This window comes from Nyctibius grandis, chromosome 6 (assembly GCF_013368605.1).
Source record: "Nyctibius grandis isolate bNycGra1 chromosome 6, bNycGra1.pri, whole genome shotgun sequence".
In the NCBI taxonomy this organism is placed as follows: Eukaryota; Metazoa; Chordata; class Aves; order Nyctibiiformes; family Nyctibiidae; genus Nyctibius; species Nyctibius grandis.
In genome coordinates, this window is record NC_090663.1 from 50,799,054 (window position 1) to 50,860,001 (window position 60,948).

The 60,948-nt window shown below is 39.1% G+C and overlaps 1 protein-coding gene across 4 annotated transcripts; it reads right to left on the reverse strand.

Annotated features, from left to right (window-relative positions):
* Window positions 1-14,120: 14,120 nt before the first annotated feature.
* Window positions 14,121-60,189, reverse strand: GUCY1B1 (guanylate cyclase 1 soluble subunit beta 1). 4 transcript variants are annotated; one of them, XM_068403863.1, is made up of 14 exons: window positions 60,107-60,189; window positions 59,716-59,789; window positions 42,116-42,216; window positions 40,979-41,097; window positions 37,778-37,975; window positions 26,995-27,225; window positions 25,450-25,566; window positions 24,479-24,612; window positions 23,470-23,667; window positions 21,436-21,673; window positions 20,444-20,584; window positions 19,121-19,275; window positions 18,677-18,803; window positions 14,121-15,000 (listed from the first exon to the last, which is right to left on the reverse strand). In XM_068403863.1, the coding sequence occupies exons 1-14, from the start codon at window positions 60,107-60,109 to the stop codon at window positions 14,959-14,961; spliced, it is 1,878 nt and encodes a 625-aa protein (XP_068259964.1). In that variant the 5' UTR covers window positions 60,110-60,189; the 3' UTR covers window positions 14,121-14,958. The 4 variants fall into 4 exon arrangements, with proteins under 4 accessions (XP_068259964.1, XP_068259965.1, XP_068259966.1 ...); XM_068403864.1 differs by having other exon boundaries at window positions 14,121-15,326; XM_068403865.1 differs by having other exon boundaries at window positions 14,121-18,284.
* Between the last annotated feature and the right edge of the window lie 759 nt (window positions 60,190-60,948).

The following is a 60,948-nucleotide window of genomic DNA, read 5'->3' on the forward strand; positions in this document are numbered from 1 at the left end:
GATAAACCATAATGGTTCATTCATACTGCCTGTCAAAGTACACCGTGTTTTAGAAGTGTATATCCCTTATTACGCTATAATCATTAGTAAATCTAGTTACTGTATCCTGAGTTAAACACATTCTCAGGCTGACAGTTGAAGTGCTTATTAAACTCAGGATACAGGAACTATCTCCAAGCTCATATTGTAGTAATTACTTACTGCAATGTTAAAACATGACTGGATTATAAACAATAAGCTCTGTATGAATGGGATACTGCTGTAGATCCAGGGCTAGCATCACATCTTGTTGATGCTGCTTATGACCATCCTGGTCCTGTTACCTCCCTTGCTCTGGAAGTCCCTTTATCTATCAGGAGAAGCCCACCTCTGCTGACTCCTCATTGGAAGCAAAGCCATCACAAGAGGAAGGGTAGCTTCTTTGGAAGAGAAAAACTCCCAAATGGCCCTTCCCACTGCACACACAACTGAGGTAAAAACAGGGGCTCCCTACCCATATCCTATCTCAGAATAGGGATGCTCATGGTGATTATTTTAAAAAACTCTTTTGGGTTCAGGAGTGCTTTTACAAACTGCAGGGGGGAGGGAGAGAGTGAGTCACACACGTAGCTGTTCTTTCCAGACTGAAATACTAAAGCCCTTCTACCTCTAGAAGTGTGTCATTTTGCTACAGGAAGCCTGGTTAAGTGCATATCTGGTTTTGCCTTACTAGTTGTGGGGTTTCCTTTCAAAGAAATGACCCCGAGCCTTTGAAAATTTAGCAATAATTCCAGTACACGTCAGCATCCTTGATGAAAAGAAGGTTTGTAGCCCACATTGTCACAAAGTAAACAGAACTACTAATAATTATACTTTCAAAGCCACTCTCAACCTAGTCAGTTGTTTTGAGTTAATCATGAACACCCAGATTAACATAGGTTTTGTGCCCTGTGGGTCTCGATGTAAGCACAGCACTGGGTTCCCTTATCTATTCTACGTATTGAAGACTTGGCAAATAGGCATTCAAGGCAGAATTGATGATTATATATTTGACCATTGCTGATGTATCCATCACATATTTAAAGGCTTCATTTTAAACTGTGAATCGACTGGAGATAAGAAATAGGAACATTTACGAGAAGGAAGACTTTTGTACACAAGCTGTGAAAAATTTAGTCTTCTCAGGGTTGCACACGTGCCATAGAATATGCAAAAACTGTTCATTAAAAAACAAAATTTGCTTCTGGTGTTGTTCAACTCAACCTATATGCCTCCCACAAAAATGACTCAATTCTTAGTGCAGTTTCCATAACTGATACTCACAATAACTTTAGCTAAGAATTTTAATATAACCTCTTTTCCTAGGGTAGCCAACAGGTTTTTGTGTGCAGTAGCTGCCAAAGAAAACAGAAAGCCTGCTACTACTCCTGGCTAATGTGACTAGCCCTGGCACCCTGGAATATTTTCCTTTTGGTCACCTGGCCCACTATGCTCGTAACCCTGAATGAATCCTCAGTGTTTCTAGCCACTATCTGCAGGACTAATACTATTTGTTAATAGTTAATCACTATCTTGATCCAGAGTTCAGTGGAAATTTTCCAACCTAAAAATGCCAAACAATTTCAGATCATGCCCACGAAAACTTACAGGTCACTTACAGATTGTGCATGCTCTAGTCTGGAAGAGTTACATCACATCTTGATCATTTACTGTAGCCTGAATAAATGGAATTTTTTTTGGTTATTTTAGTTCAAACTTCTGAATAATGTATGAATAAAAATGGCAAACAATGTCCTACATGAAACAAACCAGATACAGAAAAAAACCCTATTTAACTAGAGAAACATCACAAACTGTCTGTTTTAAGACTAATTGTAAGAAGCTGTTCACTGTTGAAACATGAAAATCCAGCAAATGGTAACAAGTGAAGGGGGGGGAAAGGCAAAACTGTTACCAAGAGACCTGCTTAATTCTAAAAAAAAACCTGAGGAAAACAAAGTCACATCATGCAGTACAGCACCATGTTTTAGAGACTTCATTTTTCCTGAAGAGTAAATTGCTGGTTGCTCTTTATTTTCCAGTATCCCAGATGAGATGGGGACTCCACTGAGCGGAGTACTTCACAAGATGTGGACTTTGTTCCAAAGTCCTGCAACCTTAGAAAATTAAAGCATCTGCCTCGTCCCTCAATTCAAAGCACCGAATTCAAAGGCCCAAAGGGTTTTGGGATGCCACTTTCAATGGTCAGATAGGAAAGCGGGCTAGGTAGGCAATGGCTGTTGCCTCATTCCTACTGCTCGCAAAGAAAGCTTAGATGTCTTAATATAAAACAAATGGCCTAAACAGCGAGCAGACAACAGCAACAGCACTGCCATAGCGACAGGCATGGCTCTTCTCGAGAGAAAATTCTGTCTGGAAATCAAGAATACTGTAAGCGATTTAATAACTGTATTCAATTCCAAAGATACATCTAATAGAGGAAACAATCTCTCTGGGGAAGAGAAAAGGGTAGTTTCCAACAGAAGAACAGAGTATTACTTGTGACACTTCCGATGAGAGCTATGGTTCATATCTCTGAGGAAAATCAGAAGGGCTGAGGACCCAAACAGTTCCTGTGCTAAGGAAAACCCTGGACATTTGCCTTCTTTCTTAACCTCTGTGTCTTTCATAACACCAAACAGGATATATACCTTCTAAACACAGAACCTGCTACTGGGTTTGCACTCAGCAATCGAGTTAGGCTCTGTTAACTAACCCTTACAGGAGCTTTCATCACACTCTCACAGTTTAGTCAACAAATATATTTCAGAATTCAGCTGCATAATTCTGATATTGTTCCCTCGATTGAGCAAAGAATATAAACACATCCACAAACTGATCAGTCATTTACATGATTTCAAGACCAGCCCTAGGGTGCCCTGTAATGAAAACATGCAGCAGTCACTTATCAATATGGATTTCATTAACAACAAAATCCTATGCAATAGTGGTTAAAGCAAGCCACATTGTGAAGGGTTACATCAAGGATAAAATTTGACTACATCTTTTCAGTCTCCCTGGATGGATTTATAAACACTAGGTTACCCAAAGGCTCTCTACCTAATCAGCTGAAAGACGTTGAGGGCTAGCTTCTGAGATAGTTGAGCAATCAGGACAGAATGGCTGTCCTGCTGAGAAAGCTACAAGAGGAATGGACTTATATCATGTATTCTGACTGCACACATTTGGCTATGTATTACTAACAACAGATTAATGAAATAAAGCATATACAGAACTTGTTAATTAAAATGAATGCATAGTTCACATGCATCAAGAGATGAGTATTTGCCCTAAGGAGTGTGAAGGACAGCAGAACAGACAACAGATGCCAGGCAGCTCTGAGAGTCATAAACCAAAACAAAACAACAATTTCTTTGGCCATACTTCTAGAATCAGTTAGTGCCGAACTTCTGTTCCTCTTTTTCTTGTTAAAAATGAAAAAGCAGCAACATTGCTTTGTACTGTTTCTTTGGGTGCTCATGGGAAGAAAGCCCCAGCAGGGACCAGAGCCTCTGGCATGCCAGTTTCCCTCACCCAGCTCCCCTGCACCCACAGAGCCACACTCTGTCTGCTACAGAGCAAGGCAGGTGCATCCCACATGCTGCTGCTCATGCAGGTGCCCAAACAATGAGTTTGGGCCTAACACTCAGAAAGCATCAAGTCTTCTTTGTCCGGCAGCCTCCTGATGATCTGTTCCACCTGCCCCTGTAGGGTGGGAACAGGCATCAATGAAAAAGCCACAGCAGTGCTTAAAGCTGTTCCCTGACTGAGCTGTGTGCTGGTGGATGGGGGCTATTCCTCTCATCACCTAGTTTCCTGCTCAGGTCCCTATTCCCTGATTGCTACTAAATTTTTTTGCACCAAGCTATGCACTGATAGAATTCACCCACTTGCATGTCAGCCACAAGAAAGCTGCTTTTTGTTTTTCCATGGGCAGGGAGTTTTCCAGCACATGTTTTGTTGTTTAGGAGCAGGAGATGTTCCAAGCTGACCCAGCTACTGTGGTTAGTGACGCTAATGATTTATAGATGTTTTCAAGTACAGTGAGCAAGTAAAACAATTCTGATAAATGCAATGTAAAGTTCATATCTGCATTAGTGAGATGCATAGAAGGGAAAGGGAATTGTTACAGAAACAGATGAGGGAAAGAAGCAAAGACTAACATCAGTCCATCCAGTTTATCCACATCCTCATAATTAAAGATTGTGCTGTAGTTTGAAGATAGTAGAACTGTAGAACAGAACAGAAGCATCAGACTTACGGGCTTTTGGCATACTCCATACTTTTTCTTTTTTTGCAAGTATTTTCACTCCTGTCTCCAATTCAGAGACACCTTCAGTAACACTTGTCTTAATAGAACTTTTTCTGTAGATTCACCAGAGGTCTGTGGTCAAAATGAACATAAGGCACAGAAATAGATGTGTAAAATGGACTACCCTGCATTGGGAGTGATACTGTTGGTCAGTAGAAACTGGAAACTCCTAGCAGAGAAGTGAGCACTCCACAATAGAAACCTCTCCTGTAAGTGCTGATGAGCTCTTTCAAACAACTAATTCCATTAACACACCAGATAAATGCATCATGGTAATGCCCTAATATAAGATTGTCTTGAAGCAATGTTGCAGTTGCAGCAAGTCTCCAGGTTCATGGGGGCAATAAAATTGGCCGCTGTGCAAGCGGAAATGACACAAAATTCTTCTATGAGAAACTATCCACGAAATATGAAATGAAATGTTTAGAAAGATGTGGTAGTATAGTATCTTTGGCTTGTAAGTCTTAAACAATTAAAACAAACATATCTTAAAATAGGATCTGCTTTGTACACAAGTTTTTAGTTGCTTCTAGGATACTTTTCTTCTAAGAGCATCCTGTCGAGGTAGTTATGGGAATCCTGTGTGCTGCTTGGGAAAAGTTTAACTCGTTTATCTTGATTGGGGTTGTTACATAACACCGTTGTTACATAATCCTTACCAAAAAAGTTACCACAGATCAATGGCATTTTAACCATTTCTTATGTAGATACTGGAATATTTGCTCTTCATTTAAAATGCTAGCTTATGTTACATCCTTTTACACATGACACCTGTTACAATGCAAAGTATCAACACATCCGTCAGAGGCAAAGCATCTGGTTTGTGTATTCCTGAAGTAAAATGTAATGAACCACATGATGTATGTTTTTTAAATAACATTTAATGCTGTCAGTATTAGACGAACCAACAATAAACATTAAACTGATGTCTGAAGTCAAAAGCAGGGTTAGAAGCAGTCAAGAAGGGAAAAGCTTGTGATTTGCTCAGGGGTGGTGGCGGCAGGCAGGGGTAAGATGAGAATTCAGCACTTAGTAAAAACAAAGCCAATGAACCAAAAGGATGGACAGTGTCCCTCAACAGGTATGCAGCATGGCTTGGGGACCATTCCCCCACGAAATAAGGTTCAAGGGAAAATCAGGTTGAGCTTCTCACAGACCTAGACAGGCTGGAGAGTTGGGCGGGGAGAAATTTAATGAAATATAACAAGGGCAAGTGTAGAGTCCTGCATCTGGGCAAGAACAACCCCAGGTATGAGTACAAGTTGGGGACAGACCTGCTGGAGACCAGCGTAGGGGAAAGGGACCTGGGGGTCCTAGTGGACAGCAGGATGACCATGAGCCAGCAGTGTGCCCTTGTGGCCAAGAAGGCCAATGGCATCCTGGGGTGTATTAGAAGGGGTGTGGTTAGCAGGTCGAGAGAGGTTCTCCTCCCCCTCTACTCTGCCCTGGTGAGGCCACATCTGGAATATTGTGTCCAGTTCTGGGCCCCTCAGTTCAAGAAGGACAGGGAACTGCTAGAGAGAGTCCAGCGCAGAGCCACGAAGATGATTAAGGGAGTGGAACATCTCCCTTATGAGGAGAGGCTGAGGGAGCTGGGTCTCTTTAGCTTAGAGAAGAGGAGACTGAGGGGTGACCTCATTAATGTTTATAAATATGTAAAGGGCAAGTGTCATGAGGATGGAGCCAGGCTCTTCTCAGTGACATCCCTTGACAGGACAAGGGGCAATGGGTGCAAGCTGGAACACAGGAGGTTCCACATAAATATGAGGAAAAACTTCTTTACGGTGAGGGTGACCGAACACTGGAACAGGCTGACCAGAGAGGTTGTGGAGTCTCCTTCTCTGGAGACATTCAAAACCCGCCTGGACGCCTTCCTGTGTGATATGGTCTAGGTAATCCTGCTCCGGCAGGGGGATTGGACTAGATGATCTTTCGAGGTCCCTTCCAATCCCTAACATTCTGTGATTCTGTGATTCTGTGATTCTGTAGACATCTGATCATTAAACCAGCACTTTTGTCCAGATCGCCTCTCTTTTCAGCCGTATAAAATGAGCAATGGAAATTAATATATCTAATTCTGTATTTGACAAATCATTATGTGATGAAGGAAGCAATTGCTTTCAAAAATAAATATTTTCCTGTATAACAAAATTGACCTTTCTTTTCTTCCAGTGACCGAAGCAAAGCAGCAGTTATTTCCATGGTCTTCCTTAGGAGGAGAACTGAGTACCTCAGGAAAGCAAGTTCTTCCAACACCTGCTGACTTTAGATTTTGCAGTCTGTGTGCTACTCTTGCTAGTCTATGCAAGATGTACAGTACAGAAATGAGTGCACAAAGGCGCCTGTTTGCTCAGTGATTAATTCCTCATCTTTTAAACAGGAGTACTGCAGGCACAGTAGAGAGCTAACTGCCTGCTAGTCAGGAGAAAGCCAACAACTAGCAAGGTGACCTTGTGCTTCTTCCCTAACAAATACCTGCAAGATCCTGCTAGCTCCAACCAAAAGCAAGCCTCCAGCACCCAAGGTAAGCTCCTTGCCTCCAGGCTGACGGCCTGTAACACAGCTAATGGGACTGCAGTCCCACCTCTCGGTAGAGGTGACAGCCCAAGTCAACTGCAACCAGCCAGAAAGACACAGAAAGACAACCCCCACACCGACAGGAACACTGTGCAACATGTTTGTGTTCATGTCATGGCCTAACAAACATAAAGTAACTCAGCACCAAACACACAGCCCCAGTCAATCAGCTCCTTTCTTCCAGGGAAAGCTTCATCTGCTAACCATGTATAAACAGATAATAAACACTACAACACGATAAGGTAAAACTATCCAGTTCACAGTGCCTTCTTCAACAGATTTCAATTTAAAAAAAAATCAAACAAAACAGACACATTTCTTCTTCAGGCAGCTCCTCTTCCACCCTTGGATGACCTATTTGAGACTCTTAATGTCTCTTTTGCTGGGGTCAGGGCAAAGCAAGGCCCTGCTGCTACTTTTTCCCAATGTTCTATAGCATGTGATACTTTCCCTTTAGCCAGTTTTGAGTTGCTACTCAAGAAAAAATGACTCTTCAGGCTAAAAATTAATGAAGAACAACAGAGAAGCCCAGACTAGTTGAGCAAATGTCTTATCAAAATATGTCTGACGATGCTGGGTAGATGGCGACCGCTGCCAGGCCGTGCGTGGAGCCAGCAGAGGCAGCACAGCTGCAGGGCCGGGCTTTGGGTACAAAAGCCTTGTACCTTTTGAGAGACTAACAAAAGTTCAGAAACCCATCTCATTGCCTGCCTTTAAGTTTCAACTGAGAAAAGGTAGGATTTCCTTTTCTAAAGTGTGTTCCTCCATCCTGTTTTGTTACGATTTTACAAAGCTAATTGAAATTGTTTTTCAGATGGAGAGGATTTTACCCAGGTGGTATTACAGTGGGACATGCAGGTGCCTCTCACGCAGGATCATACGCAAAGCAATCACTACAGCTTTATCCTGTCACCCTTGCAAAGCTTTCAAAACCTGACACAACAGTCTAATATGATATCCTTTTTGTTTTCTTCAAGACTGTAACATTCTACATTGATTGCCTGGTATTATTGTAGTAACAGGGGGAGAAAATATTAGCACCCTGCAGCATTTAATTAGAAAACGGGACATCATCTGACACAGAACAGGCTCTTCCATTAGACAAGAAGGAACAAAAAAAATGGGGACTCACAGCTGTGCCAGTGGAGCTACCCAGTCTGCTCTATTGGTTGACTACTGCATGATGTTCCATGTTGCAGCAGCTCTTCATTTTGCAAGTTCTTTCTGAACAATTTATTGGAAAGATTTTAGCCTGTTAGGCCAGAAATTAAGAAACCATAATGAGAAAAGGAATCAGTGGCTTTTTAAATTGTTACGTTCACTTTGGTTGTTTTTGACAGGCTGTAGCACGCAGTCAGAGAGTAATGTTTCCTACTGCTGCAGGCCATGGTGCCAGGAAAAATGTGGTCCAAAGATAAGAAGTATCATAGTTAAAATGTGACATACCTGGGAATGCAAGAGACAATGCAGATGATTGCCTCCAGCTGCAGTGCTGTGTTTTCCAACTGAAAATACAAGTCAACACTTACCCACAGATACCACAGCAGGAAAACGAATCATGCCCAATAATGAGAGTAAGCAAAAAACCTGTCCTAGGACAAGTATTTAATAAATAAATGTTGACTTTTTCTTGGCATCTCCATGATAGAACAATTAATTATAGCTTAAGAAAATACTGACATCTCCAGTTTAATAATGTATGTACATCAAACCTTAAATTTACACAGTATGAGCCGCAGATGAGAAAACAATGTTTGTTTGCAATCTGAGACACTTCTTGATCATTCTAGTTGGAGCTCAGATGTTCCCCTCCTGCCCCTAGCTGTACCCTTCCCTGCCAATAATTGTGCTCCTAAGATTGCTCATATGTTTTACATTAAACAGAAGAGAAGGGCTACAGGGACAGGGACTAGAGAGTAATTACCCAGACCTTGCACAGTGCCTTCATCACGATTAATGCAGTAGTATTGTGCTTGTTTTATAGGCCTCATGAGTATCGTCTTTTTTCCTGGACACAGGCTGAAGTAGCAAGGAAGAAGAAAGGTGGCCTACACAGAAGTTGAAGTGTGGGAGATAGCTAGATAGCTAGATAGATACACAGACAGACAGATAGATGTACTTATAAAACCTGAGGGGTAGGATGATGTGGGAAAGGAAGGCTTTGTGGAAAGGCATGTATCCTCACTTTGTGGGCAAGTTTCTTATCCTCTAGATCATTACCTAATTGCCCACAAACACAGCTGTAATGTGACAGAAGGCAAGGCTTTGGTTTATTGTACAGGCTGTTAAATCTCTGAATGATTCGCTATGCCTTCTGTGGAAAAAGGATACTTACTCTTCAACTTCCTAATACAGGTATTTTGAAAATTAGGTTGTTTCTGAACACTTTGCATATGAAAATTGCCATTTATTAAGTTGACTTGCACAAAGTATCTGAAAATAGCAGGACATAACCTGCTTTCTTTTCTTTCCAGAAACCTTACACACAGTGTTTAGGACTTGTGAGAAACAGATGTGCATTTCTTCACACTTAGTATATTGCATATTTCGGTGAGATTTATGAAGGTGGTTTGATTTTTCACACAGTTCATTACAATACTATGCACATATTGACATAAGGGCTGAAGCCAGCAATACTGAACTCACAGTTTTATTTTTCATCTGAAAACTATGGCCATGTCGTTTTTGTGGGGAGCTAGGAACAATTTCAGTCTTTTGTCTGCACTCAGCTAAGGTCTGTCATTTTAATCACAAGTCAGTTGTTTGAGCACTAGGCAGGACACTACACTTATCAAAGTGTAAAATCAGTTTTGGAAGGCTAGAATGACCCTGAGAACCTGCAATATTAAAAACCACACAGGCTTCATGCCAGAGGTGTCCAGCATATGAACAGATAAAAACAAATGTGTGCTAGCATTGGCTGACTGCTACGAGTTCACAGACCCTCATCACACAAAATCACTTCCCTTGAAAGTACAATTGTACTGTAGCGTAAAATTTGTACTAGGTGCTTTATATATATTGAAATCCCTATCATCATCTTTGCAAAGAACAACAACGAAGGCAATGTCAATCTGCCTGCTGGATACATGGAATAACAAAACCTTTATAACAGAGAACACACATCTTCATCCCAGAATAATAATCACAAAATTGTTCTTACATTCCCTGGTTGTCATTATCTCCAAAACAGTCACATTGGCAGAAAGACCCATTGACCATTATGATGAAAATGAACATTAGCCTTTTCCTGCTAATAACAAACAAAGAGTGAATTGGTGGAGACGGCACGTATTGTTGCAGTTTTTCCACAACTGTCACCCAAAGCCAGCCAGAAGTCTGAAGAACAATAGCGAAAAAAAATAGTGCCTTGGCTGTGCAGCTATAGATTGGGGAATGGAACCACTTTTTTTTCTTTACAGTTAGATTAGCACGGTTCTGTTTACTGGCTTATTACTTACTTCCCCCGCATTGTCAGGTAGGTGCACTAAATGGCAACAGTTTCAGACTCTCCCCCATGAAAGAAAGTATCTTGTTAATTGAAAATAAGGCGGACCCTCTGTGTGTCCCTGGCACTCAAATAAAACAGGACTATTAAGCCCAGTAACATCCCTTTACTTGGAGATGACAAGCCAACACAGCGACTGACAGAATTCATTTACAATAGCCCATAAGATCCCATTTGTACCACTATGCTGATTGCCTGATGACTGTCTGGAAAACATGAGTGCCAAATTCTCTTCAAGTTCTCTCTTTTAATATATGATGGCTCAGGAAATGCATTGAAGAACCATTTTACAGTTTGAGACAATATATGGATAGTGTTTACCTGCCTACATGGTGAATGAAAAATGCATGAGGATATGGATGCCTCAGGCCTTGCTCTGGATCCATGGAGGTAGGTGGTACTGACAAGGCTATCAAAGTTTCAGAGCACAAGAGTGTATACTGCAGTGCACAGCTTGGCTGCAGCACACTCAAATGTTTATTAGCTTTAGATTTTACTGGTTTTAGTTTATTAGCTTTAGATTTTTCAAAGAAAAGGTTCTGGGGCCTCGAGCTCCGCCCAGCTCTTATTCATGTCAGAGGCTCGCATATCCCTTCCTATTTCCTTCTTGTGCATACGACTGTCTTTCAAATGTGAGCTTGTAACTAGTCAGATATGTTTTGTACTATGACCTACACTGAACAGTGTAACCAAATCATGAAAAAAATCTCACATAATCTAATTGATTTTTGCACTTTTGTCTTCATGACTCCTTCCTGGAGGACATCCTTTATATGTCTGTGTGTGTGTGTGTGTGTGTGTGTGTATATAAAGATATATAACATATATATGTATATGAGCTAAATTGACTTTTCTGGGTGCTAATAAACCATAGCTGCCAATGATGCCTTTGTGAAGAAAGAATAAAACATGCAATTCCTCTAAAAACAAAGAAACAAAACATGCCCAATAGCAGCAGGGTGAATTCACAGTCTTCTGGGCAATAGTTTTTATTACTGTACCCAGGTCTAAGACCCATTCCGCTGTCTCCTCTTCCTAAAAACCTGTAGTGAAGGTGAACAGTGTCCCCAGATCCTGCAAAATTTAAGTGTGCATTCAGCTGGACTTAGTGGATAGTCCCAACAGAAATCACAGCAATAAGGATAAAGGCCACTACTTTCATGAATAATGCATCGCGCTCTTATATCACCAAATTTGGAGGCAAGGGCGAGATGCTATACCTCTAAGATCATTACAGTTAAGCTGGTGCTGGATACAGGAGGGAAAAGAATTGAACTATGGGCTGTGCAATAGCTTGTGATATCAATCAGAGAGATTAGCGCTGGAGTCCTGACATTCAGTCTTCTGCTCTAGCTGCTGACTTGTTTGCACTTCCCAGCTACATCCCAATGATGACATCTGGAGATGAGTTTGCCAGAATGTCAAAGTTTGCAAGCCCACACTTTCCTAAAAGAAAATGGAGTTCTGCTTGTGTAGCTTATTGTTTGGTCTGTCCCCATGTGTAACTATTCAGAAACATATATGGAGTTAAAAACAGCAGTATTCCACCCCTGCCCTTCCCATTTATTGAAGTTTCAAGACAGTTTTCAAGCTATTCTTATTTATAAAGCCTTTCTAGTTCCCTAACCACACTAGTACAACATTTTAATTTCTTTTTGTAAGTAAAAAATACAAGAATAATTGTTGTGATAGTACCTACCGTAAATAGATATCTAAATGAGTGTCTCATTCATTGTTTATCATCCTGTTTTTTCCCCAAAAATTATCAAACATGAAATTATGTTCCCAGAGTTCGTTCCCACTGAGGACTGGATTTACAGTTTTTACCTTATGGCAGACAAACATAAATAAAAATTGACTGCATAAGGCTCATAACTTGTAACATCTCAACAAAATCTGTGAGAAGTGTATTCGTGATTAAAAAGTAAATGTAATAATAATACATCCCTCTTACTATGCTAGAGTTGATAATATTCTTGCTAAAAAAGTAAACACATATATTTGCCGACCCATATAAATTTTAAAAAATCAAGTTTTGCTAGAATTCCACATGGGGATCGTCAATGAAAGATCAGCATCTAAAAATATGGGCCATATTATCAAATGGCCTCATCGATGTGGAAGTCTTTATAATGTAACTTCTAAGGATTGACAGTATGCACTTAAAAAGCTTGCCTCAAGATTTACTGAAGCCAGTGAGTCCTTCCACTGTTTTTCAAGGCCTGTATTAGGAAAAAAAAAAAAGAGAGTATATTATCCAAGAAACACTAGTAACAATCAGACTATTCAGCCTTGCATTACGGAAGCCAACTGCAGTGCCAACTGTAAGATAGCAGTAGAGTAGCAAAGTCCCCTGCCTGGCCACAGCCTTAGTTAATAATACCACAGAAACCCAAATTTTTTTGCACATCTGAATTCAAAGGAAAGCATATGATACAGAAAATTACAAAGAGCTAAGCATTCCATAATTTGCAATTTCATTTCTGCTTTCCCCTTTCTTCTCCTTGTTCACACCTTTTTACAAAAAATACTAAAATAAAACAGATATATTTGTAAACGCCTTTGAAACAGACTTTGGTAATTATTCCACTTCATGTTTCAGCTAGAGAGGTTCTATTGAAAAAGTAAATCACTATAGTTAAATAAGAGGCAATAGAGCACACATAAAAGAACTAAATACCTGCAGAAGTTTTTAACTGCTATCTGAGAGTAATATTTAACCAAAGAATAATTTTAGCAGCTGAATGCAGCATTTAAGTGAAGACTAGTTTTAGTAATAAAAGTGGTTAAGTGCCTAAATTGTACTGGTTTCCTTGAGATAAAAAGCTCTTATATGAACACACTATATCAGCTATTATTCTAGTGCTTTAAGAAATCGATTATGTTACAGAATAGCTTAACAGGAGCTTTAATACTTTGAAATGGTTAAGAAGGTAAAATATAAAATCAGAGCATTAATTGAAATTTCTGGCATGCCATCTTCCATCAGCTTGAAGCATAATACAGAAACTTCAGTTACTTCACATCCATTTACACAAATTATGTCAATACACAACCACAGCCGTCACAAATCCCACGTCTTTAGGAGTCACCATTAAAGTTTTGGTAAGCTTGATCAACTTCAAGTGCAAATTGCTGTTGTGTATCTATTAGAGCTAGGACAATCTCTCACGGAGTGCTGGGATGCGTTGCTGTCCGTCAGTGAGATGATGGAAAGGAATATATGTGGCTTCCTCTCTTCACTTCCCATTCCTAAAGCTTTGGCTGGTAAAGTACATCCTGCTCAAAGCGGATGGCTAATAATTTTTGATTGTTAAATATTATCCAAGAGTTTCAAAGGAATGTATGCATTTTTGTGACCTTGTATTAATCTACACATTTTGAACACTACTTTAATCTGAGGACGTGATCCATTAACCTGAATGTGGGAGAGTCTTGGACATTGGCAAACGTTGGAACAATGACTCGATAAATTATTTAAACTTGGACTTCAAATTATGGAACGGAGAATATACTTGTTTTGCATCAAACAATAAAATAGCAGCTTTCACGGAAAAGAAAATCCCAACATTTCTGTAAGTCAGTGGAAAAAATAATTTATTGCAATTTCTTTTGCACATTAACATGAAACATTTATACATACATATTCTGTGCTGATAAGGTATACTAGATATAGACAATTTTTATACACAAAGTAATTGCACTATCCTATTTTATAATGCAAATATTCAGAAATTATCAGTCAGATAAGAATGGATATTTTTCACATAAAAATGCACTGTATGTTGAACTTATGGAAAGTTACACATCTGAAACCTTGTCCACTTTTACTAACTGTATCAGATGATAAAAGACACTACGTCCCCTTACAAGCTTTACATCTCTTAATTACGCCATGATGCCTAGAATATTATCAGGTCCTAACAAGGAATAAAATAAGATCATTTCTGAAAATTAGAGAGACCAAACCAAAAGGCAACCATGACAACTATGTCTCGGCAGCATGCCTTTCAATTCTGGAGGGGGTCCATCAGAAAAGAATCAAAGCACTACAGGTAGTCTAAAATTGTCCAGCAATCTATTATTATCAGGACAACTTAATTTAGTTAATATAAATCAATGAGAAATACATTGCAAGTGAACAGCATTTCAGTAGAAGGACATTGGCACATGCTCCAAATGGTAGTATCACAGAAACAACTGCCCCCTTTCAATATAGAAAATGTTTATATAGTGTCTACAAAGGGAAAATGCAGGATGATATCAAAAGAGGAACCTTATTCTAACCAGGAATTCACAGTGCATCAAGTGTTACTCACAAAATGAATGGGAAGCATGGCAATAGCAGAACTAAATCTGATAAACAACATTAATACAATAATTTTCATAATGCTGCTTCAGGTATTATTTTTAAAAATAGTTCTTTAGGCTCACTGTTCTGCTCAACAACTGAAATACCTATCTTTCCAGAAATGTCACTAATTCACGTAACCACTATGCTTCAGAGATGAAGATGAAGATGTGAAGCATCAGATTGAAGGTGTTAGTTGTGACGTGCATACTCCAAAATTTTATTCAGTATTATCTGGTGGTAGAAAAGGCCACGTGACTGATGTGCAAAAATGCATACCAAAAAAAAAGGAAAGCTTGAAATACATGCTCATAGCAGAAATATAACCATACCCAACATTAAGGGAAAAAAAAAGCAAGCGAGCCTGAAGAAAAATGGTGAGTATGATTTCAGGAGTAGGGCAAAAGACAATGGTACTGCACATGGCAACGGGAGATATGACGTGAAATAACATCCATAACTCAACCTTGCTGGCTGGCACCCTATTTGGAGACAGTATTGCACCCTATCCAGCGTCCTCTTCCTCTTCCCTCAGCTCAGAAAGCATCTTGCTTTGTTTCCTTGAGTGCATGGAAGTAGAATTTGAGAAGTAAGGGATTTTCTTTGAAGCAACAACATGGTGGGTCAATGCAGTGACAAAATACATTTTACAACTTGCAACCAGTATCAGTAAATAATAAAAATAATAAAACACAGCATAGGTAATGCATGTATTTCTTTCATATGCGTTGTATGTAGGAACGTAACAATTTCTACATTCCCTGATGAACCACCAGCTCTGACTGAGATACTTTTAACTTTTTCTCATCAGTAATGTGGACACAGGGCAGAAGAGAAAGATACTTGAAAGTGGGGAATGATGGAAATTGCAGTCGGACATCTGAGGCTCTCTGCAAGCTTTATTTTTTACAACAAATCTGTTAAGAGAGAAGCTGCAGCTGAGCCTCTGTTAAAATAATGATAGTAATAATTAATCTTATACCATGCAAACAAGTGGATGCAAAATGAGTAATTGGTCACAGCTGCTTTTGTTCTATGTATATTTCTGATGCAATTCTAATTTTTGTTGTAACTGTATCATGGAAGAGATATCTTAAGCGGAAAAAAGTAAAGGAGCAGCATTCCAAACCAACACTGATTCTTGTAAATAAGGTCTTTCTCAGAACTAACTACTCCTCACGGTGACCGGTATTAGAGATGCCAACTTATGAACCAAGTTCTGAGGTATGCTGAGCTGCTCCAACCATATAATTTTTTACAGGCCTAGCAGAGAGACAGCATATTTTAAGCCTTGGTTTCACATCTCTATGCCAGCTGTAAGTATTTTGTCCTCTTCCCTTACCATGTATTAATTACTGGGCTTCATGGTAAAATATTATGCTGATAGATTTGCAAATGCTGAGCTAATCACTCTCTAAGGGATATAATGAAAAGGAGAATATACCACTAATGTGAATCTATCCTAGATTTAAAGATATTGGAGGTAGAAAACTTTACAGTAAAAGAATAATCAGCAGAAATATCTTCAGGATGATTTAAGAAATATTTTCATGTTTACTTCTATAAGCCACTTCTTGCAATATTCTGGAGTGAACTTTCAGGAAATTTACCATATAGTTTCTGAACGTATGTTAACATGCTATATTTATTGTTATGAACAGTCCCCCTGAAATTAACAGCACTGCACATGATAATACATTAGTATGTGTATGTGTTTGAAAGGTCAGAGAGAATAAGATTCTGAAAGGAAAACCAAGGCTACACCCTTGCCTACAGCAAAGCGATTACTCTAAGGTAATCAAACATAAAAAGTTGGTTATCTGATTTCTGCTTTTGGATTACAACTATTATGTACAGCCTATAAAGTATCAGAAATGACATGTAGAGTACCTTCACAAGACAAAGCGAAACTGCAAACAGTTCAGAAAATCTTAAAGGAGTAAACTCAGTGCATCTTTTTGTGTATGGACAGATGAAATTGTGGAGGGAGTGAAAAAGAATTAAAAGATTAGAGGATTATATTCTTTCACTTCTTGAAATCACCTCTGACAAAATGATTATCAGTTCCAATCACCACATGAATCTATTTTTCTAGTCTCCTATTCTCCCAAACTTACTATAATTTAGAAAAGATACATGTGATGGAAGAAGTCCTTCCATCTATAAGAATTACATGTATATCTGAATTTCAGAATTATCAAAAACTAACAAAAATTAGAGAGACTTTTTGACTGTGCTTAAACTGTGAGTCTAAAGTGCTCCTGAAAATCAGGCTGACGGGTTTTTTCTCTCAGTTTATTCCTACTCCCGTGTCCCCTTCTACAAAGCTCAATTACTAGATAATAGTATCAGCAAGTACCTCTCAGGACTGCTGAGAGGATTAACAAAAGCCAACTGTTGTACAAGATCTCTAAAAGGAAATTGCAATATTCATATTACATGCGTGTGAGGCTGAAACAAGGAAAATACCCACCTGAATCAGTGCCCCTCTGAAATTTTACATTTAAAATTACAATGTGCCCTGCTACAAATGATAGGACATAATTTATAAAGCAGAAAAAAGTGAAAGGTGTTTAATTAAAATATATTTTAAATAAAACTATAGATTTGAAAGAATGGTAGCCATGTGAAATTATAGTTAATCTTGATATAGAATAAAAACAGAAAAGTATTATCAAAAGTGGCACCCAGAATATTATTGTAAGCAATATATACTAAAATACAGACTTCAGCAGAGTTAAAGTACAGGCTCTCCCCTGAAGTTTAATACTGGGAGTTAATACTGGGAGTTACCATTAAAAAGTCAGTATTCATGTACTCAGGTACTAGTGGTAATAAATGTGGATTAGATCTCCTAAAAAGTCCAAACAGTTTAACAGCCTAAATTACATTTTCAGAAGCACATGAGTATTCAGACATGTAATTAATTTCCTGTGACTTACAAGAGTTATTTTAGCCAAGGTAACTGATGACTTTCATTATTTTAGTCAGGTGTATTTTTAAGATTAAATACATTAGCTTAAAACTCTTTCTTTTTGTATTACTTCAGGACAAAATTAAAGCTATGTAAATTACTTTTACCCTTTTTTTTTCTCCCTGTTGGCAAAGGGTGGAATGTGTGTACCTGTTCAGCTATGGCAAATCAGCTGCCATACTGTAACCTGATTAAGTGTCTAAGTTTCTAGCACACTTACGATGCTAGATCTCATTGGCTTTTAATGATATTTTCTTAATACATGCCCAGACTTCTGAAATTGAGGCATAAGCTTAAAGCCCACCCAGTGCTTGAAGAGCTTTACCCTACATCATTTTGAGAGGAGAATTTAGGCTCATATGTCATTTAGAAGAAACAGCTTTCACCCTGTGTACTTCTAAAGCAAGACCTCTATCATGCAACAGTCTCTGAACAAGCAGATCCATCTGGGCTTAAGAGACCACGATACACATCAGGTGTGAACCTGCCTGCAAGTAGTTGCTGGACTGTTGCCCAAATATTTGATGGCACATTTATTCACTCACTGTAAGAAAGCAAATGGTGAATTTTGAAGTGCTCATAACCAGACATGTCAGCTAAACAGAAACAGACATTATATTGCAAAATCTAGTACAGTGGAGGAATCTGTAAGAAGAGGGAGATATAAATATTTAAACACTTGGCATTCCCTCAAGGACTTTTTAAAATACAAAAGTATTCTTTTAGGGACTACACAAACTGCAAGGACAAATAATCAAGGACTTTAATGTGCTGTCAAGATAGTAAATGCATTAATGAAATAGTGTTGTACAAAACTCTTCATTTTTTCTAGGGAACATTTAGTTTTGCAAATGCAAATGGATCTCAGTGGTTTAGATTAATTTTGTCATGTTTATGCCTTCTTAAAAAAAAAAAATACACTCTGGTTAGTCATACCTCTGTCTCTGTACTCTTTCTGGACAAAAACCAAACCTGCATTGGTTCTTTTTTACCCTTCATAGAAACCGGACCCCTGTACTCCAGGTGGAACTGAGGATCTGAATTTTCTGGTGTCGTAAGACACCTGAAATTGAAAGAGAAAACATGTAAATGTACATACTATGCATGCACACCATACACTATATAAAATATTAAACATGCTACAGATATGTGAGCAAATTAACAAAAGAGTCAAATCTAGCTCTAGATCATTATTGTATTTGCACACCAGTAATGGTATACCATAATGCAGTCTGCCATACAGTTTCATGAGAACTCATGTACTTAAATAATGTGTTGCAGGAGTCCTGTCACTTTCAACTCCAAAGACACTTTGATGTTATGCTGACAAAGTGATTTCTTTTAAGATGTCAACACCAATAAAAATACTGCAGCACTCACCTGTAAGTATATTCAGAGACATTGATCTTTCCCTTTTCTCCAGTAGTTTCGGTTCTGCTTGTTAGATTGACAGTATTTCCAAAGAGACAGTAACGTGGCATCCTCTGGCCTATGACACCTGTGACTACTTCACCAGTATGGATTCCTATTGTTATCTTTAGAGAGAAAAAATAAAGTTTGAATATTCAAAATCAACGTAACTAATCTGATGCTTCTGACTAAATACAGGTATTATGTCATTTCTATCTACTAGAGTTTATTTTTTCAAAGTGCCACTCCTGCTTCTTCAAAGCCTTGCATTTTGTGTTTTGTGTCACTTTTTTTTATTGTAGTGCAGTGTCATGGCTCTGCCTCACACATGAAAGAACAAACTCCACATTTTTCCAGCATGCACCATGCCATGCTGCTATTATGTACTGTGAAATTTAAAAAAGTGGAAAGAGAGGCATACTCTGCAGGTCTGTTTTTAATGAATGCTCAGAAGATGCAGAAATGGATGGTGTAGGTCCAGAAAAAAAAGCTGTTTCTCAGAGGAAACATCATGGTATTTTGAATTTAAAAGCTCAAAAGATAGGACAGAGGATTGTAGAAGCTCACTGTTATAGCACATTACAGTTATTGTGAAGCCCCAAATCAAACCTTCTCTTCTTTGTCACTTCTTTGCCCAGTGACAAAGTGAAGTACACAGATCTAAGCTAGGTGTTAGATCAATAACATTCATGTAAATAGAAGTACTCATTACACTCATTACTTATTTTGCTCTCACAGCCTTCTGGTGAGGAGAGGTCAATGCAGCCTCCCCAGTTCTGTATTAATACAACAACATCTTCATAAAATCCCACAATGAGTGAACTTCCACTAATATACATTGTTGCCAGTAATCATTGCCATAACTGCCTATAGAACTGTACTTTTCTTTTTAATGCAATATTTTCTCATGCTGACGTGAGGATCTGAAGCACGATCAAAAATATCAGTTAGGGAATATTATCGTTCTGTTCACTGAGATGAAGAAGACTCAATGATTTGTACTTGATGCTCAATAGGAATTTGTTGATTAGACTGAAATTACTGGAAAACAGACATAAATAATGTGGACCTAATTTAGTCCTTTAAAAGATTAAGCACAAGAATTAGATTTTAAGGTCTGGGAACTGCACATGTCACATCTGCACATGACTCTTCATATTATTGTAGATATCAGTCTCAAAATCTAACAATAACAAAGCTCGCATGGACTGGGACTTGAGCATTATCATATTTCAAAGCATTATCATCACATCAAAGAATGGGCTCTTCACGCAAGCCCACACTTTTACTAACCTGTACAGGCTCACCATCTACTTGAACTTGGCCTGCTATTTCCATCATATCCAGTGCCAGGTGGCAGATAGATCGTGCATGATGAATGCAAGGCTCTGGTAGACCACTCACTGTCATATACTTGTCCCCAACTGTTTCCACCTATCGAGATAAATATTTGTCAATTACTTTATTATCATGGGCTTTAGAGTACTAGAATGGATGTAGTGCTTCCTTCAAGACTGTTTGTCCTTTCAAATAGTTTCACTTCACTTTCATTCAAATCACCCTAATTCCCGTCATCTCTGCTTGTTATTGAAGAGAATTTATTGTTTGCCCACAGTGTAACAAATTAAAATTACACTGATTGTGTGAACTTGAGCCTCTCTTTCAGGGTCTTCTGAATTTCTGTAGAAACTGAGTACTATGTTTGTTTTGACTCACACCCTTGATTTACTTGGTACAGGACTTAAAATTGATTTCTACTAAAAGCTAGGAATGAATCTTACACATATAAACACACAAACATACACATGTACATATATATGTCACTCTCTCTCTACCTATCTACCTGCTACCAGCCACATCTGCAACTACACCTCACCCCTAATGAAGGAAAGAAATTCACATTGAATAACTGAATAACAAGTTATAATCTACATCCAGGAGATGCAGACATATGACTGAAAAACTTAAAGCGCAGGGTCAGCAGACCTACAAACTGCTTGTATAAGTGTTCACATGTGCTAAACATGGAAGTAGATTTATATATCCACCCAGTCGATGACTGTGCAGAAATCCTGCTGAGAACTAAGCCCTTTATGTTCTGTCACACACTTAGAGACAAGCAACATACTCTTCTTTAGCTATGTAATATCAGGTAACAGAGTTCAAAGACTGAGAACAGAACTATTTTTTTAAAGAAGCCTAAAATCCAAAGGATGGAAAAGAGTGACACGATAGTAAATTATTGAAAAGTCACAGATTAACTACTTTTAAAATCTTCTTCTTACCTTATAAACAAATGGATTCCTTCGTGAATCAGTCAGAATATCAAATCTCGTGTAAAGATCATTTAAAAGATTAACAATCTTCATGGCTCCCTCTCCAGAGGCATGTTTACTACAGAAGGCATTGAATCCAACAATGCCACTGAAAAGAATGGTCACATTGTCATACCGCTTAGCTGGAACAGGACGCTTATGTCTTAGCTCATTTGCCACTGATGGTGGTAGAACAGAGTACAGCAATCTAAACGTGCAAGAAAAGAACGGCACAAGCAAAACAGAAAGAATGTAGTGAAAGGTCTTTACATCAGCACTCTTCCAATATTAACTTAGTACCTCGCATAGGGTTTATAACACACTCAATCATCAAAGAGCAATATAAGAGATGTTTACCGAAAAAAATGTTATCTGGGAAACAGGAACTGATCTACATCAGCATACCTAAAGCCATGGTATTTCAAACACACATTAATACATCTAAATTACCAACAAAATGAGGCATATATCACTAATTCTTCTGACATCATCTGTTAATAGTGTCTTGGATCATTTTTGCTTATTAATTAAGCATTTCTGCCATATCTTCAGCTCATATAATCTGATCTTGCTCACAGAACCATAAAAACTGCAAAAAAGGCCATAAATTGATCAATTTTCTACCTTTGATCAATTAATGCATTGCTACATGCTTCCTCTTCTGTTGAGAATGCTGCTTTTAGGGTTTATTGCATTTTTTTTAATTAATAGCCTATATGACATAATAACACTTGTTCATATTACACACACAGAGCTTCACCCTACTCTCACGTGTACTCCTTCAGCTTTCTAACTGCCATCCTAAGGTGTATCTCCCTCCTTACACAGCTAAGTGGGCAAGCTGAAGATCTCTGTTTCACAAATCTTGAGCATCATTTTGTACACAGCCTCCTGCACAAACCCTCATTAGTTTCATTTTTGGCAAGTTCACTACTGCATGAGTTATAATTAGTGAATACTTTTGGCACATGGTACAGTAACTGACACTGTCTGTTCCAGCGGCTGCCTGAAAGGCTAGAATTCCTGAAGATAAAATGACTTTATAAAGCAAGTCAACAGGAACAAATAGAAAAAATATTTTTCAGGCTTCTTTTCTCTCTGATTCTACCGTCCATCCCTTTCAAGTATTTTACAATAATTTCCATTACTCCACTACAGAAAAAAAAAAATCTGTCAATGGAATTCATAGCACAACAAATGTTAATTCTACTACTAAACAAGCATAATCCACAAGAAATTCCTCTATTAGAGAGATGGGAACTATGTTTTATAAACGAGAGTCAACCACCAACCCCACACTGCTTGTCACACAAACTTTTCTTTAATTTAGCTGCCAGTAGTCCTTGAGCTGAGCTGCCATAGACTAAAGCTATGAATTTGATTTTATAGTTACCTGTAGAAATGGATTTGGGGCCCAATGCATATACTTTACTATTGTTATGTACTTATATCTAGATAGTAGTATTTTCTAGATAGCCCCATATCCATTTAGCCTATTGCTAAACTTCACCTTTACATAGACTAATTTTGAGGCTTATAAGATACATTTTTCTGTTCTATTAACCTGTGAGCATGGCAGTCCAGAAAGACAAAGTGGTTTACAGCTAGTTTAGAGAACTCTGTCAAATAGCAGCATTTGGGCATTCATCAAATTCGTCTTGGCTACAAGGACTGCATGTACGAAAGTCTGCAAAACTACTGTTTTAGGTAATTCACAAAGCAAAAAGGATTGTCAGTTCACTTCTCATAACTTTTCTTATCAGGGAAGGAGCCATCAAAACACCTGAGCATTTAACAGCCTAGACTGCAGATGACATTTGACAATCTAAATAAAGAAATACCCTATGAGGCATTAAAGTAAAACGTTCTTTCTTGACTCCACAATTATTGGCCCTGAATATCTCTTAAATTCCTTCCAAGATTCTGTTCTTTTTTTAAAGAAGGTAGCTCTAAATAATATACTGCTGTGACTGTTTCAGCTCAAAATCAGGATTTGGCTCTTACGTGTCTGTCTTTTTCTTTTCATCTTCCAGTGCACGCAGTGTGTGCTGCAGTCTGTCAGTGAGGATCTCAAGCTCTTGAGTCAGTTTATATTCCTCTCTGAACTGCTCTCCCAAAAGAACCAGATCACGGGTAGCATCATGCAATGGAATATCACTCAGATATAAACCTCTTCTGGTTAAATCATCCAAGTTCATCACACTGAAATGTGGAGAAATATATAATAATATGGGTAAAATTAAACTTGCAAAAGAGCATTTAAAATGGAAATAAACAGCAGAGGCTGCTGAATAACAGAAGAAAGATTATGCTTCTGAACTTGTGATGAGCTATACAACATATCCCTTCTACAAAATACCTTATTTGTGTTCATTCATGTTAACACATGGCTCTTGATTTTTGCATTTAAATACCGAGTTCTCACTGATGAGTTCCACGAACATATCAAATATACATACTTCAGGACACAAATATAAGCAAGATTATGTTAAGGTAGCCTCTTCCCTTTCTGTCTTCATCCATTCTCTCCCTTTTACACAGGAGATTAACTTATCATAACTGTGTAATCTGATGTGTTAGCTCAACATGCTCTTAGCTAAAGAAGCCCCCCATTCAATCTCCCATTCCAACCACTTCTTCATAATCATCACTGCTCTATTACATTAAAACTACTGCAAAAATGTATGAATCCACATAGGAAACCAAATCATTGTGGCATTTCTTAGCATTCTCAGAGTAAGAAACAAAGGACAAAACTTGCCAAAAATCATGGAATCATGAGGAACTCCCATTTGCACAAACTGTGCCAGAGCATCCCAATGTTTATATTGAATTATTTACTAATCAGTTAAGTTGATGTTTAAATGCTCCTCTTTTAGTATAAACACATGAAAATCAATGAAATCGATGCTTGAACCAATTAATCTCTGTAGTACTACTCTCACAAGTGTTCTTAAAATTAGTAATTGCAAAATGAGAATCAATATTATAGAATTCTTAAGATTTAAAGTACCTTGGCGAACAAAGAAAGAGAATGCTGTCTGCTTCAGGCAAGTAGATCATTTGGCCTTTCAGGCGTAAGCAGCTGATTTCTGTGCCAGTCAGTTCATCTTCACACTCCAGTTTTTCCACATCCAACAGCCCCTCCTGGTGATGAAAAGTCACAATTATATAAGGGCAATGGTACATGTGTTACACACCAGGCCACGTACCTAAAGGCCTTCACTATGAAGGCAGTCAGAATGTTTGGAATAAAATTACAGCCTACATTAAAACCCAATTAATTTCTTATTTTAAGACCATACACAACCCGTATTTTAATACTGTGATTTGCTACCTCAAAGATATAAAGCATGGTATCTTTCTTTACATTCATATTCATAACTTCTTGTTTTCTTCTGCATCATTTCTTAACAATAGTTTGAGAAAAGTATTCCCTGTTCTATACAGTTCCATCTGTGCCTGGGAGCATCTCTTAAGAAATTTTGTTGTTTCTCTCAGGTACAATTTTCTATACATAAACAGGCTCCTTGACATAGTAGGTGCTACTCTACATGCTGCATTCGTTCATATAACCCGCCTTCTCTCCTGCCCTCTCTAGAGAACAGGACATAGAACTGTGTATGAACGTATAGGTCTAAGCCAGAACACTTTTCATATTTGTCTCCCTTATTGTTATGAAGCGAAAGTAAATGTAATTGCCTTTCTACATTTACTTTGGTACAATGCTGTATAATGGGTTGGCCCCTTGCAAAGAAAGCATCAGACATGAAGTATAGGTACTTCACCATTCCTATAAAGCATTCTACTTAACAGCTACACATGAATTCACACCTGTGACTTCTTCTTGGCTCAAGACTCAAAAGGGACTGAGTGTATTACTGTGCAAAGAATTTTCTCTGAAGACTTCTGAGCTTTCAGCACTTCTTATCTCTCCAAAGGATACTTACTTAAAGAAAAGCCAGATGAATATTCTCTAGTTACCTTGGTCCTCAGTACAAAGACTGTATTGATATGTGAGAGGATCCCATGGAAACTAATATCAATATGAGGCCGGACCAAGGAGAAAACTGACAACAGACTGCAATTTCCTGGCTGCAGCTAGAATTTAAGAAAAAAGAAAAAAAAAAAAGATTGTTATGTTTTATAATAAAAATATATATGGAGTAGTTATAGTCAATTTGCTTAGATGACAATACTGAATGGAAGAGAATATATACTTTATGCATTTCTCCATTAAAACACAAGGTTTTTAAATTAAGGATTTTACATCAGAAGTATATTGACTTCAAAGTGCAATTCCAGTCTGCAAGATGACTTTGAAAAATTGTGTAGACTATCACATTCATTATCTGTCAAACTGTTCCCACTCTACAGTAAAAAAAGCTTTCCAGTGTTTTCCTCCTAAATGACCTCCTTCAAACTCCCTTTTCAATAAGCTATGTTCTCTAAAGCATCATCTCTGATAATAAGGATTCTGATAGCCATCCTCAGTAGGCCGAATACTTAGCTATAGCTGGTAATGCCCTTGGGAAAAATCTGGCAGAGCTACTTACAAAGCTCTTCTTTCTAATCTTTCTGCAAAATTCAGAGAGAAATCACCAAAAACAAATTGCAGGAAAAAACAACATAAAATTGCATTTTAAAAGTATGTCAATGATTCAGAAACAACATGGTATGTGCAACATTAGCCTACATAATTGTAAAGATCATCTGATGTTTTCATCACCTTACCTTTTGCTTCTCTCATATTACTGCTTTTACCTGTTGCTTATTTTTAGAAACACTGTCAGCTCTTTCAGGCAAGAACTGAGGTATCCTATTAATATACAGAATACATAACATGAAATGGACCTCTGAGTACTCTTTTACTGTAAATAACCAGAGGAAATTGCAGCAGCTGCATTCAGTTCGGAACACATATATACATATCACAAACATAGTTTGGCTGACCTTAGTTAATACTGATGCTTTTGATGCACAAGCCAAGAAAGTGTATCGTAACTTGTTACTCTGCTCTTCAGTTATTGTGCATCTGACAGCTTAAGTATTTGAAGGCATTACTGTCAAGTAATACATATAGACTATGAACCTGCTGCTACACTATACAGCAGTATGGGCAAGACCATTTCCTGAACCCCAGGCCAAGTTGCACTGACTGTCTCACATTCACTTTAAAGAGTTATCTGCCACTTTCACAGCAAATGTATCTTGGAGTGAGCTACGAGAAAGAATCAGGTATCAAGCTAACACCTGAACTGTGGGGGTGATCAGGTTTTCTCTGCTCAAGCTTATTCTCTTACTGCACATGGACACGCTCATAAGGAACAGAGCTGCTGTAGAATTAGGGCTGTTTTCACAGTCCTTTTTCAAACAAGAGGAACACAATGTAGTAAATATTATACAGTCACACAGGAATGATGTTTAGACAGAGAATCCTAAATCTATTGTATTCATCTTTAATAGAAACCTGTGAAGCATCTAGCATTAGGAATCTCTATGATTATTTATGCATGAGAATCATCTAACCTGTGGAAGGACTCTGTATATAGCATTGCCACACTGCGTTACCACCAAATCTCTGTCAAATATTATGTGGAAAGGAAAGGCCTTGCAGAAAGTATAGGGACTGATGCGAGACTCTTGGGTACCATTTTCTTCAAATCTGTCAAGGTCTTCATAGTAGTCCTCTTCTTTAGACTCTTTCTCTTCAATTAAAAACTGAATGTGGTCACATTCCTCATTTCTCTGTTGAATAACCTAGAAAAATTAAGGAAAAAATGAAAAACTGAAAACTCTACTACTCATTAATAACTGGAATGCTATAATGAAGACTTGAAAAATCTTGAAAAATACTATATTCTAATACGTATTTCTGATTTTAGAGAGTCTTTATAATTCCACATGAATAATTATGCCTTTGCTTAGCCACAGTTGCTCTTTGCATTAACAACATATTGAAGATCACTCAAACACAATTTATAAAGCCTGAGTGAAATGCATATCCTGAAATCAGGGGTCAAGGCTCAGGTTATGCTTGCTTTTACTGGTACATGCCAGAAAACAGGACTCTCCCCTCCCCTTGAATGAACATGTAGCAAGTCTTGAATTACACAAACCACCTGAATCCTTATTTTGATGAAAGCTGTTTGCAAGGTCTATAACACAACAGCAAACAGTGCTGAACAGAGGATGGGCATGTCACAGTCAGACAGAAGAAAGGTGGATGGAGCAGATGTTTGATTATACGGTCCTTATACATTCAAGCAGTGAAGACTGCAAGATCAGGACCAACAAATAAAACTAAGAGCAATGACATTCTTCTCCAAGCTGCATTCCATATTAAATGAAATCACAGCAAAACCAGAATCATCTACAGCAGCTGAATCTCAAATAAGTGTCTTGATATAGCATTTCACACTTCAGTAATTTGCAAAGTTAGTAAAAAAATATTAAATGAATAGGGATTATTTTATTTGCAGTGAGAGTCATGTATCGCAGTATAATTAAACTAAATAACTAGCATAATTTACCTTGAGAGGCAAAATTCACCTCTTCTCAAGCCTAATTAGATTTAATGACTGGAACAGAACAGTTCTATTTACACAGTATTGTTTAGTGGCAACTTTCTGGAATACGTTGCACCGTATTCTATTTTCATGTAGAGTCTGATCCTAAAGCCACTGAGGCAAAAAAAGAGTTCTTAAAATCTCTAATGCCTCCTGATTCTGCTCTTTACACATAGTCTAACCACAGAGATTAAGTTACAATATGAAAACAGAACAGACATGCACAAATATTGCACTTGACACCTAAGATGTTTAGTTTATTTACGATTTCTCCTCCACAACTGGCAGCCATGCTAGCTGATTGGTTGGGGAGTGCCGATTCCTTTATTTGTTCCTATACAAAGAAAGGAATGTAAAACGACAAAACAATATTTTATTGCTAAATGATACTTAATTTAAGAACATAGTGTTCCTTTATGTCCTATTTGACTATTCATTTAAAGGAAAGAGAGGCTTTTCTGGAGGACAGTTCAGAGCAGGAGTCTGATTTAGGTGCTCTATACCATGTGCTGCATCAGTCTTCTCTTTCTATTGCATGTTTAAGTAACTTGGAGAAAGATCAGCCTTCTAAATTTACCAGCTAATGTAGGTACCAAAAGCTGTATGTATGAACAAGCTCAAATGTTAATGACGATAAAACCTAATTTCCTCAAGAAACTGCGTTGGCAATCCATATGGCAGTGTGTGGCAAAGAGAAGTGGGAAATTATGAGTTAATAAGAGGAAATTCCTCAAAAAGAATATGTGATGGTCATTTGAGGAAAACAAGCTATGTGGGTTTGTCTAGGAAAACGGAACACAGTAAATGGAGACCTAGCTTTCATCTGAATTCAGGTTTTAAATGTTCTCCATGTCTTCTAAACGATTATCCCTGAAATTGTGAGAGACTGCGGCCATACTGAGGATTGATAGAACGCAGTTACAGTCTTAGTTCTTACTTTCTATCACTCATACACACTCCCACAGGTTTTATTTTATTATTACTGTTACTGTGTATAGGGATAGCTGAGATTATACATAGCAACCTTTTTCAAATTGTGTAGAATTATCACTAGAATTGATCTATGCTTCCAGATAATTTCCAGTCTTGGATCTTACTTCTAAAAGTTGCTCTTGCCACAACTGGAAAAAAAAATGCAAACTTTGGATGAAAAACTTGTAAATTTGTCAAAGCAGTCTTAAAATTCATTTTTAAAAATCTAATAATTTTTAAGGAAATGTTCATATTAACAGCGCATCACCTTCTACAGATATTAATGTTACCAGCTAATGACCATCTTAGTCACTGCACGCTGGTATTCGGTTACCAACCTGCACCTGTACTTGCAGGTTTTTTCCTGCTACCATGCAGCACTTAACAGATTTTTCATAACTTCCCATTTTTTTTCCATTTATTAGAAATGAATGATGCATCAATAAACAAAACGTGCTGGTTAAAAAAAAAAAACACCTATAAAAATAGAACCGTTACTTGCTTCAAGATGTCTAGCTAAGTTTGAGACATGACGCTCCACAGATCCTACAAGCTTACACAGTGATGAAGTCAGTCATCACACACGATGTGCTGTTTTCCTAACCTTTATAGATTAGAACTGTGCCAGTAACAGTGCAAAGCAGCAAATTTCCCAGGCATCTTCAAGTTCATTTGCAACACTATTTTTGACCAGACTACAGGGTATCTAGAAATGCTTGCTGTACTAGTGCATCACATTAGTGCAGCAAATTAACTTCAGGCCAAACACACAGAAATGTGTCAGATCTACAAGACAGCCACAGCGCCAGCTGCACACTCCTGGTAAACCTGATGTGCTGTGGGCATGGCTGGTTTACTGAATTTGATTCTGGTCACCCATGCACAGCCCCTTACTAACAGAAGCTACAGTTATACCCCTCTCCAGGCTAAGAAAGCTACTGATTCATCCTTAGATAACTTCCTATTGGATATGTGATTTCATGATGTGTTTTCTGCCCACATCATTTATGCACTATCTAGTCTTCCTATCTCACGATTTCATCCACCCTGTTAGCAAATTTTAAATGATCACTTCTGGCCATTAACATAACATGTTAAATTCTGTCCCTTCACCCTTGTACCTACAGATCCAATCTAATTGGCCAGATACTTATCTGGCATAAAGGCCTGCCCTAGATACTCTGCAGTAAGCTTAACTAGAATAGAACTTACCTATTGTTTCATTCTGCAAGCAAAGTTTGCAAGCCACAGAATTTCAGTATCATTTAAATATTGTTGAAGAAGCCTCTGTTAAATGCATGACAAATGAAAGTTCAGTGACAGAAGCAACAAAGTCAGAAATCAAGTCTAATTCCTCCTCCCCCTGTGGCCTTAGCTGGTGAAGCGACATCAGTTCACCACGTCTAAGAGCTCAATCACCATAGTAACTGCAGCTAAAATCTGAAGGGAAAAATCACTCTCCTGGTTTCAAAGAGAATATATAACATCTAACTGCTAACCTGTCTGTGCTTTCCAGAAGATGTATCTTCAGAGTTTGTCCTTGCTTAGCTAAGTGAAAAGCCACACCAATATTTCAGGGAAGGACAATTCAGAGAAAGTTATTTTAAAATTACTGTGGTTTAATATATTTGGAGCTTCACAAAAGATATTAAATGAAGCAGTATCACTGTGATACAGCATGTGTAACGAACACATGCTATCTGTTAAACTTTCACTGATGTATCTACAAGACAAGACTCAATTCTATACATATGAGCATGTCCCCAAGATACCCTCATATCTCAGCATCAGGGACAGAATGTCCTTGGACAGGGATCTTTTTCCATCAGACTGTGAAGATTAACACACAGTCAGGTTTTTGCCATTTAAAGGTGAATACAGGATGGAATTCTTGTTCTCTTCTGATCAAAACTGACTGTGCAATGCTACTTGACAAATTTCACTGCAGCTGTTTCAGGGTGATCCTGAGGCAAAGCAGTTCACTGGGGAAATAGTACCACTCTTAGCTTTGCACACCCGAAGTTAAAACTGCAGGGATGCCTCCACCTGGCACCTGGTTTCAAGGCAGAGACTCTCACCGCACCAAACCTCTGAGCCTGAAGCTAGTGAAGTTCCCTGCTGCCCTTACATCAGAATTAGAGGCTGATTATGCTCCACGATTGACCTCTTTTCATACAGAGCTAGCATTTTAAGGTATGGATCAGTACTGCTTGTCCTCTAACAAGTACCTAAGTAGTTTTCAGGTCAGCTCTCCAGCTGGTCACATTCTGGCTTTGTTTTTTTATATTGCCATTAGTAATGAGACAGTTAGAAATTACCATCTTGTCAAGGATTTTCCCATGCCTTTTCTCGTTTGATATTGTAAACCATCTTCCCTGCCTAAAAGAACGATTTTGATAGTCTGCTCTCAGATAATAACAGAACTGCAGAAGTCTGTTTTTTCAACAGATTTTTGGGCTTTGTAGGATTGTACAACATTCTTCGTTGACTCGTACCATTTGCAGCCTTGAGGGAACCTCTGTCCTGACTTTACCTTCACAGGTCACTCTCATTTATACACAAACAACCTTTGTCAAGTGAAGCAAGAGAAGGCATAGGCAGAAAACTAACAGAGATCTCATGCCAAAGCTGGTCACCAGCACCACGAAGATTTTTAGTTCTCATCCTGAGACTAGCAGCACTTAAATATTCTTCCAAAGAAGAATATTTTTTGTTCCCAAAGTCAGCAACAATTCTTGGGACAATACCTGCTGCAAAAATTATATAGTCTTAGCTCTTTTTAGCTAAAAATGGATTACCATATCAGGGAAGATAAGGCAAATTGGATTTTAACTAATTAACCAATTAATGTCAATCTAGGCTTTCCTGAACTATTCAACTGGAATTGTGAATCCAAGTTCAAAACAAACAGCCTTCCTTTCAGTGCTAACAGAGTTTAACAGAGAAAAACTGAGACCTTTTTTATTTTCTTGCCTTCAGCACACACATACCCTAGGTGTTAAAAGAAAAGGCACGTTTCCTGAAGGACACCATCCTGGAAAAAAGAAAGCCCTACTATATTTCAGAACATATGTGTGTGTGTGTATATATATATATGTATGCATATATAAAATAGGTCTGTGTGAAACTGCAGAAACATGATAAAATTAAACACTTTTTGTCTATTTAGCTATTTCTCCACCCAAAGAAACAATTTGGGACAAAACAAGAACAATGTGTTTTTCTTAATATTTATTTTTCTTTATAATATTAGGATCATGAGATTCCTTAGATTTTCTCTGCAGGTCAAGGGAGGTGATCCTTCCCCTCTACTCAGAACTGGAGAGGCCATACCTCGAGTGCTGTGTCCAGTTGTGGGCTCCTCAGTACAAGAGAGAGATGGAGCTACTGGAGAGAGTCCAGTGAAGGGTCACTAAGATGATTAAGGCACTGAAGCATCTCTCATAAGAGGAAAGGCTGAGATAGCTGGCACTCTTCAGCCTGGAGAAGAGAAGGCTCAGAAGGATCTTATCCATGTGTACAAATACTAAAGGGAAGGTGCACAGAGGATGGAACCAGGCTCTCTTCAGTGGTGTCCGGTGCCAGGACAAGAGGCAATGGGCACAAACTGAAACATAAGAGGTTCTGTCTGAACATCAGGAAACACTTTTGTACTGTGAGGGGGACTGAATGCTGGCACCAGTTGTCCAAAGAGTTTGCAGTCTTCATCCCTAGAGATAGTTGAAAGCTGTCTGAACACGGTCCAAAGCAACTGGCTCTAGGCGGCTCAGCTCGAGCAGCAGAGGTTGGACAAAATGACCTCCAGAGGTCCCTTCCAACCTCTGCCATTCTGTGATTCTGTGTAACCCATGAAACTAAATCTAACCACTTAATGAAATAAAACCAGTATTATTGCAAACAATTAAGATCTGCTACCACCTTGACAGAAACTGGTAATATGTAAGACAAAGTCAAGCAAAATTTCATGAAAATACAGACTAAGAAGTATGCACTCTCTCAAGCAGATTTATGTAAGCATTTGTTCCAAAAAGCTGGAGAAGAAAAGTGGATAATAAAGTATTAAACATCAGATTGCAGGTATCAACTTTACATTAATATAAAGAGAACTGCAGAACTTACCAAACCAGTCCTGTATTGGATTGTTCTGTATCTGTAAATGCTTTGGATAAACAGATTTGGAACGACAACTCGGGAATCTCAGCTCTGTTCTTGCAAGTCGGAAGGCAATTCCCATAATAACATCAGAAACTTAGGGCTAGGCACCGAGGCTCTTATCAGTTCCAAAAAAAATTCTTCCTCAAGCAAAATTCAAACTAAAGTCCAAACCAAAAAATTTACAGAAGAGGCATTGATTGGTGCACAAAAACTGAGGGGATGAAAAGCAACTCCAATGTTTTTCTGTGCTGTGCTATTTCAAACAATGCATTACTAACAGTCTGAAACACGAAAGCATTAATTTACTAAATTATGAGGCAAGGGATTGAGATGAAAGAAGTCGGTCAATTTTTTTCTCCTGTTCTCATTTTTTTGAACAGTGTAAAAGTAGCCAGGCACCACAATGGCAGACTTGCTCTGCTTTAAAACCTTCACTCCATATCATTAATGATTAAGAGTTGATCTGTGGACTAATGGAGGGAGACTTTCATTGTCTGTGTGGATAAGCTGCAAATTTTGGCACTCTCACCTTACAGAAACAAGTAGCTGATTATTCTCTGCTTATCTGCCACCGAAGTTTGTGAGAACCTATGGAGTAAAGCACTATTTAATGTCATCGAAGGTGTCAAATGCTAGGCTTTATTAACCAGCAGAGACAAGAAAAAGTTCAAGGTTGAGGGCACATTACTTTCTAATAGGGACAAGGGCAAAACCAGGGTAACAGACAAAATAAAATACAAACTATATGCACTTTCTTCAGTTTAGAGGTAATACTAATTTTTAGGCACCTATGTGCTTTTGACTCAGATGGTCTGGAAGAATAGTATGGATTTAAATTAAACTTTGTGCTCACTTATAATAGGTTTGACCAATACTATTAAATTTCTATTTAATTACAGTACAACAATAAAATTTCCAGAAAAGCCTAACAAAGTCAAATGAAAATGAGAAGTAAATTTAGAATCAATATTTAAACCTCTTTGGAACATATATTATTTGTAAGAAATCCCAGATGGATATCAGTACTGTCCAATACAATCTTCTCAACAAAGTAACATTCAGACTGAGGACACAGTTTGTCAAAAGTCTATTCTGGTAGCTGCTTTGCACAACTCAGACTTTTCCTCTGCCCCACTGATCACTTTTGTCTCTGCATGACCCCTCGACTACGCTGGCAGAACTCTCTCTGACAGACAGAACACCAAACCACATAAAGGAACAGATGTGGGTAAAAATAACCCAGAAAAAAAACCCTGTTATTTTGAACACAGTTCATTTCCTCAGTCTAGTTTATTTTATAACTTCACAACAGCTGGAGACACACAGCTGAAGAAGCTGTCATAGGACAAGCTTGAGCAGTAAGAGAAGAGGGGCTGCATAATCTGCCTGCGCTACCAGAAGAAATGCTTGTCAAGCAACAGCTTCAGCACTCTTGCAGCCAACTTTCCAACATGGTCCTCCCTGTGTGTCTCAACACTTTGAATAAACAGAGACCTAAGAAGAGGATTGTTTTGATTCTGATGCATCCTTCCGTATCTGATCACTAACACCTGCTGTAAAAGTTTGAACTACGGTTTTCTACAACATAGAATCTAAACAAGGACATCAAGCATATCACCATCACTACAGAGAACTAGCCGTTCATCATAAACCTGAGCTAGCTTATATTAAGAAACATAAAAGGCAAATACTCCGATATAGCAGTACAAATACCTGTGTCATTGGGTTCCTCGTAAATCTCTTATCTGAGCAAGATAGTGCTTTTGTGATACACTCATGAAACTGGAATGGATTTTCTGAGCAAGTATACAATGAAACTGTGCTAGAACTGCTACCGGCAGTCCTGGTTAACTGGAGAAGTTCCAGCTGACTGGAAATTAGCAAACGTAACGCCCATCTACAAGAAGGGTCGGAAGGACGATCCAGGGAACTATAGGCCTGTCAGCCTGACATCGGTGCCAGGCAAGGTGATGGAACAGATCATCCTGAGTGCCATTACACGGCACATGCAGGACAATCGGGGCATCGGGGCCAGCCAACATGGATTCATGAAAGGCAGGTCCTGCTCGACCAACCTGGTCTCCTTCTATGACAAAGTGACCCGCTTAGTAGATGAGGGCAGGGCGGTGGATGTAGTCTATCTAGACTTCAGTAAGGCATTCGACACTGTCTCCCACAGCATCCTCCTGGACAAACTGGCTGCCCGGGGCTTGGATGGGTGGACTCTTCGATGGGTTAAAAACTGGCTGGATGGCCGAGCCCAGAGAGTGGTGGTGAATGGGGCAAAGTCCAACTGGCGGCCGGTCACTAGCGGTGTTCCCCAGGGCTCAGTTCTGGGGCCGGTGCTGTTCAATATCTTTACAGATGATCTAGACGTAGGGATTGAGTGCACCCTCAATAAATTTGCAGATGACACCAAGCTGGGTGGGAGTGTCGATCTGCTGGAGGGTAGGAAGGCCCTACAGAGGGATTTGGACAGGTTAGATAGATGGGCCAAGACCAACGGCATGAGGTTCAACAAGAACAAGTGCCGGGTCTTACACTTCGGCCACAACAACCCCATGCAGCTCTACAGGCTGGGGGAAGAGTGGTTCGAAAGCGGCCCAGTGGAAAGAGACCTGGGGGTGCTGATCGACAGCCGGCTAAACATGAGCCAGCAGTGTGCCCAGGTGGCCAAGAAGGCCAATGGCATCCTGGCCTCTATTAGGAATAGTGTAGCCAGCCGGTCTAGGGAAATAATCGTCCCTCTGTACTCGGCACTGGTGAGGCCACATCTTGAATACTGTGTCCAGTTCTGGGCCCCACACTTCAAGAAAGATGTTGAGGTGTTGGAGCGAGTCCAGAGGAGGGCGACCAAGCTGGTGAAGGGTCTGGAGGGTCTGACCTACGAGGAACGGCTGAGGGAGCTGGGGTTGTTTAGCCTGGAGAAGAGGAGGCTCCAAGGTGACCTTATTGCAGTCTACAACTACCTGAAGGGAGGTTGTAGTGAAGTGGGAGTTGGCCTCTTCTCCCGGGCAACTAGCAATAGGACAAGAGGGCACAGCCTCAAGCTTCGCCAGGGGAGGTTCAGGTTGGACATCAGGAAGAATTTCTTTACAGAAAGGGTTATTAGACATTGGAATGGGCTGCCCAGGGAGGTGGTGGAGTCACCATCTCTGGATGTGTTTAAGAAAAGACTGGACATGGCACTTAGTGCCATGGTCTAGTTGACAGGGTGGTGCAAGGGCAACGGTTGGACTCGATGATCCCTGAGGTCTCCTCCAACCTGGTTGATTCTGTGATTCTGTGAAATGTAATATGACTATGGAATATTTAAAAAAAAAAAAAAAGAATGCTTGCTGTACCTGCTTAGATTCTTTTCTACTTGATGAAAAGTATTTTATATCAGTTGCAATACTTCAATACCAAAAATCTTTTATTTGCTGTTTTCCCCCAGATACATCTGTACCTTGGATCAAGCTGATTTTATAGCATTACATATGCAAGGCCTGATCAATTAAATCTTTCTGTTGCTCTGTATGGACACAAAGCAGAAGCCTCTTTCCCATTTCACAAGTGCCTTAGCACACATGATGTTTGTTTTGGTTTCACTGGGATTTGGTTTCAGTTTGTGGCCAGCCATGGTGATCAAGGCCCTCAGCAGCTAAATCTGGGGCAGCTGTGCCTGGCTGGCCCACAGGTGTATTCTATATCATTGACATCAGTGCACTATAAAAGGGAGGGCTCGGGGAGAAGAGGTGGGGCTCTTCCTGTTTTGCTTGCTTCTTTCTTTCTCTCCCTCATTTCCAATGATTGTGATTCCTGGAGCAACTTGCTGGTGCTCTGTAGATAAGTATAGTTTTGTCTCTTTTGTGTTGTCATTTATATTGATTTCTTTACTTTATTAAATCTGTTTAACTTCACCCTACAAGTCTCCCTCCTTTTCCCAATTCCCCTCCTCATTTGGGGAAGGGACATGGGGCAATAGAAAAACTGTTTATTGTTTAGCCCTGGGTGCAGGCTAAATGTAGACAATGTTATGTAAACTCTGTGACTGAGGAACATTTGTCCACTTCTGGGACTGGAAGTGTATAACCAGCCACACTCCCACAGAGTGGTAGTATGAGACCCACAAACACATCTTGGTTCTGGGATGGACTTGGCATGCAGGCTGGGAGGAAAAGACTCTGTTCACCAGCCAGGCCTCATCAACACACATCAGCCTCACAGTTTGCACATAGATGAAGAATCTAGGACACAGAGACAAAATGTCTGTGTTCTCACAGGACACAGTAGACAGTAATAAATATATGCCAAATATAAAGTGGAAAAAAGCACCCCAAATAACCCAGTACCTAATTTCTGTACATGTCATCTCCTTCTTTGAATAAGAGGATATTGTTCTGAACTGTTCCCAATATCTGTTTGCAAATTAGCGCTGGCCTTCCCAGCACATGGCTGACCTGTCCTTAAAGCAATACAAATGATGATGGCTCCTCCTGAGTCAGTACTGATGCCACTGCTTCACAGAGGACAGCAACAATGAAAATGATTGATTGCTATCACTTCACGTTTGATTTTCTTTATTTTGTCCTAATGACATAAACTTCCAATATGTACACCCCTTCAGACATTACCTTCATATCTATTTCTGTACCATGGATCTGTTGAGCTACTGTTTTGATGATTCCAATGACAATATCCTGGAGACCTTCTCTTTCTGAATAGTAATGCAGAATGAGTCCTTTCCCCTTCTCCGCATCAGTGCATCTAAAGGAAGGGGCTCGCATACCCGGGTAAATAGTAGCAAGGTGGTCATGCAAAGCATCCAGGTTCTGGAAGAAGAAATTAAAAACATGATTATAAGACATTCACTTATTAGTTCTGGAGAAAGTAAGTACATATTCTGTCTAATCTGAACATCTCCTTTCTTGTACTGCTCATACTCCCTGTGCATTGGCCTTATTATTTGTAGAACTGTCATCATAGCAGGCTTTTCAAGTAGCTTGTGATGTCCTTTCCATCTACTGTGGCAATATTTGGACAATGAACATCATCAAAATTAGCACTATTAAAAATTACTTCAGATAGTAAGAATTCATGCTTGACTATGCTGTATTTTGAAACACTCTGATGATTAAAGACCTTGTGGGTGTTTCTCAGTCCTGTACCTCATCCATTTTCATCCCTGCCAAATTCCAGTCCCTATAATCTCCTCTTCAGATGTGAATTTAGGTGTCAGATACAAATAAGCATGTCTGAATAAACATGAATCTTTTTCCTTATTCTCAGTAAAACAGGCTAGTTCTGACATCGTAACAGTCAACCCAAGTTTACAGGGCCTGACAAAGTCTCAAATTTTAAAGTACCAACTTTAAAACTACCAATCTCAAATACATACTTTCTTTGAGAATAATTGAAACAATCCACAGAATACATAGAATATCTCACAGCTGCATTGGCACCTGAAATGCAAAGATATGCTATTCATCTCCTTGTGGTATATAGCATCTGGAAACTTTTCTAAAAGAGGAATTAGACCCCCGAAATTTATTGCGCTACAATTATGAACAACTAAATAGCCATGTAAACGACTCCCTAAATGGGAGAACTAACCACTACTCCAGTGTTTGATTTTCATTCAGTAGAAAGCTACTGAACGTAACATAAAAGCTCACTTCGGGTTTCTTAGGAGGTACCTCTTTTCACACTGCTTCTCTTTGGCACAGTGTCTTTCAATATGATTTGCAATTTTTCCAGGCCTGTGTTTTTCATAGAAAGTATAAATATTAGATTTAGTTGCACTATCTTTTTCCTCTTTCATGAAGCCTGAAGTACCTGTGTTTCATCTACGAATAAAATAAATTTTCTTTGACATGTCAAGGGAAATAGAACATAAATATGAGATTTATTTTCCCATGCTTTAAAAAGCTGCAGCCTTCAATTATTTCGTATATCCTGGACTCAGTACAGATTTCAAGAAGCACCTTTTGGAACTCTATTATATATTTTAAGAATCTGACAAAAGTTCAGCACACTAAAACCAATCTGTAATAGGTATATAAATTAGTTTCCTGACCTAATCTGACTGCTGGAAGATGCAAAAATAATAAACCACGGATAACGCTGATTTTCCATCACAATAAAAAGCTAAAAAGTACACTTCTGGCACAGCTACTAATACATTAGTCCTGTTAAAATTTACAGAAGTATATAATAGCCAATGTCATCTGTTAACACTGAAATTCAAACAAAGCAGCTTAAAATACTGACATTAGAAGAATATAAATGTAAGCTGTTCACGCTTTTATAGAGGTTTGGTGTACACTACAAACGTCTCCAGTCTTTTCATCATCACACATGGTAAGGTATGGAAAGAGAAGTATACTATATGGAAAAGGGGATGAGGGAAAGGAATAGGGAAGGACTGGCCCATCCATGTGTACCCAAAGTGATGGAGCAATAGGCCAGCTACACCTTTTTTTTGTCCTTCTCCCCTATTCTTGCTCAACCCTAAGCGCAACTTCAGTAGGTGAGTCATCTTTAAAAATTACATTTATCTGAAGGCTTGCTTTGAGGGCAGCCTGTGAATGAAACTATGAAATACAAAGGATGTCACATCCTACAGACAGATCACACATAGTATGCACATGTTGGAGCATACACATACCCCATCTGTCTGCCCAGCAACTACAGTCCATGGGATTTGTACAAGAAATCTGACTACATCTAGTCAGATTTCTCTGCAACAATCCAGGTTTTGGGGCAGGTAGTGAGACACAGAAGTATTCTAGTAACCCGGCAAACTATGCACTCTGCTCTTTTCACTTATTATTGCTGGAGAGATTTTAAGGGAACAGATGACAAGAGGCTGCTAAATTTCCAGTGAAAAACAAGAGATTTGACACTCAGCTTTTGGGCAATCTCCCATGAAATCTTAATCAGTTCAGTGCTTTTAAACTCATTACAGCACATAGTTCTCTCCGAGAGTGATATATATCACAAATCTTAAATCCAAAGTGTTTTTTTGAAGTGAACAATTTTCAGGCAACAAAAAAGGCAAGCCCATTTTTTCTACACCTAGAAATTACACTTTAGAGAAGTCACTACATTTCTTCCATGCTATTGAAAAATCGTTTTCATTTTCTTTTGTTTTACAGTACAGTATCACACTGTTCTGTAGTTAGAAAAGCACAAAAATCGGCTTAAACACTGCTCTTCTATCCCACCCTCATGGATGAAGGATAAGGTCTTGGAGATAAGCTGTGCATGAGCCCTAGCTCTGTACATAATGTATCTATAATTAGTCAAAGAGAACTTAGGAGAAGAAATATCCTGCAACTCTGAAGGCCACATTTTCTGTTAATATAAACAAGGTAAGTCTTCTTACTTAACACACACAGACAATGTGAATTGGTGGGTTTTTTCATGTCTGTTGTACTCCATACTTTTGTTACATATGAAAACCCGTGTTCAAAACTTTTCTTTAGCATTTCAAATGAAATTTCAGATTTATGAATGCCTCTGCAACCCCAGCTTACCTGCCTTCTCACTCCTTTTGTATGAACCTGAACAGTCAAAGATGCTATGAGAAAATTATTAATCAGGTAATTATATAATACATTAACCGAAACGGAAATAGAACAACAATGACAAAACTGCTGAACAGTGGAAAACTCTACAGAATACAAATACCAAGGAAGAAAGTTTTCAGACACCTCTCCACAAATAACTGGAAGATTATACAGTAAAACCTATATCTCCAAATCTCAATCTAATCTGTTGACTAGACTATACTTCTGTCTGGTATCTGAAATAACTTGGCACAAAATTCTTACCTGCAAAAACTCTCTGACATTTGAGCCCAAGACACGTAGAATTGTATCATAACCAGATTCTTGACAAAACACAAAAAACATCTTCCCAAACATCTGAAGAATTTCCCCAGCATTTAGATCTAGTTAAAACAGGAAAATATGATTCAGTCCAAACACTGCATTTCACACACTTTGCTTACTACTTTAGTCTCATATTCATGAACAAGAGTGTACCTAAACTCTACTCAGATACAGTAGGTCAAGAATATGAGAAAAACAAGATTCAGGGTCCACATGGCAAATAATGAGTATTCAATACAGGAATTTAATTAGGATTTACCAATTACCATTATGACTTTGGTACATCGTGCATTTCACGCATGTATAGCATTTTAGATTTTGATATAGATAAGACATCACTACTTGAAAATAAAGGAACTTGGTTTTTAGTAGTGCTCGCCTCAGAGGAGTTAGTTCTGTTTTACAGTAGCATGAAACCACATCAGCTGCTCCAATTCAACAGAACTACTACAGTCATCACAGTCTTACATGTTCTTGACTAATTACTGATTCAGAACAATTTCATACTGCACGTGGGTCTGCAGATAAAATAATACTGATGGGCATAATTCTACTTTTAAAATTCCAGACCAGAGCTTCAACAATTGAAAATGAATGCGACCCAAATCAATGGCAGATATGAAATGCGATGTGCCCATGCCGCAAACATTTGTGTAACTTGGCGTGCTTGTTCAGCAGAGATATCAAGGATTCACTGATGGACTGCTCTTGCACCCCATGAAACCTGAGTGTATTGGCAAGGTAGTTACAGTGGTATATTGTTAGTTCATGACTGCTTATAACACTGACCATGCTCTGTGGATGAGGTATATTACTGCAGTTTAAGGTGTACCTATGACTTCAAATACTTTGCAAGTACAAAAAATCACGTCAAGGAATAAAAGGAATAACATCTCAGATAAATAAAAAAAAAATAAAATCCTTTCTCCTGAGATCTTTAAAAAAATCTCTCCTTGACCAATGCCCTGTTTTCACTTCCTCTGTGCTAAATCCTGTTTCTCTCTGCTACACGGATTTTTGTGGAGGGGTTTATCTTTTATGTGTTGAATGGGCAAAGAAGATATCTGTATTACTTACTAAGGACCTTGCTTGCAGCTGCCACCAGATCATAAGTTTTGGAATCATCATAAATTATTCTGACAAGAAACTGTCCTTCTTCATCCAGCTGCGCCTCCTTCCTAAAAAGAAAAGAGAACAAAATCTTTTTGGTCGAGGAAGAAACACCATATCGATAAATCAATTATATATTGTTTGGTATTAGTCTTTTAAATAAAAAAAGTTTGTTAGTTCTACCTTTAAGAAGTTACTTAAGATAGAAAATCAGAAATAAATCCGTTCCATATCTCAGAGTCACTAAGGTACAATACAAATATTTCAGACCACGTGTGTTCTGAAAATAATAATTAGCTGTGAGAAAATGAACACAATTTTCCAGTACAGAGCCTAGCAAAGAAGTTGCTGAACTAATAAAGACAGAATTTGCATTTTAAAATAGGGGAATATCCAATAAACCAACCCCAGATGGGCTCTTTAAACACTTTTTAAGCAAGTGCTTTCATTCCTTCCAATTTGGATTACACTTTATTTACAAAAGGCATGGATGTTTTTAATCATTTGCACATATCTTCAAAAAGGAATCTAAAATCCAGATGTAGGTACCTAATCAAATACATTTTTTTTTCAGAATTCTGCACATGCCTAGTAGATAGAAAGAAAAAAAGGATTGTAGGATTTTGTAAGGCCTTGTTCTCGCACTGCATGTCACTCCTTCATTACTAAAGTGTCACCACTTAGCTAAAGCACAATAAAAACATAAATTTAGTCACTAAAGGAAACAATGCTCAATGCCAGACTTAAGACAAGACTCATGCATATGTCCCATGCACACTTACTACTGCTGCTAAGCAAAAAAACAAAACAAAACAACTCCTTTGTTTTTCAGGATCATTTATTATTCTCTTCAGCTTGAACATGGAGTCAGCAGCTTGTCCAAAAGGCAGCACAACTCTGTAGGCTATTTTTTTTTCCTGAGAAAAACAAGTTGATATCCCTAGGCAATGATCTGTTGTGCCTTCCAAGCCTTGCCTTTGACACAAGTGAGTTACTAGGGAGGGCCCACAATTATCTTCCTCCTTGTTTTACCCCATGTACTTAACACAGGAGCCAGGCCACTGGTGCTGCAGTGGTGGCTGAGTCCCAGCTCTCAGGATGAGGACAAGGAGTACCTTCAGGGGCAGACAGATCCCAGGACCCTGAAGGACCAGCTGCCCTCTATGGCTTGTCCTGCTGCCTGTAGAGCATGACAATGGACACGGTCCCAACTCTGCCCTGTTGCAACTGCAAGTCATATTCTGTATTTGCTCCTCACCCCCTGGCACACTCTCCTTCAGCAGAGAGAGGGGGATGTGCAGGGTGGCACACTGTGATCTCTGATGAAGCCATGCTCTGTTTGTTGAAGTCCTTATCCGGCAAAGGAGCACAGTCTCCTTTCTCAGTACATTTTTTATAATAGCTGTTCACCTTCTGTGGTCTTGCCTACAATGACTTTCTATAGAGATAATGTGCTTTGCAGAAATAGTGACAAAAGAGCAGACGTTTGTAGGTACTCATGCTCTAATTTATGTGCTTAGAATGTGTTTTGGCTCAGCAAAACTAATATGATCATGGCATCGATAGTATCTTTGCAGGTGGCGGGTCACAGCTACCTCATCAAAAAGAAGATACCCTTTCATCTAAACGCAGCTCTATGCTGCAGAACGCTTCAGAAAGACAAAAGAAAGGCAGAACACAATGGCTGAATCACAACTTCTTATGACACACACACAAAAAATTAGTACAGGGAGTAGTTCTTCAGAAAAAGCCTCAGAATTAGAAAAAATATCAAAAAGGTAGACAATTAGGTAGTTTTTTTATAAAAAAACTAAGCATATGTCATGCAAATCAAGACTGATCAACTCAGGACTGGAATAATTATTTTTCTAATGTAGAAATGAAAGAGAACCATGAGTCAAAAATTATTTACTAGTACCATGGTAATGAAGGGCTTTTACCAGACTAAGACAGAAATGCCCCTTGAGATAAGGCTCAAATATACAGTTTAAGAGCCAATATTTCTAACTGCTCTAAATTTCTAACAGTCATCAGAAGAATTATAAACCTATAAAAAGTATATTCTAAATCTACTATGTAAAATCCTACATCCCTTTTTACATCAAAATCTTTATCTCCATCATCACAACATGATCAACCATCAATCAAAACAAAAGTCTTTGAAATTTAGATTCTAATTTTCTACAGCTGGCATAATTTATTTTAAAAATGAAATAATACAAAATAATAATGCCTGCACAACAACTCAAGCATTTACAGTTGTAGTGGAATTATCCAGCCATACAAACAGAAATACTTTCTGTGTTACTCAAATGGGAGAGACACCTGAGAATTAAGTACTCTTGTTCACCTTAAAACTGCTAGATGGAAACGGTTCTGCTGATAAGGCCTGATTCTAATCTCATACGATAGTATTCTATTGACCTAAATGAAATTACTTGTCATTTAACTCTCCAATTAGTAATCATCAGTCTTTGATAATCTGTTCACTTATCAATGGAAGTATGTAACCCATTATTTTCTTTTTTCCTCTTCATCTTCCTTTAATCTTGGTCATCACATTCTTACTGCTGACCAAAAATTGTTTCTATACTGTATTTTTATATAAATATTTTATATTTATATTTTATATGTTTAATATTTTACATTGTTTTTCTATTTTGAAAATATATCTTTTTTTTTTAAATTAACTAATAAAGTCTTGTAACTGCTACTTGACACTTTTATACTCACTCTATGAATGTGCATAATGAGCTAAAAAGAAGCTAAGCAACTTTCCCAAAGCAATATGACAAGGCTATAAGGGAGGTAAGACTAAACATCCTATATAATTCTACATAAAAGAAACATCGTTTTCTATTCAATGGCACAACAAACATTAATAAACTTTTTTTTTTTCTTAAACTCTTTGGGAACTTCCTAAAAGGAATGAAAGAATAGACACTAGCAAGCAGGACAAAACTGGCCGCAGGAATGTTCTCAGAGATACAAAAAGATAAAGTACAGTATTATCTTTTTTTAAATAATCAAATACAATAACTTATTAATTACTTGAAGAAACAATATATTTATAAAGAAGCAAGCAGAAATAGTATGTGTACACACAGTCCCCTAATACACTCTTATTTTCATACTCCAAAATAGTACTTCTGGTCTTCTTCCCAGCCATTCTCTGAAAACTTTCAATCAGCCTGCAGGATCTCAGTTCTCACTGATTCCTGAAAACAGCTCCCATGCCACATATTCCTTCTTTTCCTAAGTAGGAGGAGAGCTGGAGTTACTAGTGGGAAATGCTGTCTTGAAGCATATGAGGTCAGTCAGGGACAGGAAGGTAGAGTTTACTTTTCCTAAGAATTGAACTGAAATTAATATGAGAAAAGAAAACCATCTTGATTCTTTGATTCTCATAACATTATATGTAACTGGAAGTCAGATACAGTTCGGAGGGAAGTTTGCAAAGGGTGAACAAACTTTCCCACATCTCTGATACACACTGTGCTTTCTTTTAGTCACTCTGATCTCAGCCAAACCACAAAGGATAACACACACATGTGGAAAAGCAATGAACATCCTCAAAAATACTGCATACTTTCACAATCCAGCAGACAGTTTTTGTGTGAGAGAATTTTCTCTATTAAAAATTGACCCAGTTTGGTGATGCTCATATCTCTTTCAAGACTTCTTATATTTCTTTCCAATTACATTGACTGGAACCTTTCCTGTTTGCTTCTCTGTGCCAAGCCATGCTTCCTTTTTTCTTATTTCAATTGTCTTTCGTTTACTTCATCAAAGTTTTTCTTCAGTGCTTGCAGTTTCTCTGAGCCACCACTTTTTAAAATCACCACTGGTTATTTCAATGCCTATTCCATTTAGTTTATTTTAGCTATTTCATTTTTCTCCAGTTTTCTCTAGATGCTTTGGATCACTCAGCAGCCATCTTCTCTGTAGCCTTAATGATGTATTTCCCATTAAAATAACTTTATTGATAAATTTAAACAAAACATAGTTCAATTAGCAATCTCATCTGCATTCCTTGGATAAAATTTCCTGGGGTGAAACTCAGTGCTCTAAGGCTTCACTCTCCCTCAGTATCAGCAGTCTGGCTGAGCATTCCAGCAGTACAGGAAAAGGACTCAGTGCTTGTACTGCAGGCTAATACTCCAAAACAAAAAAACAATGTTCTGCCTTTTAGTTAGAGAGAGAGAGAGACAGAGAAAATATATTTTAAAAAATGTAATCCAACAAAAGCCAACCTCATTTGGGGAAATCTTTTCCAGAAAATTTATCAAAGTAAATATTTACTCCTGCAGGGGATTACACTCCTCGTTCAAAACCATGTGGGCAAAAATCTCTTTGCTTGTCCTACAAATATGGCAAATCCCATGACAACGTCTGATCTAAACCTGTGTGAAAAGATAAACTGCCTTTTTAAAGCCTGTGCTTGAAAATTATTAAACTCCAGAACTTTTTTTTTTTCCCAGAACAATTCCTTCTCCATACCTCTATGCCCTGTTGTGCTGGTATATCCCAATCATTCAGCTAGATGCTGAGTTGAAATATAATTCAGTTAGATATTTGTTTCTCTGGGTTATTTTTCTGCTGGATGGATTCCCGTCTGCTTCATCACCTGGTCACTGAAGCTGCAGTGCATACAGAGCAACATGTAGCCAGACAGAGTGGCCAACAACAGGACAGGAAGCTCAGCGCAGTCAACCGAAGGCTTTCCTCTGCCTCCAGCCAGCTGGGTCTGCAGCTTCTGCAGCCCTTCTGCCTCCCTCAGTAATCTAACACCAGTGAGAACTTCTGAAAGTCTTTCTCTCTGAAATATTTGATCAGCCTTAAGACTACATGTGATGGTGAAATGCTCCTGTAAACTTATCCAAAATGGCCAATGCCATGTGAAAACACTCCTATTTTTACAGGGGCACTTGTCCTTCAGCAAGTCTACAAAAAAGCAGGTCCTTTAATAAACTTGTTTCAGAGACCACAGCATCACAGCTATCAGCACCAGAGAGGCTGACCATGATGTGACCACCAGCAGTCTAGGACACAGGACAAAGTCATTAAAACGTTCATGCAGGTGAATGGGCAATTCCTAAATTGTTTCTTCAAATACTGTGTTCAGTTTTGGGCCACTCACTACAACAAAGACATTGAAGTGCTGGAGCAAGTCCAAAGAAGGGCAGTGAAGCTGGTGAAGGGTCTAGAGCACAAGTCTTATGAGGACCAGCTGCACGAACTGGGGTTGTTTAGTCTGGAGAAAAGGAGGCTCAGGGGAGACCTTATCGCTCTCTACAACTACCTGAAAGGAGGTTGTGATGAGGTGGGTGTTGGTCTCTTCTCCCAAGTAACAAATAATAGGATGAGAGGAAACGGCCTCAAGTTGAGCCAGGGGAAGTTTAGATTGGGTATCAGGAAAAATGTCTTCACCAAAAGGGTTGTCAAGCGTTGGAACAGGCTGCCCAGGGAAGTGGTGGAGTCACCATCCCTGGAGGTATTTAAAAGACATGTAGATGTGGTGCTTAGGGACATCGTTTAGAGGTGGACATGGCTGTGCTAGGTTAACAGTTGGACTCGATGATCTTAAAGGTCCTTTCCAACCAAAACGATTCTATGATTCTATGATTCTCATGGCTGCAGTTTTCTCACCTGACCCCTACCTGATCTATCAAACCTGCCTGCATTTACACTAATGAGCTGGTTCTACAACAACGGTGATATGAAGAAATATATGATAGTGTTGTGAAAACTGTTATAACTAATACTAAAAGTGAGGCTTCTTTATCAGCTTTGTGGAGCTCCTGTGGTTGGCTGCCCATCAACAGTAATTCCTTCAGTGTGACATAGCTGTTTTTAACTCCACAATCTTTGAGTATCACGTATGAAAACAAACTTGCCTACGTCAAACAACAACGTATGGCTACAAACCTGAGTCTGTGAACTTTAAAAGACCAGAGGGCTGTGCCTGTTCTCATCTGAGCAGCTTCCCTCTCCTGGCTGACAGATGGTTCATGAGCTGGGATGAAAACTGCAATATACCATGGCATCTTTAGATGCAAAGAATTTACATTTGGCTGACCATATTTCATAGAAAACTTCATAATCCATAGCTTTATGAAAAACTGTGTCATTTCCCTTGAAATGTTTTGCTGCAATCTTTATTCCCAGTTTTTGACGGGATAAAATTATGGGAGTAAATTAGCATAGCTCTAATGTTTTCTGCAGACCGCAGTGTTTGATCACAAAGGCATTAACGCAATAACATGTTGGTGGCTTTCTTAAGGGCTTGACTGGAAATGAGCCAAAAGCAACACGCTCTGGCAAATTCCCAAGCCCTGATTAATTCTTTAGTGAAGTAGCAGCACTACAGTAGCAAACTTTTAACTTTTATACGGCCTTTCTTTCAAAATAACTTCTAAGTCAAATAGAACTGAATTTACAATTAATGTCTCATTTACATTTCCACAGAGAAAAGAAGGGTGTCCTTTGCTCCCCAGTAAGTTTACATTCAAAACTTTAAAAAAATCCAGGATTTTAATGCTCTTGCCCAAACTGACTCTGTTATCAGCACATGGGATGTGATATTTCATGGTTCAAAACCTACATCCTATGTTATGCCTGTCCTAACTGCTATGGTCTGGCAGCCCTTTTTATTTACTCTAGACTAATTTTGAATGATTACACAGAGCTATTCGAATTGTGGCAAACAAAGATTCCAGCCCAGACTTTTCTAAAATGCCTTTGTTTTCCTCCAGAATGTTTATATTATCCAGGTTAATGTGAGGAAGTTTACTTGGGGTAAAAGAACCTTAACCATTGCACCATGGAAAATAACACAGCTATACAGAGGCTATTTTTCACATACAGTTTGACCTTGAAATCAATGGAAAAATTCTTATTGAGTAGATCAAAGACAGATCAAGTCTTAAAGCAGCCTTTCCTCCATCAGTCATGCTAACACCCCCCAAAATGCTGTTGGTCTAGCAGCACAGAATAGCTTTATAGGTGATACTAGATGTGTACAATGGGTCCTTTGAAAATCTTTCCCGTTGTGAAACTAGGTTAGTACCTGAAAACACACTAGTAATGTTCAAAGGTAATGTTAATAATTCACAGAGATGGATGAAATGTAAAGTGTGGACAAACATTCCACAAAAACCATTCTCAGAATCAGAACAGATCTTGCACTGCAGCTTTTTAAACCACAGACTGCACACATTTTTATTTCACATAGAGGAAATATTTTCTCTATTCTGATGTAGTAAGGATTTCTTTCACCATCTTCAGAGATTTTACAGACAACACAGTTGGATAAGATGCCACGTCAGGCTGGTCTTACTTATATAGCCCATTCTGCACAAAATGGATTTTAAGGTAGTCTTGTAGTCAGACTGTAGCATTTAAAGGGAATTTGAATAAATCATAATCAAGAAGGTTGCTACTGTCAGAACTTTTTTATTTCTGTGAAGTAGCACTTGCTATCCTGTCTCTGTAGTCAGTCATAAAGCTGGAATTAAAAAATAAATTCTTGCAGAAGAAAAACTCTTCCCATTACAGGACTTTGCATGCAGTAAATATTAAGAAAATGTAATGGATACAAACAGGAAAAAAAGATGGTACAAGACTGCATGGAACAATTACTTTGTATCCTGAAGATGCACAGGCTTCTCTGTGACACAACAACATTATTATTATTTAGAAGCTGTTGGTGTCACTCAACAGATCATCTAGTGTCCCAAAAGCACAACTGGATCTCTTCCTACAAAAACTCCAGTCCGAAGTGTGTGCCCTGGGTGTGTCACCTTGAACACACCGCAACAACAGCTAGTTCCAAGATCACCTCTAGGACTTCTTCCATGATAGGTATTGTTTCTGTTGGGACTTCTGCCACCGTCGTGCTTAACTACTCTTGGTGTACCAAGGATGGAAAAAGCGCTCATTAAATTGAAGAGACCAGTCAAAACAATCTTAATGACAAAATAACATGACTGCGCTTAGAAACCCAGCATGGTTCTGATCTCACTGATAGGAGCATGTCAAGTCTAATTCTGTTCCAAGAGTAACACTATTAAACAGAATTACATGTGTCGGAACTACACAGCGTAACAGTGAAACCAGAATCATCATCTTTGCATCTCTTTCACGTTAAAATGGCAAACTCACTGCTCATTATATTACTTCACAGATGGTTTGTGTTTTCAAAATGCTTCTCATCTTTTTTCATGTATTTCACAAAGATGCTTTGCTAAAAGTTATTAAAAATATTGAACCACTCTTCTCACTCCCAAAAGGAAAAAAAGAAAATAGACTTGTACATGGTGTGAATGGTCCAGAGATATTTTAAAACACCCAGCTGGGAAAAACATAAATTATATTAAGTGACCAGATTAAATAAAAATGGGAATCTGTCCAGGAAAATGATGTTCTGGGTAAAGTAAATAGGTGTATTTATAGACTTCAGAGTTCTGAACTATTTCCCAGTTTTACAGACTGGATAAGAGTGTGTTTAATGTAAGTTTTCAAAACAAGATAATCCTAGCAGATACAGTTAACAAATCCACAAGTTCTTTGCTACTACTCCAAATATTAAAAATATTATCAAAAATATAAAGCTAGTATTATTTTGCTTCCTTTTACATAAGTGGATTAAAAGGAATGGCATTTACAAAACACTCTTTCAAGCTTTTCATTTATATGAGTGAGCAATATGTTTGTAACACCTGGTATCCTGACAGGTCTAAAAGCACTTCACAATTCTCGGAAAACTGCGAAGTACTGAGAGAGACTGCAAGAACATTCACACCATGTTTCACAGGCATGCCACTATTTCCTTTTAGCCAAGTCTTTCCCAGACGAATTAAAGAATTTGGCATCCGCACAGTTCAAAGTCCTGACCTCCAAGCAGGTCCTTCCGCTGTGAGGAACTGAAGGAGCAGGAAGTGTAGTGTCCTGACCCTACAAATCTTGTGCATATTAACCTCCAGACCCATGAAGAATCATCTATTCAGCATCAGTTTTAAGGAAACTTTAAAAATACTGCTTAGAACTTTTGAATAGTATGAAATAAGGACTTAGAAACATAAACAACAATAAAAGTTCCCACTTAATGCCACTTTCTGGATAAACACTTATTAATGTTAAGAGGTATATGGATTAAAAAAATTAACCTGTTGTCCTTTCACCACTAATGGCTTTACAAAGTCTCTTTCTGACACCTACTTGTAAGTAACCTGTATTTTTTTCAAAATTGTTATGAGATTGATTGAACAGAACACTCCATCTTCAGCACTGGGTAAACCCACATTGTGTTAAGGAGGCAATGGAAAATCAATTTTCATGTTTTTTCACAGACCACTGCAATTAATTATAACTGAGTCCTACATGACCCAAAATAAGTATGGACTTCCAGTCTAAAACTCTAGTGAATAGTCTATTTTTTCATCAGTGTTCAAGATGAGAAGACAATTAAGACAATTAACATAGTATGTCTGCAACATTTTTGAGCATGAAAGAACCAGTAACTTCAGGTAAACTGTAAAGCAACCATTCTTTATAATAAATTAGTTGTCGGTTGGGAAGGGGAAATACTGAGCAAGCTCACAGCAGTCACACAGGACTGATTATCATCACTGCAATATACAGCTACACATGTCTATGTGGTAAAATCTATAACCCCCACTTGTTAGCCACCTGGACTTTTCTACATTTCCTGGGAAGAGAAGTACATAAGAAAGGAATAGGAAAGCCACCAATTTGATGGGAGAAATCCCAAAGGCATTAATAGGATCAAAAAAAATTGAACTCCTATGGACATTCAAACCTACACGTAGATGTTTAAAAGGAGTTTGGCACCAAGGTTCTCTTGCAAATCAGCCCTCATTGAGAAATACCACAAATAACTGGAGGGCTTTTCACTCCCTTCAACTACACATGATAACTAACTGAAATAGCACACCTCACATTTTGTACAGATCTTTGATTCTTATCTCCTGTTGAGTTTGCATTTTTATTGCGCAGGCCACGCTGTGGTTATGTAGACATAATATACACACACATATATACATACACATAAATATTTATATGCATATGTATCTACATATACAAACATAGTTTCTCAAAAAACTTTGCATTCTAAGCTGACGATTATCCACCTTCTCTCCTAGCAGTAGTGACACTGTTAACACTGTAGACAGATTGGTATAGACTACGATACTGTTTTACATGCTTTTTAAAGGGTTGCCCTATATATAGAAACTACGGTCAGTGGAAAACTTAGAAAACATGACATTTTCCAGAATGATTATGAAGAAACAAAATTAGTGTCTCATAAAGAGCCATAAGCATTTGATGAGCTTTTTTTTGTTGTTTTGAGAAAGCAGGAAAGATGGACTCAGGTATGTCTCACAGCAACAGTAGTGAAGTTTGCTCCAAGACACATTTCCCTGCCTCTCCCTGCGCCTGCATGACAACCTACCAGTCACACTCATGAGCCCACAGAACCTGTTTCTTTTCCTCCAGGCTACCGGTTCTTTCAGTACTGAGGCTAGATCCTACTCAGTTAATGCACAACTATTCTGTCCTTTATTTTATCCCATTCATTGATATATAACCTCAGGCTTTATTTACAGCATAGTTTTCAGATCCAGCTCTGAAGACAGAATTATTCTTTTCTAACAAGCCTTCCTGTGGAATTGATCCCTATACTATTTGCATGCACAAGCATTAATTAGCTCTCCAACAAGCTCATTAGGCCAATTATACCATTTCCATTTTAAATGGGCAAGACTATCATGGATCAAAAAAGTTTCATTAATTTTGTGTGCCCAGTTTGAGACAGGTGGACCTGTTTTTTGAAGGTACTCGGCACTTTCTATGCTCAAAACACAGCTTCCATGGCCTTTAGAGGCCACCAGCATCAGACCTGCAAGTTATTCAAATTCCAACACCTCTTAAGAGCTGCAACTTGTAACAAGTCTTTCGTTACAGCTTTTGTAAGTATTTTTCTAGGTTTCTCAAAAGGCAAACTATAGTATAGTATGAATTATTATTACATCTAAACATTGTGCTAAGCAACAGAAATAGGTCAAAACCTTGATTTTTACAGGATTTGTCAACAAATGTAAGTTGTGTTTTGCTATATAAGTAAGCAGAAAAAAACATCTTTGAGAAGGGGACATTCTGAACTCAGTATACAGACACAGTAAGTCAAGCTTGTACCATTATTCTGCAGCTACAAAAGGTCTTCTATTATCTGCTTTGTTTAAGGAGCATAAAAATGGATAGTTTTTGCTATGCAAGAAATTCCCAGGAAACAATGCAAGATAAAAAAAGTCCAATTCTGTTCCCTGTAAAAAAATGGTAATACATACTCTTAAAGGCAGAGTTGAGTAAATTTTCTAGTACATTATTTGATTTTATATTATTTACTATTTTTGAATATAACTGCAAATAAAATTAATCAGATTACCACATCCTGTCAATGAGTTCATAAGAATCTAAATACTAGCGAACATTTTTAAATGCATAAATGAATAAAAGCATCTACCTCTCCTGATTTAACTAGCCAACCTGCAACAACACTGATGTACCTAACTACTAGGAATGCCTTTGAAAATTTACCCAATAAACACGTATTCTTAAATCACCTATATTTTACTGCAAAAGCCACACTGAGTAACTCAAGTCTGACCTATGTTAACCTTTACTGATATGATGCAGAAGTTTCTGTGTCTGTTTAGTTTTCTAAAGGCAAATGATACCCTGCAGTTTATTTCACTCCCCCAAATTGTACAGAGTTTTCTACCACTTCAGTTGAACCCCCTCTGAAACTGAGAAAAGAAGATTTCCATTTACATCGCACCAGGACAATTTCTCAGCCCTCAGTGTTTCACCATTTTAACCATGACAGGACAGTTACAGAAAACAAATTCTGATGAGTCAGCTGGCCCGGAGCCTTGGTAGGTGATAACATGTGAAGTCTAGGGGAGAACAACAAAAATTTCCTTCCTCATAGGAGAAGCGATTGACTTTTGCTCTTCCTTTGTGTGCACTTCTAGATCATTGGGTCCATGTAAAGTTTGTGCTGCCCAGCAGGCTCCCTGGACTTGAAGTCTTGCATTTAAGAGCACCTGTGGACAGCACATGCCAGCTAACCTACAAAAGGAGGGCAAAAAAAGGGCAAAGGCAGGATGATGCCTTAATTTTACACTAAGCATAGAGCATCAGGAAAATAAGGCTATTACTTGCTTTCTGCATTCCACGCTAAGGTACAGCCAGCAAAGGATACATGGCTCTCGGGGCACAAAATGCCTGTTCTTCTACTGTGCAAGTTTCAACACAGATGTTGTTTTCTAAAATCAATTAAAAAGTGGTTTGACCTCTAGGTAGTTACTTCTTGCAAACACAGAGTTTTCAACTTCTGTTCTAGTTTCTCCATGCTCATCAGGCTACCCATGGGTTTCTGGGGACTCCTACCATAGAAACAGAAGGAAGATGAAGACTGCAGGTGACTGGTAGTGGCATTTCATTTCCCAAAAACAGATCTTTCATCTACCTCTATGTGAGAAAAATACTAATTTATTCTACAGTCTTGTGATGAAGCATTTTAATGCATTTCTTAATATGATATTGGAGTTCTCATTCCTTTTCTTGGCAATATATTTGAAAGTGTCATAGTTTGAGCATCTAACCTGGCCTAAATTCAGATTTGGAAGCCCGTGGGAAAACAGTGTAGTCATGTACTCAAACACAGAAAGAAACTGTTGGGAAAAGGGATAAATGATGTTGTACATATTCCCTGCTGACAACATGGCCCTAGCTCCCGCATATTGTCCTGGAGCTGTTTCAGGAAGACATCCCCATTAATGTTTGTTTGTTACACAATTAAACCTTTAGAGCTGCTGAATGGAGTGCTCAGAATTGCACGTACATTGGCTGTTCAGCTCAGCTAGATGTGACACCTATTGCAGAAGAGCTCACTTTTTATCATGATAGAAGCCCTTTTTAAAAATGTGTAACCACACACTATTTAAATACGTTCACCACAAAAAAATACTAGAGAAGACAGAACTTCATAAGTCTTGGATTTTAAATTTGCTTCGAATGTGGGTAATCTCTCTGTTTTGTTTTGGACAGGTACATAGACAGTAATTCCACACATGCTGCTTGCTTACTATCATATTCACACACTACCTATCACCCAGCAGCACAAATTTGGCCTTGATCAGACATGAGCACACAACTGCATATATGTAATAATTTTTAGTTTATGTCATCGAGCGTTTATGTTGGCTGCAGAGGAGCTGAAGATATCTAATGCCCAAAGGAATCTTGAGAACCATCTTTTCAAGCCATTGCAATTGTGGCCACACAATCTGAAATAGCCCTCTGGATGTAACAATGACAAAATAAGGGATTTGAGAGAGGTTTTCTCTTAAGCATGGAAGGGACAGATCCAAAGTGCCTTCTTAGCAAAAATGTGGTTAACTGCTCCAAGTAACAGTTTATTTACTAAGAAAATAACTGTTTGCAGAACTAGTGGAGTGCTGATCAAAGCAGCATGTCTCCATGTATTCCAGATCCTAAGTCTCTCCTTACAAGGACTGAAGGAGTGAACTACAATGAGAAGTGTACATGCAGCTTACAACTGATAGTAAGCAAAATAAGTTATTATGCTGAATCATCCTCACTTTCCACTAAGAAAAATCTGCTACTGCAGAATTCAGCAACTGCAGAAGGACTCTCCCAAGCGGCTCTCACTCCCCCTCTCTTACCCAGCTTCGCTAAATCCCTCTAATGCTTCTAGGGCTTCATCATGAAAAAACTGTACACAAGCCCAAATTCTCAATTCTATGAGTGGCTATCAGAGAAAAATTAAGGAGAAACAAATTTTTGAGACTTTGCAGTTGAGAAAATGAATAAAGGCTCCATAAATCAAGATTACCTTTTATCGATCATATGCCAGCTTTCTTCATTTTATTTTGAATTCAGTCTATTTGGGATCAATAATATTGGTTCAGAAATTGGCTTTGAATTGGTTTGGGTTTTAAGTATTTCAATTCTAGTTCTTTAGCAAAACCAAGCCCTATTTCCGTTGAGCTGACAAAATTGATATATAGTAAATATATAGTAAAATTTCAGAGTATATACCATAATTTTTCCATGAGCTTAGTGCCTCATTGTAAAGGTTGCCTGATGTGTAAAAAAAAGTCCATTGTTTAGTTATGTTCTGTTTTAAAAGTGGATGAAAAAAACATGGAGTCTAACTCTCCCAAGATTTCCACTCTGGGATATTTAAAAACAGAATCAGTTATGTATCTTTTTCAGACAGATCGTGGTTTCACAAGCATGTAGAAAAATCAATAAAATAGCAGAAATGGAGACTTGAAATCATCATTCTGACTCAGTTAACAGTAAGTGATGGCAATGAAAACACCACTATCATAAGAGCATCGAATTCAACTATTTGGTCTCCCAAGTTCTATATTTAAGAGCTTCATTCAATGTCACTTTTGACTGAAGAAACTACAGGAGAGAAGCGTTTTCGTGCTTCCGATGGAGCATACCCTTTCAATTCAGTATTTAACTTTTCTGAATGTACTTTTTTTTTGAAGAATGACCTGTTCTCATTACTTCAGTTTATTCAGTTCTATGTTATATTTTCACTCCTATCAATATTAAGTACAAATTCACCCACCAGCATTTGAAAATCACTCAGCAATCACAACCCATCACTCTGCAATGCTGATTCACAGCTTCTGCAGTGACTTCAGGGAGAACAAATAGCAATATGTCATCAGATCAACATTTTAAAAAAAAAAAAAAAAAGAAAAAGCTTAGATGTCAAATTTTGTACTGAACTACCCAGAGGCCTTTCTGCTTCACAGAAATGCGTTAAGTAGTTGCAAATTCAACCACACTAACAGTGCAAAGTTCATCTCATTTTTTTTAAACAGCCAAAGACTGTTGACCTCAACAATTACTCCTCCAAATCAATCATCAGTGATTCAACTGATTCAACCCAGCATGCCACAACACTGGTCTGTATCTTCCCATTGTTTCCTAAATGATTGACAGTTCTAACAAAGCCTTTGCAAGAAGTCTGTATTTGCTTACATAAGGCAAAACATCTACCCTCTTCCATAACATCTCTATAAGGAACTCAAAGTACCTAAAACAACAAGCATTTAGTGGCTATCAGCTGACCCTGTACTATCCCCTAAACCAGCACAACCACTACAATCCATTCCAGTGAGATATATAGGGGTTTGTTTGCTGGTTTCTAAACTATAGGATACACTATTTTTTAAGATAAATCCTGCTGAATAAATACCCTGTTGCAAACACCTTTTGCAAAAGGAGCTATGGCAGCTGTTGCATATATGTTGGCTCTTTCTTGCGCATCATGTTCCATTCTTCTGTTTGGGTGGTGGTGTGGTACAGTTTCCTCCCAGAAAGCCATCTTCTCTGCGAGTTAATAGCAGAGCCTAGCTGTTCGGCCGGTACAAGGCAGAAATTTTTCTCAGCTGAAAAACAGAAACAGGATGTAGCAGCTTCCTGAATTTTCACAGCTGACCTTTAGCAAAATATTTCGTACCTTTCCATTAAATTTCTCCAAAACGTTAAATGAGTAATGTTCCTCACAGGCTTTAGTCATCTTCAGTATTCTATTTTGTGTGTGTAAAACCTTAGAGGTAGGATGCATCCAGAATTATGACCAGGTTCTGACAGCCTGCAGCATGATCCTGTACTAGAAGATGAAACTTTGTATCTTCTCAAATGGATCAGTCTTAAATACAAATTCTGTTCAGTGGGTAATCTGGCCAAAAGTGGACCACAGTAGTTAAAAGCAGTAAGGGTAAGGGATGGCATGTCAGGAAACAATGAACATTCTTTATTATATTTTATATATATTGTATTATAATTTTCATGGAAAATGATGTATGTATCACTAGTTTTTTACTAAGTCTCTTAACTTATGTGTGTCGTATAAAACCAGTATCAAATCATAAGAATTCAAAATAGATCAGTGTGTTTAGATAAGGTATGTAAGAAAAATAAACTTACATAGCTCACTTAACTTGCTCACTTAACTTGCAGCCCAAAAGTATGTGGCATTCACTGAAGGCTCATCTACGCAATCCATAGAACTGCATTTGCAAAGTATAATTTATAGACCGTCAGGGATCACTGCAACAGTGAATGTTTGCTGAACCAGAACTGTGGACTCTCCATCTTTTGCGATTTTAAAGACTCAGCTAGACAAAAGTCACTGCTGAGACCTGATCTAGTGCTGGTAACAGTCCAGTTGGAACAGAGACTGCACTAGACCTCCAGAGGTCCCTTCCAACCAACATTTCTATGATTCGTTGATTACATGGTACTGTGTAAGATTACAACATTCATAATGAATGGATTAAAAAAAAAAGTCACGGTCACAAAAATCTCACAGTCTAGAACAGTCCTTTGACTCCAAAAATTGTATTAGGATAACGGCAAGACAGCTACACTGACATATTAAAATTGGCCCAAAATAAATGGGAGAGAGGAGTATAGAAGAAGGTGTCCAGTTGAAAGAAGACTACTTTTTCCAAGTTGGATCATCTACTTCTCCCTTAAAACATACAATATCAACACATCACATTACCCACTTCTTCTAACCACATAGTTAACTGAAGCCTTATAAAGTAAGCTTACAACTCTGTAAGCATTTATGTTTTTTTAAAAATGTTTCTGGTAGTTTTGCCTAAGTATCAATACTACCATATTTATGGTAAATATAATTTTCTTTGCACTGCTCATTTCAAACTTTTTGTGCAATCCCACAATTCATCAAAAGTTTAAAGTGAAGACAGTCATCCCCTTGGAAAAATACTACACTGCCAGACAAGCAAGGGTTGGACACAAGAAATCAGATTCAAGAGAAGAAAGCAAAAAATCATTCTTACACGTACACGAAGTTACGCCTCTCTATAGCAGGGGCTTTTTTAATATCAAGCTGAGCCCATTACCAGAATCTCATACTAGTTTTAGATAAGAGTTTACTAGCTAAAAACTGTATTTCAATTCCTTCAGGAATGCAAAGAGATGTAACTGTTGCGTGGTTCATCCAGTGGTCTGACTCAGGAAGGGCTTCCAGGGTTTCTGGGATGTTTTCTCTGCTCGTTACTTCTGCCATACACCTTGTACAACGGAGGGAACCGCAGGGATCAATGTCATCTCTGCTGCGGCTCCTGGAGATCAGTAAAGATGGAACAAGGAGGGTCTTTGCGGCATTAAGAAAGGCCCCGAGCAGGACGAACCGCGGCAAGAACCGTGCTAGTCTTGTCACTGCCGAGAGCCACCTCCTGGGGACCGCCGCCAGCCGCTGCCGCACAACAGACGGTTATACAGACCTGCCGGTACCGGAGAGCCGCGCGGGCGGCAAACGGGGCACGGCCGGGCCGCGGCCGCCCTGCCAGGTACCCACCGCGGGCGGGCGGCCCCGGCCCCCGGCCCAGCCCGCCCCCGCGACGGGGCGGAGGGACGCGCACACGCACGGACACACGCACGGACACACGCGCACTTACTTGATGTCCTCCCAGACAGCGGGGCCGTAGTTGCGGATGACGAGCAGCTCCAGGGCGTGATTGACGAAGCCGTACTGCGGGGCAGGGCGAGGCGGCGGCACGGTCAGGCACCGGGCGGGGGAGCCCCTTCCGCCGCCCCGCAGCATCCCACCCCTCCCCTCCCACCCCGGTGCCGGTCACCCCGGCGGGAAGCAGCCTCCCCAAAACACCTCCCCCCATTTCCCCCCAAAACCAAGGGCTGGGGCCCGGCTCTCCTCCCGGTTCCCTCTTCCCAAGCGGATGCAGCCTCTTCCCTCCCTCCATGGGCCCGGCCAGACCAGACCAGACCAGACCAGACGTCTCCCGTCAGCCCCGGTCTCCCGGGTAGGGAGGGTGGCCCAGCGGAGCTCACCATGGTGCCGCCGCCACCCTGTCGCCGCCACCCCGGATCAGAAGACCAGTCCCGGTCGCCTCACCACCTCCCTCGGCCGCCACGGCCCCGAGTGGCATCCGCCGACAGCAAATGGCGAGCGCGGCTGCTGCTGTAGTATCCAATAGCGGCCTCGGCCGCTGTGCTCTCCTCCAATCAGAGGCGGAGGCGGGACTGAGGGAGGCTGGGGTATGCGGCGGCGCGGCAGGGTCTGGGCGCGTGGAAGCGGCGGGCGCGAGGCCGGGCGCCGGCTGCCGCCTCAGCGGGGCGGCCCGAGGCGCCGCCGCCTTGGCCCGGCGGGGAGCCGGAGGGCGCGGGCTGGGTCGGCTGCCCTGGGGCCGGGTGCCCTGGGGCTAGCTGGGTTCCCTGCGCGCACTGCTAGGTCTGCAGCTCGCCCTGTTCCTACTCAGGTGCTGAGGCGGTGGCGGGATAACAGTGTTTGCCGTCGCCCCAGGCCGGCGTGCGTGGGCGAGGGAAGGAGGGGCAGGCCTAGGAAACACATACATCCCTCTCGGTTTTTTTTTTCCCCCCGATGCTCGCCTCAGCGGGGAACCCTTCAAACCTCTGGCTTACAGTTTGCTACGCATCAGAAAAGTATTTTCCATGTGCATTTCTCCAGCTGGAGTTGTTGGGACCTGCCTGACACTGAGTCAGAAGAGTAATCAAAGTGCCTGGCAGGTTCCTGGTGGTTAGGTAGGTACACGTAGGGCTATGTGCGCTCTGGTGTCAGTGCCCTGTGCAGTGGTTGCCTTCACAGGAACAGAAATGCTTCCTCAGTTGTTTCATATCCCAATGCAGCCACTTAGCTTTCAGGAAGATAAATG

Excerpts from the sequence above, each read along its gene's own strand:
- GUCY1B1 (XM_068403863.1), bottom strand. Across the intron at positions 25,567-26,994 it reads TATACAGAGTCCTTCCACAG|CTGCAGCCAGGAAATTGCAG; the intron begins GTTAGATGATTC and ends CTTAAATTCTAG. Across the intron at positions 21,674-23,469 it reads GAAAAGAAAAAGACAGACAC|ATTGCTGTACTCTGTTCTAC; the intron begins GTAAGAGCCAAA and ends TTGCACGTTTAG.